This window comes from Lycium ferocissimum, chromosome 12 (assembly GCF_029784015.1).
Source record: "Lycium ferocissimum isolate CSIRO_LF1 chromosome 12, AGI_CSIRO_Lferr_CH_V1, whole genome shotgun sequence".
NCBI lineage: Eukaryota > Viridiplantae > Streptophyta > Magnoliopsida > Solanales > Solanaceae > Lycium > Lycium ferocissimum.
This window is the reverse complement of record NC_081353.1, coordinates 49,907,587-49,979,675: the sequence shown is the minus strand read 5'-3', so window position 1 is coordinate 49,979,675 and position 72,089 is coordinate 49,907,587. Positions and strand designations below refer to the sequence as shown.

Below are 72,089 nucleotides of genomic sequence, written 5' to 3'. Positions count from 1 at the left end.
AGACTATTCAGAAGTAAAAAGCCTTCAACTTGACTGTTATATTTGCACTATATTTTAATCTTCAGCAGAGTAGTGTGTCCAATGAGTTTTTTTTTTTTTTTGGTTACGCTGTAAATAAGCATCTTAGAGTGCTCTGGTCTTTTGTTGCAGTTTCTGTTAATGAAGTGGATGCGTTGTATATTATGTTCGGAAAACTAAGCAACTCCATAATTGATGATGGTCTTATTCATAAGGTAATTTCATTATGAAATGTTTAATCATTATCTAGACTTTTGTGTAAATTGAGATGTTAGTTAAGGGAGAACCATTGAAAACAGACGGTAATTTAGGATACATTAGCTTGTTATTTTCCAAAAGTTCTCTTCATGCCAAAAAGGCCACCCATGTGATAATCCCTCTTTATAATCTAATCGTTTTCTGCTTAGCATCGGCAACGTTGTAACCACTTTGTAAGCACATTATCTTTCAGAACTATTGTGCTAAAAATAAAACTTTCCATATGTTTTTCAACTAATGAGGCAAGTCTGATGCACTTTAAATATCTTCCAACGATTTTCAAACTTCAGGTTGTGAGATTGTGATTTAATTCTATTTCTTCAATGCAGGAAGAGTTTCTCTATGCTCTTTTCAACTGTAGCCCTAAGCAGAATCTTTTTGCACAGAGAGTATGTGTTTCACCCTTTTTGACGGTATTCATTAGACATACGTTTGAATGATTAATGGGATTTAACTATCTGGGAAAACTCTTTTAATACAAACGACTTGCAAATCTAATGCTGGATGTCAGCTGTTTTTAAAAAAATTTAAATGGTCTTAGTTGCTATATCAACATGTTAATCTTTATTCTCCAAACAAGAATCTATTCCTTCTTGTCGCATTATTGCAGTTGTTTGATTTGTTTGATCTTAAGCATAACGGGGTTATTGAATTTGGAGAATTTGTTCGATCATTAAGCATATTCCACCCAAGGACTCCTCAAGAAGACAAAATTGAATGTAAGAAATATGTTTGAAATTTCTGTTATGAGAAGATATGTTTGAAATTTCATTTCTTCTAATATTTTCTTTGTGCTTAATTTTAGTGAGGCATACTTTCTCGTACTCAGAAGTATAACAATATGTCAGCATTTTAGTATAGCTAATTCTAACTTCAGGCATAATTTTGTACCAGTTGCATTTAAGTTGTATGACTTGAAGCACACTGGATTCATCGAACGTGATGAGGTGAGCTACTTCGACAAAAACATGTCTTAATACTGGAACTTCTCAATCTAGGTTTTCAGCTGCTCTGGAAACCGATTTCATGCTTCATACATATTGTGGGGTTCAGATGTACATCAACTTAATTCATGACTATTAAGCAGTGAAACTGAATGAAATAAGACAATTGACATGCTTGATGGCATAAAAAGAATATCAATTGAAGCACTATGTTGAATTTGGAATCATCCCGGATAATCATCAGGTGTTGGTTAACTGATAGCTGCTTTTCATAGCACTGAACTTTTATATACTTGCTATCTGAATATTCACCGTATAGGTTAAAAAGATTTTAGCTAGTTCAAGCTACTGCTGCCTGATCTAACTATGCGAATATAACTTGGACTTTCAACAGAGAACAATAACTTGAATTTGAAGCAATATATGTACCCTATAAGATGCATCAGGCATATTTCAAAGGGTTATGATCAATATTTTCTTGCTCAATCTTCAGTAAATGGGACACAATTAGGTAATAAAGCTTTAAGATATACATCAAAGAGTTCAATGTTGAAATATAAGGTGGTCTCTTCAAAATCAAAATACCGCAAGGGCACAAACAAGATGGAAGAGAGAATTAATATCATTAGAAAAACTCCACTTTTACATAACAACACTACAATTGGGGCTTTAGTAGGTGCAAAGAGATACTTCTGACTCGCACCAAATCAATGCTTTCACATGCACACACACAATCAATTAACCTGCCATGATAACATAAAAGTCATACATAGATAGCATAAACCATGCACCTAGGAATTAGGATCACTAAAGAGACAAATGAACATAGACATTTTATTTTTAACTTGGAAATTCTCGGGGGCCAGTGACACAAAGTGTTGAACATGGTCGTTGTTATACGAAGTGTTGAACATGGTCATTGTTATACTTTTGGATTATATTGTTTCTATTTGTCAGATTATCTTAAATTCGAGATGCTCAATATTAGGACACCCGATACATGTCGCAAGTCGAGTAGGACTCCAAGTAATAGCGGATAGAATTCTTACAGTGATTGTGTGCAAATAGGACTCTACAACTCTTCTAATACATACCTAAGAGTATATTTGTATATGTGTATAGCCTGTACATTAATTTGACGATGAAATAAGAAGCAGTCCCTTCTTCAATATATTACCTGTGTTTATATGGTATCAGACACCGTCACCATGACCATGTCGTCTTCTTCTACTTCTACAGCCATTCAATCTGCTCCTTCCGCCAATTATCCACAACCTGCTTCTCCTTCTCTCAATCATGCCCATCACTATATTTCTATAAAATTGACCTCTACGAATTACTTGTTCTGGCGCACACAGCTTCTCCCCTTCCTCCGTGGCCAAAATCTGCAAGGTTTCGTGGATGGGAGCACACCTTGTCCTCCTACTCATGTCGCAAAAGAAGGATCTGAAAACACTATACCTAATCCTGCATATGCGCAATGGGTGCAACAAGATCAATCAATTCTCAGTCTACTTATCTCCTCTCTCTGAAGAGACATTGCCAATAGTCATAGGTCTAAATACTGCCAAGGACGTTTGGGATGCCCTAGCGGCGGCTCTTTCGTCACCCTCCAACACCAGGATTCTCAACCTTCATATGCAACTCCAAAATTTGAAGCAGGATGACCTTACCATCACTCAGTACCTCCACAAAGCCAAGCTCATAGCCGACGAATTAACAGCCGCAGGAAGGCCTTTATGTCTCTCTGATCAGAACATATACATCTTCAAGGGACTTCGCAGTGAATTTAAGGATATTGTTACGACTTTGTCGGCACGTCCAGAACCTGTTTCTTTCTCCGAACTTCATAGCCTCTTGTTGAACCATGAATTTATTCATGGACCCTCAATGTCGTCTCTCACAATCTCGACTGCATCTGATTCTGCCTCTAATCCAGCAGCCAACCTCACTCAAAAATCTTTCACTTCAGATCGCAATTACAACTCCAATGGAAATAGAGGTCGTGGCAGATCATCTCGGGGACGAGGAGGTCGGGGTGGCAGATCCGCCAACTCCTCGAATTTTCGAAACTCCCAAAATTCTGGACAATCCTGGCAATCGGACACGCGATCGAGGTGCCAAATATGCAACGGCACTAATCACCTTGCACCTACTTGTTTCCAGCGTTACAGTCACACCATAAACCCCGCTGCTTATGTGTCTCATCAGTCTCAATTCGCTCCAGTTCAACAATGGTATCCGGATTCAGGTGCAACTCATCACATCACCCCCGACCTCTCCAGCCTTCAATATGCGGAGGAATACAAGGGACCCGATCTAGTTCATGTGGGGAATGGTCAAGGTCTGCCCATCCATCATACCGGTAAATCCTTTATCTCTTCTCCTTCTAAAACACTCACTCTTAACAACATACTTCACGTTCCCTCGATTACAAAACCCCTTCTTTCAGTTCAAAAGTTTGCCAAAGATAATAATGCCTTCTTTGAATTTCATCCATCTTACTTTTTTGTTAAGGATCGAGCATCCCGGAAACAACTTCTTTCAGGTCGGAGTAATGATGGCCTCTACACGCTTCCTCTCAAATCAACTCCATCGTCTCTCCAACATGCGTCTCCTTCAGCCCTTCTCTCCTCCAAGGCACCTGCGTCCGTTTGGCACCTGCGTCTTGGGCATCCTCATCAACGCATCATGACTCAAGTTCTTAAGAAGAATAGTTTACCATGTTCTAGTTTTAGAATAAATAAGCTTTGTAGTGCTTGTCAACTTGGCAAGTCACAGAAGTTACATCTTCCTCCCAGTATTAATAAAAGCACTTCTTTTTTGCAATTATTGTTTGTTGATGTTTGGGGTCCTGCGCCTTTTCTTTCCTCTGAAGGTCATAAATATTATCTTGTGTTTGTTGATGACTTTTCGAACTATACTTGGGGCTTCCCCTTGCAACTAAAATCTGATGTTATCTTTGTGTTTCAACGATTCAAGACTCTCGTAGAACACCAATTCAACACCACTATTAAATCAATTCAATCTGACTGGGGTGGAGAATTTCGTCCCATGTCCTCTCTTTTGGCTAAGCTTGGCATCGACCATCGAGTCTCTTGTCCTCATACTCATGAACAACAGGGAAAGGTTGAACGCAAACATTGTCACATAGTTGAAACTGGCCTCAGTCTCTTAGCACACAGCTCTACCCCATCCCGTTTTTGGCACTTTGCCTTCGACACAGCTGTCTATCTCATAAACCGCTTACCTTCTCCAACTATAAACAATGCTACACCCTTTGAAATTGTCTTCCAGCGGCTCCCGGACTATACCTTCCTCAAAACGTTCGGTTGTTTATGCTTTCCCTACCTTCGGCCTTATAATAAACACAAATTCAATTTTAGGAGCTCTCCATGTGTTTTTCTTGGCTATAGCTTGCATCATTTTGGCTACAGATGTCTAGATAGGGTCACTGGGCGAATCTATATTGCTCGACATGTTCGATTTGATGAGGATGTGTTCCCATTTGCTCAAAAATCTATTCTCGGCCCACATCCTCTCTCCACACCTCCTCCCTCACCTTGGGCTTCCTCTCCTGTTTCCATATCGAGACCATCGCCACCTGCTGCTCCCGCTCACTCGCTTGAACTAGTTCCATCTGTGGCCGGTCATCCACCGTCACCTACTTCGCGTATCGACTCCACACCATCAACCTCACGATCTACTCCTACTGCCCTGCCCGATCATTGTACTGATATCTCGCCACCTTCACCACCTTCCCTACCACTGATGGCTGATTCCAGTGGCAATTCTAATACTCTTTCGCCCCCTCAACCTTCGTCCCCACTGGTTACACGTCCCTCTCGTCCAGTTGTGCCTCCTGAGCGTACCCACCATATGCGTCTTCGTCACATGCCTCCTACTACTAACCTCTCTGTCTCTTCTCTTTCTCCTCCATCCCATGAACCTACATGCTTCTCTGAAGCAAACAAACACAGTGAATGGCGGGCTGCAATGGCTCAAGAAATGGATGCCCTTCTACGCAATGGCACTTGGACATTGGTTCCTTATAACTCCTCCATGAATGTTCTTGGTTGCAAGTGGGTGTTTCGCATCAAAAGAAATGCTTCCGGCACTATTGAGCGCTATAAAGCTCGTCTAGTAGCCAAAGGTTTTCATCAGCTTGAAGGCAAGGATTACTCTGAAACGTTCAGTCCTGTTGTCAAACCAGCCACCATTCGAGTTGTTCTAGCTATTGCCACATCTCGTGACTGGTCCCTACGACAACTAGATGTACAAAATGCCTTCCTTCACGGTAACCTTCAGGAGACGGTCTACATGTCGCAACCAACTGGGTTCGCCCATCCTTCTTATCCCAATCATGTTTGCAAGTTACAAAAATCGCTATATGGTCTCAAACAAGCCCCTCGAGCTTGGTACATGCGTCTTCATCAATTTCTGGTTGCGGTTGGATTTTCTCCATCTCGGACAGACACCTCACTATTTGTGTATCACTCCAAAGGTATCCTGGCCTACTTGTTGGTGTATGTCGACGACCTTATTCTCACTGGAAATGACTCTACCTTCATTGAGTCAATCATCCAGCAGCTTGGCCGTGAATTTTCCATACGAGACCTTGGTCCTCTCAGTTTTTTCTTGGGCATTCAAGTCCATCGTGACGCCTCTGGAATTACACTTTCACAGCATCAATATATAAAGGACATTTTAACTAGGGCTGGAATGCAGCACTGCAAGCCTTTGCGCACACCTATGGCCTCTAACGCTAAGCTTCACACTGGAGACAGCCCCTCTTTTCATGATGCAACTCTTTATCGCACCATTGTTGGCGCTTTGCAATATGTTACCTTGACGCGACCTGATGTTGCCTTCGTTGTTAATAAGGTGTGTCAATTTATGCACCGTCCTACGACCAATCACTGGGCAGCTGTCAAACGCATTCTTCGCTATCTCAGGCATACGACGGATTCTCGGTTTCTCATTCCAAAGTCATCCTCTCTCATTTTTCAAGCATTTACAGATTCTGACTGGGCCGGCTCTTTAGACGACCGAAAATCAACGGGGGGCTATGCCATCTATCTTGGTCATGCACTAGTATCCTGGTCCTCTAAGAAACAACGAACAGTTGCACGGTCGTCCACTGAATCTGAGTACAAAGCCCTCGCTGATGCAGCTGCTGAGCTCACATGGCTTCAGTCACTGCTATTTGAGCTTCACGTTCCAGTCAAGTCCTCTCCTATACTATGGTGCGACAACATCGGGGCAGCTTACTTGTCAACGAACCCAGTATTTCATGCCCGTACTAAGCATGTGGAAATAGATTATCACTTTGTCCGTGACAAAGTGGCACGAAAGGACCTCACTGTTCAGTTCCTATCATCCAAAGATCAGCTAGCTGATGCTCTTACCAAGCCTCTTTCCACTGCCAGATTCGAATTTATCAGGTCCAAGCTCAACGTTGCTTCCCAACCTTCAGCTTGCAAGGGGAGTATTAGGACACCCGATACATGTCGCAAGTCGAGTAGGACTCCAAGTAATAGCGGATAGAATTCTTACAGTGATTGTGTGCAAATAGGACTCTACAACTCTTCTAATACATACCTAAGAGTATATTTATATATGTGTATAGCCTGTACATTAATTTGACGATGAAATAAGAAGCAGTCCCTTCTTCAATATATTACCTGTGTTTATACTTCATACTCAATATCTCTCCAGACTTGCTTGATTTACTGTTGAACTTGTAGTTGAAGGAAATGGTGTTTGCTATTCTGAACGAATCAGAATTGACACTTTCGGATGATGTTATCGAAGCGATTGTTGATAAGGTAGAGAAGAGTCACTTTATTTTCCCATGTTGGTCATCCTCTACACTTTCGATATCTGATCTCAATGATGATAAACAGACAATTCTAGAGGCGGACAAGAACGGAGATGGACGGATTGGTCCAGAAGAGTGGAAGGAATTGGTCACAAGATATCCTTCTATCATTAAGAACATGACTCTACCATTCTTAAAGTGAGTTGGGAATTATCTGATATAGAAACATAATTCCTTCATTCCCCAGATTTGCATTATGTGACATTATAGCTAGAAATTCTTGATGAACTTGTTTTTTCACATTCCAGGGAAGTAACTCAAATGTTTCCAAGCTTTGTGCTGATAACTGAAGCTCAAGATTCGCAACTAGTGTTTGAAAACTGATCAATGCCAACTGCCTAATTCTATTCTACTGCCGGTGCTCAGATATCACCAAGCGTTTGAAAAGTACCAGTCCAATTTTCCTTTTTTTTTTTTTTTTTTGGATCAATAGTTCTGTGTGCTCTTTGGCAACCATAAACTGTATACGAAAAGTATTCACTCTATATGAGACACTGGCAGCAACTGTAACATAACTAAGGATTTTGGTAATTTTTCCATCTCACTGTTCGTAAAATTCAATTGATGATATTCAGATGTACCGATCTTTCAATTGCAGAATTTTACTATATTCTACCTTTCAACTGTGATTAACTTTGATTCCTGTTATTTATTGTTGTGTCTTGTACTTCGATTGTCATAGGATTTTGTGGTAGTTGCGTTATTGTTTCTTTTCCAGAGTGCTTTGTCATGCTTTATTTAGCATTTTTGCCTTGGCTCCGTTACTTCTGTTTTTTTTTTTTTCTTTGCGGACTGCTGTGCTTTTCTTTAAGCCGAGGGTCTATCGGAAACAGCCTCTCTACCTCCACGGTAGGAGTAAGGTATGTGTACACCTTCCCCAGACCCCACTTTGTGTGATTACACTAGGTATGTTGTTGTATCTTCATGTGTAGATGTAGACTACAAAGAGCATGTATCATTCAAACATATGCCATTTGAAGCTTCTGAATGTTGAAGATAAGACTGAATTATTTATTTGGACACTGCTGAAACATTTGAAAAGTGCAGTTACTGGAGTTACTCCATTCTAAGTTGTGGAAAATGAGAAACTGGTGTATGAATGAATCTGGTGAACAAGTAAACTGCATATTACTTAAGACAAGGAAATTTCTAAATAAGGGAACTTGAACTTACTAAAATCAAATTGTACATGCAAAAAACTAGCAGCAAATATCAAAACTAATTGGAAAAGGATCAAAAGGCCCTTACGGTATTAGAAATGGCTCAAAAATGTCCTTCCATCAATTTGATCAAATTTGCAACTTCTTCCACATATTGGATAAAATATGCTCTTGGTCATTTGGTAGGAGGGATGAGATTATTAGTCCCATGGGATTGAAATTATCCCATGTTTGGTTGGTGGGATAAATCCTTTGCTATCCCACCCAATCTCATCTATATGGGTTAAAAGGGGGGATAAGTTATCCCATATAGAGGGTGGATAAGTTATCCCATCCTATCCTACCCAATCCCATCTATATGTGTTAAAATAGAGAGAGGGACGAGAATTTAGAGAGACAAGAATAATGAGAGAATTATTTCTGCTTTGTATTCATCATAATGACCTCCTTATATAGAAGTAAGGCCTTCCTTCTCCTAGTCCAATAAGGTAACCCTATTCTAATAGGACTACACATCCTATATTACCATAATTTCAATTGATCATAAATAAAACTATAACAAATAAGGTTCCATACCCCCCCCCCCCCCCCCAAAGTTGGAGCATGAGGGTCTCGAATGCCCAACTTGCCAATCAAATATTGATGCTATGATTTGCCCAAAGCCTTTGTAAACACATCAACCAATTGCTCACTGGTTGACACATGACTGGGAAGTATTACACCGGATTGGAGTCCGTCTCGAACATAGTGACAGTCGACTTCAATGTGTTTAGTCCGTTCATGAAACACTAGATTTCGTACAATGCAAAATTCCCTTTTAACCATTCCAATTCACAGACTGTCATTGCTATTGATCAGTATTCTGCCTCCGCTGACGAGCGAGAGACAATATGTTGTTCTTGGTTTTCCATGATACGGATGAATTTTCGAGGGATATAAACCATCGGTAAGTGATTTTTCGAGTCAACGGACATTTGGCCCAGTCTGAATCATACCATCCGTACAACTAGAGATCACAATATTTTCTCACACAATGCTTTGTCCTGGGTTCTTCTTCAAGTAGCGCACCACACGGAGAGCCGCGTTCCAGTGTGCTTCCTTCAGTTGTTGCATGAATTGGGACAGAACGTGCACGCAATATGACAACTCAGGTCGCGTAAAACTGAGGTATATCAATCTACCGACCAGATGTCGGTATGGTTTCGGATCACCCAAATTGGCTCATTCGGGCAACGTCAAATCGTGATCTGTTCCATGGGAGTATTGATTGGTTTAGCTCCCAATAATCCGGACTCAAAGATTATATCCAAGGCATATTTCCGTTGACAGAGAAATAACTCAGTTGGTCCGCGTGCAACTTCAACTCCCAGAAAATACTTCAGAGGGCCCAAATCCTTCATGTGAAAACATGCTTGGAGATAGTCTTTGAATAGTTCAATGGCGTTATGGTCGTTTCCGGAGATAATCAAGTCATCTACATAGACTAAGACATTAAGTTGCATACATCCTCGGTGCGTCGCGAAGAGAGAATAATCGGAGTATGACTATTTGAACTCATATTTCATCAAGCATTTGACAATTTCGCAAACTAACACCGTGGGGCTTGTTTCAAACCATACTGTGGGGCTTGTTTCAAACCACACAAAGATTTTCGGAGTCGACATACTTGGCCTGGATTAGGAAAATGAAATCCCGGTGGCAAGTTCATATAAACTTCTTCTGTAAGGTCACCGTGCAAGAAGGCATTATGAACATCCATCTGATGCAACTCCCAATTTCGCGCAACCGCAACTGCCAAGAAGGTCCGAACGGTTGCTACCTTAGCAATTGGAGCAAACGTTTCATTGTAATCAATTCCTTCCTCCCGTTTATTCCCGAAAATGACCAACCGAGCTTTATAACACTTTATTGTGCAGTCAGAATTGTACTTGATCTTGTACATGCATCGACATCCGAGTGCTTTCTTGTCCAGTGGCAATATTTCTAATGTCCATGTTCCATTGTCCTCCAATGCTTGGATCTCTTGTTGTATGGCTTTTCTCTAATATTCCCTTTTCATTGCCTCCGAGAAGGTTTTTGGCTCAGTTCCTGTGGTGATTGCTGCAAGGAAGCTTTGGCGTTACGAGGAAAAATTATCACAAAATATATAGTGAGCTAAAGGGTAAGGCACACCTGAGGGTTGCTGAGTATCGGGCGGACGAGTTGATGGACTTTCTTTCCAGAATGTTTCAGTGGCATAGAAGAAGGGGCTCTATACGGTCCCCATAAATCACAATGAATCACTTTAAAGATATCCAAAGCTACAGTATCACTTAAGGGAAAATCACTTCTTGTTTGCTTTGCCCTTTAGCATATATCATATTTCTTTTTCTGATCCAATACTACTCTCTTTTAGGCCTAATGCCGTAATGGCCTTCGTTACTTGTCTTTGAAGGATGACCTAACCGTTTGTGCCAAAGATCGAACCAATCAACTGCCTCCATCTTCACAGCTCATATTCGCGCACATTCCAAAAATAGTAAAGTCCACCTCGACGCTCACCCTTTCCAAGCAGCTTCCTCGTGGTGGGGTCCCGTATAGCACACATAATTTTGTTAAATGTTAAATCATAATCTAAATGATCAACTTAAATTGCATGTTAAATCCGAAACATAAAGGACATCCTTCCACCATATCCTATTATTTAGCCTGGTTGTTCTTTCTCTCGTGACCACTAAGCTACTTCCATCCGGAAGCCCAATCGGACACGTAGGAATGTCCCGCTCATCGCTCAGTACCTCCGGATTACCTGTCATATGATTGGTAGCTCCGGAGTCAATAATGAAGGATGAGTTTTAGGTCTTACTATCCATCTTGCCATTCGATTTTATTCCTTGGGAATTCAGCATGTGAATCACAGTCTTTCGGATCTCGTCGATCAAATTGTGAGGTCATGTCCCGCCTGTGTTCACCGCTCCTGTCTCCACCTGAGTTCCTTCTTTAACAACCATGGTGTTAGCCCAGTAGTTACTGCTTCCACGATCGGATCCCGATCCAACCCTTTGATATTGTTCTTTGCCCTCCTCTTCTTCCTTCGGTTTTCTTGTCTTCTTTTTGATTTCCTGTCCATCAATCCGGATAACCAATGAGTCGAAAGTCCACAACGTGTCTGGATCTCTTGCAATGTGTGCATAATGCACCATCGTTTTCCCTTTACCTAGGTCACAGTAAGGTTTCTTCTTTGTACGACAAAAGCCATAGTTTCACTACTGTCCTTGTTTTTCGTGTTATTCCTCTCACACGTTCTTCTTGCACCAGCTTCGAATAGACCTTGTTCAATGATGGCAATGGTTCCTGGGCCAGTATGTTCGACCTCACCGTGCCACACGTTGTCTCATCCAGTCCCATAGGAAAAGATGCACTTTTTCTTCTTCTCTTTTGGCTTCTAGGACCGTTCCTAGATTGCACGTGCACTTTTCACACGTACAAGTTGGAATATGTTCATAATTTGCTAATTTCTCCCACAGCTTAGTGAATTTTCCATAGTAATTCACTATGGTCCTTCCTTTCTGCTTGCACTTCGCAAGTTCCTCCTTTCGTTGTTGCATCTAAGGGCCGTTAATAACGGCGAACTGCTCTCGGATGCTCGTCCATAATTCTTCCGCTTCCTCTTTATGTGAAATCGTTGAGCGAAGCATTGGTTCTATGGTGTTGCGAATCCACGACACCAACAGTGAGTTTATAGTCCACCAATCTTCCAAGTCCGACGACTCTTTATTTGGCTTCTTGATTGTCCCATCGACGAAACCGAACTTCTTTCTTGCTCTTATGGATGTCCTCATGGATCTAATCCATTCTTCACAATTCTCACCCTTCAATTGGTCTTGTGTCACCACTATTTCAGGGTTATCATTCGACGTAATGTCAGAGGAAGAGTTTGTTTTTCTTTGGGTTTTGTTTTCTTCACCGGCGATTCCTTTGCAGTCATCGCCCGTTTCTTTACCGTCACCTGCCATGGTTTTAGTGTTTTTGTATTCTTTTTTACGTGGCTCTGATATCATGTTAAAATCGAGACAGAGACGAAGAGAGACAAGAATAATGGGAGAATTATTTTTGCTTTATATTCATCATAATGACCTCCTTATATAGAAGTAAGGTCTTCTTTTTCCTAGGCTAATAAGGTAACCCTATTTTAATGGGACTACACATCTTATATTATCATAATTACAATTTACCATAAATAAAACTATTACAATTACACTAGAATAGGGTTCCATAATATTGGAATAATTTATCCCTCCCGCCAAACAACCAATGGCTCAAAAATACTGTCCTGCCACCTATTGGATGAAATTTGTCACCTACGTTATTTCCAGGCTTATAATGGCCCCTCCATTCATGGCACATTTATATGACATTTAATTAGAGACGTGACTTTTATTTATTCATTCACGTTATAAATTAAAAATTCTAGAATATTGACTTTTAAAGACTTGGGGGCAATCCTATAACCCAACCACATGTAGGCCAAATTTCTTGGATAATTTACAGCCCATAACTACCTCTAAGACTTATCTATTAGTAATAGATATCTTTTTTAAAAATTATTTTTGGTAGCTTAATTATTTATCAAATTACCATCTATAACTTATGTTATTTGTAAAAATGTATTTCTCTTTTTTTTTTTTTTTTCAATTTTTGTTCATAATTACAACCGTATTATTCTTCATCTATAATTAGCACGATTTCTTCTTCTTCTTCCTTTACCAATCTTCGGGTAACTAATTTTCGTTATGTTATTTGTTGTATTTCTCTTCAATTGTTCATAAAAATATATATATATATTTTCGGCTATTGTTAGAGTATCTTCAACAAGCTCTAACTCTCCATTTTAATGGCGCATATTGATACTCCAAGCAAAAATACACCAGTGGCAGCAAGAAAAACAGTAGAGGATCACCAGCCAATGGTCGAAGCTCAGCCATAACAATTCGTTTGCTAAATCTCTATGGATAGGCCGAAGACGAAAATCCTTCTTATGTTTGCTAATCATGTGGTGTTCTTTATCTTATGGGTGATGAAGAATAGTATTGATTATAGCAATATGATATTATAGCATCATCTAGGAGCAAGAGAATAGGTTGTTGTTGTAGAAACACCATTGATGAGAGTTGTGAAGCTTCATGTCCACCAAATGTTTTATAAAATGTTTCAATATATTTCAGTGTATTTCTGTGTATCAACAAACAATATATCTAATTTTTCAGTATATTTCAGTGTATTATTTCGTTGTATTTAAATGTATTATCTTTTTTTTTTTGTGTGTAGAGCTTATTTTTACTCCACTTTGTTTTCACGATTTTTGTATTTCGCTGTCTTTCAATGTATTTCTGCATTTTGTATTTCTAATTTATGAAATAGTTTATGATATATTTCATTGTATTCCATTGTATATACACATACTACAACTTTATATTTCTTAAACAATCAATCATATTTCATTGTATTCCAGCGTATATTTTTCTATATTTGTAAGTTTTCAAAACTTTAGTGGTTTTAGAATTCAAAAAGTTTTGATTGTGATAAAAGTTAAGAGAGATTCGTGAGCTGTTATGGAATGCGTGAAATATGGTTGATTTAATTTAACTTACCATTTAAAAAGAAAAAGAAGAATCTGTTCCAAAAATATATCCTATTTTTACTCAACCTGATTTTGTATTTTCGTGTATTTCAAAAAATATGTTCCATAAATAGTTCGATTTCACCGGGAGCGTTTTTCGTTCTTCGTATTTCTCTATATTTCAAAAAAAAACATAATCTACACGCGTTTTTTAAAGAAAAGTAGCTACGCTTGGTAATTTTACATTTTATAGTTATATCTAGTTAGAAGCCAATAAAAGGTAGCTATTTATGTAAGTTTCACAAATTTCTTTGTATAAAAGATAAGTCGGGAGAGAGAAATTTAATTGAGCTCCCATCTAGTCTTAGATTTTGAAGTTGAAACTCAAAACTTAAAAATTTGAGTTTTTAAAGTTGTGATTTTTGGAATTTGGAGATGTGTTGACATACATCTTACTTAGAAAAATTTTAAAGTTTTGTGAGTGAATGAAATTTCTCCCAAAAACTAGTCTGAGCCAATTTTGGGGAACTTGAAAATATTTTGAAAATAAATTTTTAAAATCTGATTAAATTTCATGGCCAAATAAATATTTGAAGATAAATTTTCAAAATCTGATCCGAAATCTATGGCCAAACGCTAGCTGAGTTTTTGAGTTTTGGGAGCTCTAGAGGAAGGAACACACTACCAAGTCACCAAATACACTTCCAAGGTATGAAATTTTGGTGTAATTATCACGGATTAACACTACTTAACCTAGTTATAATATTCCAACGGATCAAAATTTATAGATTTTACAAGAATCACCAAGAACACTAAGGATATTAACCCAACTCTAACATAGTAATTATTTGAATATGTCTATCGCGCTTGTTTGGAGATAGAAAAACACAAGTTAAACATCTACTTGAAGAAGAACCTAGAATCAAGACACTGAAGTTGGGGCATTTAGCCAAGGGTTTTAACTAAGTTTAATTAAATTCTCTTGGGATTAAGGCAAACGTTAATTGAATTACTTAATGTAGATTGAGGTAGTCAGATTGTTGTTGGCACGCTTTAGAACTAGCATTGAATTGGAAAGCGAATTCAAGGTGATTAAGATATACCTTTACCAAGGTTCTTTTCTCACAAATACTTTGAAGTGTTCTATTAAATTTTTTATAGTGTTATACATATACTTCCTCCTGAGCCAAAAAAGAGTCTACTTAGCCATATGCACACCCCTTAAGAAAATATTAACTCCTAGACAAAAATAGGTAATTTAACAAAACTACCCCTAATTAAATAGGCATTGGGATTTGATCATATAACACTTAATAGGGGCAAATATGGAAAAACAAGATTAATTCTTTCTTGATTTGCTAAGTGGACTCTTTTTTTTATCCAAGAAAAAAAGGCTAAGTGGGCTCTTTTTTTGATCCAGAGGGAGTATTTGATTGGAGTGGACAAGCACGCATTATTCACAAATGTTTTAATGCGAGTTTTAAATTATTATAGCATCATGAACGAAGTGTTATTTTTTAAAAGTTTTGTTTAGATATTTTCAAATTATATGAGTCTATGCAAGATTTACAGTTTTCCTTCATGCTTTTCTTGAAATATTTAAAGACTTGACGGTTTTTTAAGTAATAAGATTTAGTTAAAGTTGAGGCTAGTGTGCCAAAGTAATGCTTTCGATATTTGAGAAGGATATTTAGCCTTAGTTGGATTGTGATTTACCTCAAAATTATTTGTGCCAGAGCAGGTTTTCGTGCGATAGCCCAGGACTAGATGGTACTTGTGATATTTCAGCATTGGACACGTTTTATTTGGCAAGTAATGAGTCCATGGTTCGGCCACTAAGTTATCGTGGTAAGGCAACTAAATGTGTTAAAAGAAACGCCAAATCGTGTGACACTACTAGGAAGCTGGCCCAGTCGATTGGGCAAAGATCATCCAACATAATGATCATATGATGACCAAGAATCAAATAATACTCCCGAAATTAAAGCTAGGTATAACTCTCCTCCATAAAGAAAATTGTTTTAAATTTATAGCTTTCAAATGATTTATGCTTTTAAAATTATATAAACTTTTAACTTATCTAGAAAACAATATATTTAAATATCGATTTTGTTTTGTGTGATACCAAATCAAAACAAACCAAATGCATGTCGATTTCTTAACTTGGTTTCTTGGTTTGGACATGCATACAACTCCTTTTCCTTTGTTAATAAGTTGAACAAAACCAAATATAATTGGCACCGACAGGATTATTATTACAATATAATAAAATGGGTGCTTGAATGCGCTAATCACTGGTGACAGATATTATACCACAATTGCACATGGGGTTAATAAGATATTATTATAATGGATACTCTGAACAAGCAAATTACAGTCAGCTTCATAATCAACAGTGAGTTGTAGACATGTTCATACACTTCCAACTACTAAATAAAAGATATACTGCCACCACATTGCTTCTTCTTAACAGGTTTACAGTGAACCAGCATAATAATCCAAGCATAAATAATGGAATTAGAATCTTTAAACAATATGATTTGCAGTGCTTCTAGTTACAAAAGAATAAAAGAACGAATAAAATTGCCACTATAGGTTTCAGCTAAACGAGCTATTATTCATCGACTACCCCTTTTTCTTCACGATGGAAAACATTCCACTCGCTCCAGAACTCCAGTTAGAAAATATAAGTATTCCGACCATTCTATGATCCTAGTAATATACGCGGAATCCTTATCCCGAAAGAAAAGATTGATGGTCTACACGTTGGTGATTAGCAGTGAGGATAAACGACCCAACGGCTGGAATAATGTATCCATGAAAAAAAAAACATGCAGTTAAAGAAGTGTACTGCACTGTCACTTTGATTCCTGCGATCCTTCATAGCCATAGGGGTTTTGACTAGCCCAGTTCCACTGATCCCGGCACATATCGTCAATGCCATATTTAGCCCTGAAAAATAAGCCGGACATTTAGGGGTCATTTGGTAGGAGGTATTAGAGAAAATAATACTGGTAGTGACTTTGGTATTATTTAATCCCTTGTTTTGTAGTGTTTTCAACCTATGTATAACAAGTATATGTATTAGTTAACAATACCAGTACTATTCCTATTCTAATACACCTTATTGAATACTATCTAGAAATTATACCATGCATGTTATTTAATACAACAAACCAAACAGTCGATAAAAAGTGTCTACATAACTAATACACCATATTCAGTACTATTCTTATACACCCTACAAGAAGACTCCTTAGTACAAAACATATCAAAAGTAGATTAGTATATGTCATAGAGAAAGGGGAGGCAGGAAAGTTGTAGCTGAGTGGAACTATCAGTGTCACCCTCACAACAAGCAGTTTAATTAGATTGATTAACAACCAGACAATTGAAGAATGTAGACAGGTAAACATAATGATATATTTGTAAATATCATTTACCTCCAATTCAATTCTCGTTCTGCTTTCTCTGTTGCTGCATATACAATTTCAGCATCCCCAGGTCGTCGACCAGACATCACCAGTGGAATTTTCTAGTAAAGCAGAATAAGAGTTACTTAGTGCACCAGGAAAACTAATTAGTGTTACAATTACAATTAGTCTGTTCCACAATTAACAAAGCCTTTCCGCACAAAGTGGTAAGTAAGAATCATACAGCGAGGAGATTAAAGAGAGCTGGATTATGTGTGAACAAAAAATAGAGCCTTTAAAATTATGAGAGACGTGTCCAATTTCCTCCCAAATGAGAAGAACTGGAAAAACAACTCTTGTAAATCTCCCAGATCAGAAAATCAAACGACGTGCATCCCACTAAAGAGGCTTAACTTTAAAAACTTATCAATATGCACCAAGCCAATCCATTTCATTCTAATTCGATCTAAGAAGAGAATCAAGCTCACCGTTATTATAATTTAACAATAAAAATTATAAGGCCCTCTATTTACATAACGAAGCAAAGGCTCTTGCTCGAATGCATGACACATGTCTGTCTTCCTTTTATAAAAGTTTTAACTCACTGAACTGGGCGTTTCCATAGAGATGCCCAAGGATGAATCGAAAAGTAAAATACCTTTCCTGATGCCTTCTCAAATGCTGCCACCACTTCCAAGACTGACGATCCTTTCCCAGTTCCCAGGTTGTAAACTTCACAACCTGAAATGATTAAGCAAAATCATAGGTATAATCAACCCCAAGCAGACGAACTCCTCCCCCCATGCACTTACTTCGATAGGTCACCATCGATAGGTCACCATCGCTTTATCATCCAACAAGAATAAAAGTATCTATAAAGACATCCAAATGATATTGGTCTAGAAATGCAAAGACAAGCCACACTAGAACTAAAATGATTTAGTTAAACAGAAACAGCATAGCATTAAAATTCACACCATAATACTATTTGTCTGGGTATTAGTGATACTAACCATGTCACAGAGAACACAAGGAGGAAAAATGACAGAGAGAAATACAGCTTCGCTAATGTAAGAACAAGAATCCAACAGCAGAATTGAAAAATATATTTCAGAGCAAACAGTCTTCACGAAAGAAAAGTAAGAGAGCTTTGTGGTCATGGATTCTGAAGCTACTGGGAAAATTAATACCAGACAACTTAAACAGAGAAGTAACAATCATCAGAAGTAGCAAGTACTCACCTGTCGAAGGATCAAACAGCTTCCGTAATGCAGCAATATGGCCATCCGCTAAATCAACAACATGAATGTAATCACGTACCTGAAAATATCGGCACATGATCACTCACATGTTCAGGCAAAGGACAACCCCTCTTTCTTCCCATTAGTTTAAGCTAAATAACGACTGAATAAGAAAGTGGCCATGCATCCTTTTTCTAATTTGGTTCCGAGGTACATGGGTGAGAAAGAGAAGGAAAATAGAAAAATGCAAAACAGTCCACATCCATTTGGATTCATAGTTTCATGTAGCTAGACAAAGATTTACAAATTTGAGTGAGCTAATTTCTCATAATATCAAAAAAATTCTGACAATCTAGAACAAAATTGTCACCTAATAGTCCTATGTCCTATCATAAGTTAAAACATTAATAATAATCACTAATTATTGGCTAATGAAAATTTTGCCATACCGCTGTACCATCCTTTGTTGGATAATCAGTTCCATAAACTGTCAGTGCTGGTCTCCTGCCAACAGCAACTTGTTGAACAAAGGGCATGAGGTTGTTTGGAATTCCACGTGGATCATCACCAATACGGCCACTTGGATGTGCGCCAATAGGATTGAAGTACCGCAATAATATGACTTTCCATTCAGGGTCAGAATGGTAGACATCCCGGCAAATATCTTCAGCGAAGAGCTGAAAATTAAATCTAATTAGCTTTGAATATAAACACACATCATACACGTAACCAGAATTATGGTTATTCAGGAAAAGAGAGAACACATACTCCCCTTCCTCTAAAAGAAAAGGACAAGGGAAGGTATAAAACTTGAGCCTCAATAGAGAGGCAGTCAATGAATAGGGTGTATTAGTAGTGCTGGAATTAGTTATTATTGACTGTTTGGTTTGTTGTATTAAATAATACGCATTGCATAATTTCTAAATAGTACTGAATAGGGTGTATTTAAATAGAAATACTATTGGTATTGTTAATCCATAGTTTACTATGTATAAGAATAGTACTGAATAGGGTGTATAAGTAATACTGGTATTAGTTGTACCGGACTTAAATTTGCAACCAAACATTGTAATAAAGTTTAGTACCAGCATTATTCTACCCAATACACCCTACCAAACGACCCCTTAGATTTTAGAATCGCAGATATCCGCTTCATTAAACCAGCTGAGCACTGAAATGATCAGATGAGACAACTCAAAAGATACCTTTGTCCTTCCATAAGGATTTGCAGCACTTATGGGAGATTCCTCAGTACAAGGAACCTCTTTTGGCCAGCCATAGACAGTAGATGATGATGAGAACACAAGCTGAATAGTTGAAGACAGAAAAACCAGTAAATATTAATAAGTTGCGAGAGAGAAAAGATGCATTATTAAGATAAGTAAAAGAGTAGAGAAGAAATACATTTTTGCATCCACTCGTTGCCATGACTTCCAGCAGGGTAATTGTACCTGTAATATTGTTGTTATAGTACATCAAAGGTTTCTGGACACTTTCACCCACTGCTTTTAGTCCAGCAAAATGGATAACAGCATCGAACCTGCATTACATATGCAATAGACGCTGAACTAAAGAAATAAAGTAAAGCAAGGGAGCTGGCAAATATAAACATTACCACCATCATGTTGGAAAATGCAGGACAAGAGCAAATTTTGCGGTAAACAGTATATAATTCATGACAATCTTCAGCTTATTGTAGACATAAGGACATGACCCTAGATAGGAAGGTATGGAGGTCTAGGATTAGGGTAGAAGGGTAGTAGGTAGCCGAATGTTGTCGTACTCTTATGTGGGAGAGGCAGGGGGCTCATCTCCACTTCTCATCTTCTTATTTAGTAGTATTATTTAGTATTCGCGTAGTATCTTATTCTTCAATTTTTATTACTACATGTTGCTTCATTTCTTTGTTTATCTTTCTATTTTGCTGTTGTTATTTTTCTTTCAATCTTGCTTTGATTACACTTCTTTTGAGCCAAGGGTCTATCAGAAATAGCCTTTCTACCCCACAAAGGTAGGAGTGAGGTCTGTGTACATTCTACCCACCCCAGACCCCACTTGTGGGATTACACTGGGTATGTTGTTGTTGTTGCTTATCAAGTTTTCAGCTTACTGCAGTGTGGATAATAAACATGGGCTAGAATAACAACAGAAGGCTGATTAATAAAGAGGAAGGGAGTACAAAAAGAACTCAAAATTAAAGTATATCTTGCAACTACCATGGTAGAACTAGAACTTACTTGTTAGACTCGAAAAGCTTTTCAACTGCAGGCTTGTCACGCAGATCAATCTGACATTTAATACAAAATTACAAAAATCAGGAACACCAATACAGGAAATGAAACAACACTCAAGTGCTTGACACTTGAAAACATACTACTCCAAGCAGAAAAAACAAAAATTGACACAAAGACTACAAACTTAAAACCAAGCAGAAAAGCACCAAATCCTCTTAGATTCCTGAATTTAAGGTCCCGTTTGGCCATGGATAATTTTCACTTTTTTCGGAATCATGTTTGGATACAGATATGTTACAATTTTCCAGAATTCAACTTCATACCGCTTTTCACATTTTTCACTCCAGATCACTCACAATTCCAAGTTGTCTTCACGATCAAACACAACCCCAATTTCCAAATATACCATTTTTCAACTTTTTTCCAAATTTCACATTTTTTATGTCCAAAACACCCACTAAAGATTCACATTTCAAGAAGTGAAAATCAAGATAGACCCAAATCATCATTCTTGATAAGAATCCAATCTTTACGCCTAGCTATATGTATTTCCAATTCCCACTTTCCACCTCCCCAGTGTTTTGCTAGATTACATATATAAATGCTCTTGGGATAATATTTTGTTTGCTTACTTACTTACCAAACAGTAGAAAATAATTAAGAAACCACTCGTTTTCCAAGAAATCATTTTCCTTCCTACCAAACACACCCTATAGATTCCTGAATATAAAGTTTCACATCTCAATAAAGCAAAAAATAAAGATAGACCCAAATCACCATTCTTGATAAGAACACAGATGCAATAAATAAAAATCCAATCTTTACACATTTTCAAGAAAATGGAGGAATAACCTACATTGTAAAAGGAGAGATTGGGGCCAAATTGAGAAGCAAGTTCTTGAACCCTTTTAACAGCAATGGCAGAAGAATTATCCAAATTATCAACAACCACAGTCTTATAACCACCTAAAAGCAACTGTAACACGGTGTGACTCCCAATGTAACCAGCTCCACCCGTCACCAGTATGTTCTTCGACATTTGATCCAAAATTCTATAACCAAAAATCAAGAAAATGGTGGGATCTATCTATAGAGAGAGTTCAAAGTGGACTTTATATAATGGTATTGGAATTTAGTCACCTCTTCTCTGTCATTGGGTGGAAAGAAAGAAAGAAAGAATAATAATATTATTATTATGAAAGAAGAATAGTAGTATTAAGGAAGAGAAAGGAGGCCATGTGGAAAGGAGGTTTCATCACGTCCGTAGTGTTTCTGAGGGGAACCAAAAAAGGCTTTGAATCGGCAGCTTTTCACACTGCCAGTTACTCTTGTAATTTTTATTACAGTGAGGTGTTTTGTGGGACAGATTAGAAAAATATAATTTCTGTAAAAAGAAAAAAAAAAATTAGTACCAGACGTGGCGAACATTTAGATTGTATTTACAAAATGTAGCTATAGTTTTAAAAATTATGAAATATAGCTACATTTTGTGTATTGTAGTAAGCGCAAGCGGATACTCGCGATTTCAGCTAATCTAATATAACTGTATGTGTGGATACGACTCTAAACTATACCTAATACATGTGCAATTGTAGCTATGCTCTGTAAATACGTAAATTGTAGCTACGTTTCGTAATTATTCTCTAAATTATAGCTACTTATGATTTTTTTTTTTTAATATGTTATAAATATAATTACTTATAAATGTCCACTACACAAATGTAATTTTCATTGCTTTTCTCCATTATGCTCTAAATTATAGCTAGTTTTGAAATTTTCTCCTTTGTTTTTAATATGTTATAAATATAATTACTTATAAATGTCCACTACACAAATGTAATTTTCATTGCTTTTCTCCATTATGTACATAAACTCCACCAATCGTTATTACTATGTTTGTAACTTTCATACTTTTGTAACATCCTCCATGATCTCAATGTGATATGTCAATTTAAGGTAATTAATAGAGGTATGACAAGTATTATGTGATAAACTTGAGAAATAAGAAAATCTCTCCTTTCTTGTTGCTTTAGTTCTTACTTTAATCTTTCAAAAATTATTATTTCTTAGCTTGATTTCTGTTTATCAATTAATTTAAAAAGTATTTTTTCAATTAGTGTTTTGCTCATTTGCTTGTTCTTTTCAAACGTTGACTTCTTGAAATTTATTTTTCTTGATACTTTTCAAAAAAAAGTGTTTTTGGGCAAATTCGCTATTTTGATAAAGATTTTGAAAGCATTACTCAAGGTAATAAACATCATAAAGACTTATTTTTTTCCCAAATCTTGGCCAAACACCTCACTTTTTTAAAATAAGTACTTATTTGACAAAAAAATAAGTACTTTTGGGGAAAAATGAACTTTAAGACAAACAAGGCTTATTAGTTCTTACTTTAATCTTTGATATTATTATTTCTTAGCTTGATTTCTCAACACTTTATCAGTGCGAGTTCTCCAACTTTTCTTCACCTCGATGTTTGGCTCATTTGCTTGTTCAGTGTTCATCACGTTGACTTCGTTGAAATTTGAGTTTATGACACTTGATATTTCTGAAAAAAATATCAATCATGGGTTCTCGATGCTGAAATTCGCTTAGGTGATAAAGATTTTGGTGACATTACTCAAGGTAATAAACATCAATACAAAATGAAGGCTATGATTTTTCTTCCTCATCATCTAGGTGAGAGATTCACAGCTGAATATTTGACAATATCCACTTGAATTGTGGACTGATTTGAAAGAAAAGTATGACCACTTTAAGACAATAGTATTGCCAAGGACTTGGTATGAGTAGTGAATGCAAGTATAACTTTGTTGTGTTTAGAATAACTTTCCAATTAAAATTATGCGGGAAAGTTATAAATGATGAGGACTTGTTGGAAAATACTCTTACTACCTTTCATGCCTCAAATATGGTGTTACAATAGAAGAAAAATGGCAAAAATGATCCCTTATCTTTAGTAGTATGTTTAAAATAGTCTCTTAAGTATCGACTGAGCATTTTTGGTCCTTTAACTTTGTCAAGAGTAAGCAGTTTTGTGCTCCATCAAATATGTACTGAACTTTGATGGTTAAATTTAATCGAAACTATAAAAAAAAATTACTTAGAAACACCAAACATTTTCATCAAAATTTCAAAATCCACAACATAAGAAAGTTACATATAATTTTCTTATATGATTCAATGTTTTTTTTTTGGGATTTAATTTTTTATTTTATCTTGGACACCTCAAATAGGTTTAGGGAGAAGAAAAAGAGAGCAAGAGAATGGCCAGCAAGGTTTTTGCCAAGTTTTGGGGAGGAGGGCGGTGGCAGTGGAGAAATGATTATTATTGGGCTATCAGCGGCCAAGGCTAACTATAACTTTGATTACGAGTTAATTTAATAGTTTTGGCTCAAATTTTCATTGAGTATATACAAATTATTAATTCAATAACTTAAAAGAGTTAGAAATATTGAATGTATAAATTTTAAATCTTGGCTCGTCTCTATTGGCGGCTGACCACACTTAATAATTTCGTGATACTTTTATGACTAGATATGTAATATAATAGCACTTCATAATTAATTGCACCCATGCCATGTATTCATTATCGAGGCTATTATTTCCTTCACTTGTTTATTCAGGCTACCGCATCTTTTTGCAACATGATAATAACCAAAGAATATGCTTAAAAAGGAATTTACATCTTTTAACAAAAGTTAAAAAATGGTGACAATGCCAAAGTCGCTTTACTCAAAAACAAATTAAAGAAACAGTTATCACATTCCTAAGGTTTTCTCATTTTTTGGGTTGTTCTTTCAATAAATATAACTAAAAGAGTATACTTCTTGCATAATTCCAATATTTTGTCTACCCTTAGGTCCATCGCCTTTATCAAAATAGAAAAAATATTAAAATATTTCACTTCTGGAAAGTGTTTACACCTAATGATTTGAGCCACTGTTCTACTTACATAGTTCATGTTGGCACATTGCAAAAGGTATCTTCCTATTTCTGTGTTTGAAAAAGCAATTGGATTTCACTTTAGATTATTAACCGGAGTTCTACAATACTCTTTCACACTGTTCAAAGGCCGCCTATAATTAAACTTTTTTTTCTTTTTAAAAAAGGTTAAAGAATCAAAACCAAGAAAGTAGCATTGGTGAAATAGGAGCTCATATTTTCAACGGAAAATCTTGAGATCCCCGAAATATTTCAATATAAAATGGACTTTTGGGTTAATGCATGTTATGTTTAATACTTCACCGTCTCAAATAATCTTTCGTGATGCTTTTTCACACGTCCCTTAACCAACATTAATTAGGAGGAATTTTTAGCTATTTTGCCTTTCATTTGAATTAATACTGATAACATCACCCCATAAATGAGGTGTTGTGTCTTCAAGAACAATAACGGACAAAGATTTGAGACGGCAGAATTACATTTTCCTCCGGACCAAAAAAAAAGGACTGGTGACAACACAACGACGTCGTTGTCTGGGGCCCAAGTGTTTTGATTAAGTTATTTCTATTCGTTTATTATTCCCAATAATTGGGGTAGACACATTACTTCACCAAGTGTCATCCTAGTGAATAAATAAACTAAAGGGCCGCCCCACCTCCGCTCCTTTTTTTTTTTTTTTAAGAGATTTGAAAATAGGAAAGGACGCAAATGTCATCATTCTTTGGAAAGTTCCAAATTTTAATTGGGTTTAGCCCTCTGTATGTCGTTGTTAACTGTCATATTGTCACCTAGCATAAATGATAATAATAGCTTAGATGTTGATTCCTCCTTTTTGCCTGTCACGAAGAATTGGCCACGTGAAACCCACGTACCCACCCCTACCGACAAAGAAAGAAAGAAAGTTAATAGTGGGTAGTCAGTTTTTCATCTCAAGAAAAAGATGGGTACCCCTACCGACAAAGACAGAAAGAAAAGAAAGTTAATTGGGGAAGTCAGTTTTTTTCGGTTTTTTAATTCGGTTTTTTAGCAATTACAAATCTCTCACATTTTCCTTCTTGATTGCTTCGAGTTACTTCTGAAATTAAATGTTTGAAGGTTTGATGACTTTAGAATCCAACCATAGTGATCATCCACACATACAAGATAATAACTTCTATATACAAAATATAATGTATTATACAACGTATAATAAAATCAACAAGTATATAAAATTTTATATAGGTATAATCAAATTATGTGAGTTATATCTAATTTATTATAATAGGTGAAATAAATTATATGAATATTATTCTATGTATAACATTTTTATTATACTATATATAATAAAAACTTCAAATTATTAGTACTTGTATTCAATTCTTGTAGTGTTAAACTGAGATTTTATTTTTATGGAATAATGAAAGAAGTTGAGAATAAGGAGGAAGTAGAGAAGGTAAGAAAAAAGCTGGAAAAAAATCTTGCGGAATAAGGGTAAGTATGGAGTTATACTATGAACAACAAATAGTATTGGAGTTATTCACGTCTATATAGATTTGATTTACTATAAAACATTTAACTTGTCATGTAATGTTTAATAACATTTTAAGAGTATGTAAGTATTATAATATTATTGTCTACTTATGTTTTTTTTCCCAAAAATAAATTTTATTTAAATTGTAAAAAAAAAAAAAAAAAAAAAAAAAAAATAGAAATGTAACACCGAACCGAACACCGAAATTGTTATTAAAAGAAACCGAAAACCGAACCGAAAAACCGAATTAATTCGGTTCGGTCCGGTTTTTCGGTTTTCGGTGTTTATGCCCACCCCTAGTTTTTCCATCGAAACAAACAAGAAAAAGATGGTGAAAATTGGAAAAATTGTGAGTCAAATGTTCAAACAACTCCAAATAACCATTCAAACCAATACCGCCTCGGGTGGAGTTAGTACGGAAAATAGGAGTTCCACATAATCCAGTAACTTTAGTCAAAATTTTGTATATTTGTTCAGAAATTCACTAAAATAGGTATGTATATATCCGAATACACACGAAACAGGTAAAACATAACAACATATTTGACTACAATCAAATACACGAAATGTAATTAAGTAAAAAGGTAGCTACGATTGGTTTAAAAGCCTAGAAACTATAGATATTAATGTAAGTTACCCTATAATAAACTTTAGAGCCCATAAACTTCAAATCCTGAATCGACCACCTAAATATACCAACACTTCAAAATTTTGAACTTGCAAATAGTTCTATGCAAATTTTACTTGGAGAAACTCAAAAAATACCAACCTCAAAAGATCATATGCAAGTGAAATTCAATAATTACACAAATAATCGCCAAAATGTCGGTACATGAGGTATCTTATCTTTTCTTTACAGATCAACAAAAGAAAGATTAAACAAGACGTAAAGTGGATCACTTTTGAGCTTCCCTTGTGATGCAAGTTCTCTTTCTCCCTTTACAACCACTTTCTAATTAAGTTTTTCTCCAGATATGTAGGATCTTTGGCAGACTTCTCCTGAAACTTAGGAACTAGCCTCTGGTAACGATAATGTATGAAACTCAGAAATGAACATCTGTTTGACTCATCATACGTCGATAACAAATTGCCAAAAACAGTGAAAATGAACCAGTAAGGTGGATATTTACTCTTGGTACAATAATGCACAACTATCATCTTTCTGAAACCTTTTCTGTAGTTATGGGTTCAGAACTGAGAAGCCTTTCGGCTTCATCATTCGCCTCTGCTTGGATTTTCCATTTCTGCAAAAAAGGACGAATAACAGTATTAATGCCAAGAATATATGGTGTTTAAACGTAACCTACAGTCTACAGAGGCAATTATAATAAAAACAAACACATACTTCCTCAAGATTTTCAAGCTCCATTATTTGTTGTATTTGTTCAGCAATACTTTCCTGCATAGAGTAAAGAAGATGAAAATAGCGCAAGTAGAATGCTAAAATTGCACCTTCACAGAGCAACGTGAACGACGAAATCTAGGTAAGATTAGACCGCACCACTAACCACAACTACATTTTGGCTGGTGATAATATTCTTTGTTACATTTCCCATCTCAAACAGTTGCATAACTACCTCGCTTATAGTTTTCAAATGTAATTTAGAGAATAGGGAATGTCAAAATTATAACAAAGTGATCCTTACTGCATTGCCTGCTGCTTCAGCAGCAAGAACATCTGAATCCATCTCTACTTCAATTTCTATAATGGAAGAAATCTGCAATACAGAAGATATATTTATTCATAAATTTGGAATGCATGTTCAATGATATTTGAGCTTCACTGAACCAACTGAGCATTTCTAGAAAGATGACGTACTCTTGCATAGCTTTCAATCAGCTCGATCCTTCTCCTAAGGGAGCTTTCCAAGCTTTCACGCACCCTTTTCACTCTACTTCTCCGGGCCCTTAAATCAAAGAGAAAGCCATGTGATGTGTGACGATGAAGCATATATACTTTAGTCTAAACAGAAGCCTATAATAAACAAGAACAGGTACAGAGATTTAAGAGGCTTTACCGATAAGCAGGTTCTCCAACAGCAAAGATTTTGTTTTCCAGTTGGCACATGCGAGCCAACATCCAGACCTGAAGAATTAGTAAATAATATTTTACCTCAAATTACATGATCAAGACAATAAATCATACAAAGGATTGATGCCAGAATACTTCCAGAAATCAACTATAATGAAGCAAATCTATGCCATTCAACTAGTTTTAAAATGATACTCAAAAAAATCAATATTGCCTTTCTACCGAAACCATGTTTTAACACTCAATGGTAGATAATAGCCAACTCAATAATAATTACAGAGTGAAACAAAAGAAGATTTATGACATACAAATGTTCCAGAAGCATGAATTCCAGGGGCATGGGAATTTTGACAGCAAAATGAGGGAACTTTACAAATAAACATATCAATGGTCTTTGCATGACTCTATGGTAACATTATGCTGCTTCCTACCTTTTTTCACAGCTAGAAATTCCGTTTTTTAGTCCAAAACTAACTGCCAACTAAAATTTTCAACAAAAGAAACAGAACCTAAAAGGTATAACCAGAGGCAGACGTTGTCATAAAAAAAAATAACCAGAGGCAGACGCAGGACACAAAGTTCCAATCAACGATCTTTAGATAAGTCAGGCGGGTAGAGCAAGGAAATTCATTGATGAGACTCAAGATTGAATGATTAGGTTATCTATGTAGAGATAGATAGATAGAGAGAGAGGTGCAAAGGAATGAGGAATATCTAACTTGCGAGTGAAAATCATTAAGCAACTGCTTTTGCCTAGAAAAAGCATTGAGAAAGATTCCCTTAACGCAATGACTATCCGACTAATTTTGAACTAAGATTTGAAGGAAAATGAGGTAAAAGAATCAAAACCCTCTAAAAAAAAATTCAAAAGAACATGGGAGCATCAATAATAAAAATGCTTTCGACCCAACAAAACAACTGTTGAATCAAACATATAAGTGTAATTTATTTACTATCTTCATCTGAGTGTCTCATATATGCTGACGGTCAGAGGCGGAGGATTTGACTTTCAGGGAAAAATCCAAAAATATAAAAATAGAAATGTTGTTGGAATGATTTGAACTCACACATTTTGTTTCGTGAATTGACACTAAGAGTGTTCTAAACTGCACCAGCTATTCCTTTGTAAAAAGTGCATAGTACAAATACATATTTTTGTGGTTTTAGCCAAAATAACTTTTCTAGTTTCTAGAAGATATAAACCTTGTCCCTTGTACTATGTTTAAAGTCCTAGCCATCAACAAATCAAGGAAGCAGAGAAAGCATGTAGCAGTCAACCCAAGTATGCAGGCATGAGACAAGGTGACTTAAGCAAACAGATCCCTGTTCCTATTCTTTTTCATTTCAGCTGCCTTTTATCTTATCAGGACCCAGGCAGGAAGTTGATTGACTAATTGCTAGACGCAACTGCTACCAGAGAACAAGTAATTTAACAAAGTTGCACAGGAGGAGTATACCTCATTCTCAGCAGATTCTTTCAACTCCTTTATCCGTGATTGGAGCACATCATATTGAGATAAGAGTTGCTGCCTGATGGCAAGTGTATCAACTAATCTCTGAGGAAGCTGTCAGCAAAAAGAAGAGAAAAGTAAGATGCTGTCTTATTTCTGCAGTACCTTGTAAAGGCAGTATAAGACTACAAAGAATAACCTGGGTATGTATAGGAAAAAACTCCAGCAAAGTGAATATAACCATTCTACAAAGAGACACTTAACCTATGATTTTACTTCTCTATGACTTAATGCTCAATAAAGAAAAAGAAAGGCAACACAAAATGTGAATTTGTAGGTAGATAGTTTCTGTTCTCCTTTCTCCTTAGCGGGTGGGTAGTTAAACTCCAGAAGGAGTACATTTGTTGAATTCGTAAATAAGCTCGTGAATACAACTTTTAGATACCATCTCCTTCATCAATGAACTTAATTGCAAGAAATATCACATTATGTTACCTTGCTGAATTGAGGGAAAACCAGCCTGTTTAAAGTGGCCCCAAGAGTGATTGAGGAAACTGCAGCAACCGTTATAATCTGAGGCAAGTTGGGATCTATCATTCCAGAAGCAGCATCTCCAGTGGCAAATACAGCAAGAAGAGGAATCAGGATGGAAGGGTTTAACAAAGATGGGCTTTTATCTTTTTTGGGTGCTCTTAGTAAGGGTGATTCACGGCCATCTCTGTGGTTAGTCAAGCACAAGGGCTCTCCTGGGTAAACATTTGGAGCTTTTGGATTCAACTTTAAAGGACCCACCTCTCGGTAAACATTTGGTGGTGCTGCTACAGCAATGGTCACTCTCTCGCCTTCTTGTGCAGGAAGATCAACTGTTTCAGTAGCAAATCTGTGTGTTCGTGCCATTCCAGATGGGGTCTCCACCTACAGAAAGTGCCAAAGTTGATTTTCAGAAGCCTTTTCTAAGAAATATGAAAAGACTGGTCGATAGAAATTGTCTCAAAATAATAGAAGCAAGAACTCCACTACAGGAAAAAAGTCGAAAAGATTCAAGTGAAGGAGGTGGCAAACCAGTAATAACTACTGATATGTATGGCTTTTAAAGGAAATGTACCACAATCGAATGAACAGCAGCTGGAATGTTTTGCTTTATTGGCAGGAATCTTAGTCCCCTTCTCCATGCAGAAATATCCATGCTGCGTTCGGCAGGAGGAGAACCTTAGAAAAAGTGAATATCCAAGGATCAACACACTATACTAACACACTTCTTATGACAAACAATGGAACAAGAGTAAAATAGTAATAATATGTTTGGCCTATGCATTAAAATTCAAGAATAACATATGAGCTTATGAAAAATCTAAAAGAAAAATAGTGTATAAACAATCACGGCAGTTGTCCGAGTGTTGCTTATATTTTTCTTTTTTACTTTTTGGTGGTATGTTTCGAAGTTGTTTGAAATAATGTGTACAGAGTCTGCTTTTCAAGGATTTGACAAAGTACAACCACTTCAATCAAAAGACAACTGGACAGTAGTTAAAGAAAACCAACCTAATTTCTTCTGACTCTATACTAATAATATTTCCTGAAACAAGCTCATACTGGTAGCGGCATTTTGAACAGGACACAACCTGCAGAAGTGGGTTTCTTACGTCAATATACTAGAAATAACATACAAGAAGCACATTGACGTTAAAAGTGGAGAAATTATCATAATGTTTACGTTGAGGTGGGTTAGTATGTCATAAGACTGATGGCAAATCTTTTTTACACATAATCCACACAGTAACTGACCAGGTTGTTCGGCAATGCCTAGTATAAATTGCATGTGGGAACTGAGAGGAGCATCTGATCTCAATGGCAATGAGAAACTATTCATCATCACAACAAGAACCAGACTACTCAAATTGCCTTTTCTTAAACCACCTTGAAACATCATATCTCTTTATTTTGGCCAGTAAATAGAAAATAAGTATAGTCCTTTAACAATAGCACTTTCTTCCGCCAATTTTGTGTGTTCACACTTTAAAGAAAAAGGTTAATAACAGAAAATAAACAGGTCAGGCAACAGCAAACCAGCTCTTTCCTCAGTGGATCTGGTTGGTTGATCCTAAGCAGCTCAAATCACCACTAACAACATTCTACTGTAAAAAAACTGACACAATCTTAAGTATTTTGTGCATACCTGGATACCATCTTGTGGCTGAGCAACAGTAACAGCAATCATGCAAGTTGGACACCGCACAACTTTGCCAAAGAGAACCTGCCCAGACACCAAGCTGCATGTTACTTTATGTGCAAGCAAACAACAATAAGAAAGCTGAGTAAAAGCACCCAGGTTCAGATTATTTCTAGAAGAATCTTCATTAGTCTTCCTATACCATCACACATTTCGATATGTAAATTGATGATGACAAAGTTACTAATACCAGAAACTGAGCATATCAGTGAGATGACAGCAAGTTCCTTTTTCCTATTGGGAGAAGATGTGCAATTTGGGTATAGCCTATATTTGAGATCTTAAGTGCTAGGATTTCTAGTGGAAACTTTATTAATCTAAATGGCCGTGAATTTGCTGTGACTGCATTAATGTCATACCGCAGATCTCAAAGGACAACTCATTTACACAAACAGTAAATGGGATGGACAAGCATGGAAGACGTTTGAATGTCGGACAATTCCATTTAAATTAAGAACTGAAATTGGAACATATTTCACTAGAAAATTGAGATAAATAAGAGAAATGGGGCATGTACTTTTCCTTCAGCCAGTAGCACATACACAAACTTGTGGCGGGAAAGTTCTAAATCACACTTTAAAGACAGTGGTTGAAAATCTAATAATAACCTAAACATATTCAAGACTTCAGATCAACTCTTTTAATCGACTATTGTACAACCAATGGTCCTATCATTTTCAGGGAAGATATCGGCCATGTTGTTGTTAATATACAACAATTGCAAATAAAGTAAAATAAATTATAAATTCTAATTCGTATCTTGATTAAGTAAACAAAGTTAACAAGATAGACTGATGATTCATATAGCTTCATCGTCTAGGGTAGAGCCGAACCTTAAGTGATCCATACTATTCTTGTATAGTATATTTTCCCTATCAACAAACTTACAAATACATAGTCCATTCCTGGCAGTTTGCTCGTCCAAAATTCCGAAGTGGTTTATAAGGTAAAGTAATTACATTACTGATTCACAGTAAATTGCTTATCTGGCTAGAATAGTCGGTAATGACTAATATACTTAATATACCACAGAAAATTCTTCATAGCGGCAGTGCTGCTCATATAGAGAGAAGTGTGCAACTCGAACACATTAACATACTTAGAGCAGACTAAAACAAAAGCAAGTTGGAGTGAGTGAAGAAATAATGACCTCTTCACTAGAAGAAATGCCCACTCGACAAACTTTGGCGATGATTTTAAGGGCATCTGAAACCCTCAGCTGCGTTGCAAGTCCTCGAACTAACAAGGTATATGTAGAAACATCTGGCCTTGACCACCTCCATCTATCATAGGATGGGCCTCTGTCTGAAACAGATGTCCCTTAAATATGGGCAAGTCAAGTGCATCAATATTGGGGGATATCAATGAAATCTGGTCACATCTTACTAGAGAATTATAGTGAAAGCAGTACTGCATGTCATAAAAACTTGCGATGACATGTTCCACATCTTTTATTAATCTCAAATTCCTCATATTGGAAAGCTTAACTATATTATCTAAGGAGGTTGCTAAAAGCAGTGACGCCACCACCTACCTTGGGCGGGGGGTGGGGGGTGGGGGTGGGGGTGGGTATTTATAATTTGAAAAGCTGGTTTGTTAAAGAAAATTCACATTGTTGTTTAAAATTCAAATTACTGAATGAACTTTTTTTGATCAGGCAAATTACTGGATGAACTTAAGTCTTGAAAGTTGAAATTTACATAGAAACAGAATGGTGTCAAACAACTTGAAAGGGATGGAGTACCTTTTAAGGATTTTGGAAAAAGTTCTTATCTAATTCACAAGTCATTGAGTAACACAAAAGTTGCGTCTTTTTACCCTTTGATACAAAAGCAGTGATCATAGTTCATAGCAGGCGCTTCAACATGAACATGTATTATGAAAGGCAAGAGAATCACTTCCTCAAGAATATAAATTGCCTTCAACATGCGAGTGAAAATGGCCATTTAGTTACGACATTGCATGCATAATCAAAGTTCCAACTTCGGATAGAAACAATGAACAAATTTCCACCCCCCAAATCAAACTTCTCCCACATATGTAGATGTCACAAGCAACAGAAAAAACTTCGCATTTTTCGAAATATAACTCCTCAAGCCTTCAGGAATAACCATAAAGCATTCATCTTTCTTTTAAAACCACTCAACCGCTACCCCCAAACAACCCGCACAAAAGGAAAAAAGACAAAATAGAAAAAATGATAGTCAAATATTAATTAATACAATATATCTTCATGACCAAAAAAATCTCTTCTTTAACATGATAATGAACATTCTGAAAGCTAAATACTGTCCTCAACCGCACACTTTCCTTTTCAGTCTATTCCAGCAAAAATGTCACATTTCTATATTTAGAAACAATTTTAACTTTTAAAATTTCTATTTAATCCCAGATGATTTATTTATTTGATGACTTTGTTTCAGACCACAAGTAAGTATCTTCTCTTGGTTTCATATTAATTTAATTTGATTAATCTCTCCGTCCCAACTACACTACTTTCCTTTTTAGTCAGTCCCAAAAAGAATGACAACTAACAATTCAACTTTAATTTCTCACTTTATCTTCAATTAAATGATTTATACACACATTTTTCATCGCTTGTTTTAGACCACAAGTTCCAAAAAGTGTTCTTTTTTTTTCCTTAACTTTGTCTTTCAGTCAAACATCATCATATAAATTGAGACAGAGAGGACTACTAAAATGTACCAGGATCAAAAGTGGAACGCATAGCATCGAACACATTAAGTGCCAAATCAGCATTGCAACGATCAAAAGCAGCAGAAATAATAAAACAGCAATCATTACAACTAACAACACCACCATTTTTCCCAGTCTTTTCGGATATTATATCCAACACCTCACTCGCATATTTGCAAGCGCAAATCCGACTAATCAATTCATCATCTAACACCTTGTTTTCACCCTCAGCTTCACTTAACGAAGCTTTAGGCCTAAAGTTTGGGATTTTTGGGGAAGAAAAAGTAGTGAGGTGTTTGGAGAAAGGGGTAGTAGAAGAAGAAGAAGAAGAGAGGAGAAAATAGTAATTTGGGAAACGGTGAAAGGAAGGGAAAGAAGAGAAACGGGGAAAAGAAGGAGAGAACAAGCAGAGAGTCATGTGTAATGTAAGGTGTTTGAGCTGTGAGAGAATGGATTACTATATCTCTGAAGATTAGGAACGAGAGGTGGTTGTTATTGGGAGGGAAATGAAAGGGAAGGGGAATAATAAAGGAAAAAACGAAAAGTGGAGGTGCGGGGAATCGAACCCCGTGCCTCTCGCATGCGAAGCGAGCGCTCTACCATATGAGCTACACCCCCAGCGCGGATCTTTATGCTCGAAAAGAGAATTAAAATGATCCCTTTACTACGAGAGTAGGTTCAACATACTCTCTTAACTAGTTACTTACCGGTTTTGATCCTTTAAGTTTGCCATAAATTAACAAAAATGGTCCCTTAATTATGAGAGCTGGTTAAAAATAGTCCCTTAACAGTTTTGGTCCTTTAAGTTCGTCAAAAGTTAACACTTTTAGTCTCCGACAAAATATTCATCTAACTCTATTTGTTAGATATGACGAGAACTATGAAAAAAAAGGGGAAAAAATAGGGAAAACTCACATTTAGAGGCACACATTATTAAAGAAATGGCCAAATACCTCGGGACAGAATTGACGGACGTTAGTCGGTTAAAGGGAAAAATCGAGGAAAAACCTACGAACTTGATAATATCAGAAAATAGTGTCTCGGAACACAAAGATCAAAGGACTCCGTCGATTAAAACCGAAGGAGTACGTAAAATATACTAGACTCGTTTTTACTGAAAACATGGTATAAAAATAAATATTTCCATTGTAGTGATTCTTTTTAAAAAAAAAAAAAAAGTCCGCGCATTTTTCCTGGAAAATAATCGACGGATGTCCGTTGGTTTTTTTTTAAATAATAAAAATTAAAAGAAAATTAAAAACAAGTGTCCCTCAATTTTATCCATCGATTTCCGTCCATCGTTTTTTTGCTTGTTTTTAGTAGTGACAACTTTTGTAGTTTCTATTACTTCTAATTTATTTCTTAAGTCTTGTGTGTTTTACTTAGTTGATGGATTCCCTCGGTTTTAATTGATATAGTTCATCAGTCTTTGTGTTCCGAAATACTATTTTCTGAAATTATCAAGTTTGTTGGTTTTTTCCTTGGTTTTTCCTTATAATGGACTAACGTCCGTCGATTTTGTCCCGAGATATTTGATCTTTTATTTAGTGATGTGTACCTCTAAATGTGAGTTCTCGCTAATTTCTTCTTTTATTTCATAGTTCTCGTCATATCAAATAAACAAAGTTCGATAAATATTTCGTTGAAGACTAAAAGTATTAACTTTTGGCGAACTTAAAGGACCAAAACTATTAAGCGCATACTTAAGAGACTATTTTTAACCAACTCTCATATTTAAGTGACCATTTATGTTCTTTTCTCGAGTACAAAGATCAGCAATGGGGGTGTAGCTCATATAGTAGGGCACAGAAGAACAAATTCAATGAGCTCAATTTTTCAGATGGGAAGATCAAGAGGAACATGATAGAAGCTTTCAAATTCACCCCTGGGAAGAAGTGTCATGCCCCGAATCTGAAACTGGATATAACACGACACCCGGTGCTTGACTATATGTGACCCATCGAATCAACTGGCTGGCTGAATCAATATGTGATATCAAAATGTGATCTATCCGTCGGTTTCGTCTCGAGGTATTTGGTCTTTTCTTTAGTGATCTCTAAATGTGAGTTCTTGCTAACTTTTTCCTATTTTTTCATAGTTCTCGTCAAATCAAACAAACATAGTTCAATGAATATTTTGTTGGAGACTAAAAGTATTAACTTTTGGCGAACTTAAAGGACGAAAACTGTTAAGCGCATACTTAAGATACTATTTTTAACCAACCCTCATAGTTAAGGGACCATTTTTGTTAACTTGTGGCAAACTAAAGGAAAAACCGTTTAGTGCATAGTTAAGTGACTATTTTGAACCTACTCTCATAGTTAAGGGACCATTTATGTCCTTTTCTCCTTTGTACTCCCTCCGTTCACTTTTACTTATGTTACGGTTCGCATTTCGTGGGCGGGATTAGCTCTCGAAAAGCCACTAGGAGGTAGTTGGTGCTCTTTCGGACTTTATTTTCGAAAAAGAGTCGCCACCTAATTTATGGGTAAACTAGGAAAACTAGGTCCAAAGGATGTATTCAAATGCAGCAAAAAAGCCATTATAATCCAAAGTTGTAGGTAAGGGTTCTGGTTATCTCTTAGGGAAAGTGTTAGGTACCTAGTATTAAGGATCCGTAATATATAAGTTGACCTTCGAATTCCAATGTGTGAATTATGCATGAACTGTTTATATTTGTGTTTATTTTCCCGTATTTATAAAAGACTATCATTTGGCATATCTTTTTTTTTTTTTTTGAAAAGAATTGAATATATTCCCTTTATATAAGGGTACTTTAGGTTGGATTTATAATATTCAGATAAGAATAATTCCTTTTTATGTATAAGGATAGTACATTTTGTTTTGAAAAGTGTCAATCCATTTGGATTTGTAAATATGTATATAAGTACATATATACATATATACACATATATATACACACATATATACACACATATATCCAAAGCCGTTGATCTTCTTAAATTCTAAAGACTTGTATTCAAAAATCAATTTGTAACTTCTCGATTTCTCATTTGAAAATTGGTTTGTAAATTTTTTAGAGAAGCACTCCATATTATTTTGTAATCCAAAGCCGTTGATCTTCTTAAAATTCTAAAGACTTGTATTCAAAAATCAGTTTGTAACTTCTCAATTTATTTTTGCAAAAATTGTTTAAGCACGTATTTGGGATTTTGAAAATCATTTTGGAGGCCTAAAGTCTACTAAACGACATGAGCACTGTTGTCCTAAGACGACTAGTTCCAAACAAAAAACATTCCAATAACAATGTGAGTCTTTACAAATGTTCACAAACCAAAATACTACATTTAAAGATAAATAATGAAATAGAAGAGTTAGGCTAGGGGTGTACCAAGCCTCTAGTTAGCCATTTTTACCCATGGTTGGGCCTTCAATGCGTTTTCATATACCTATGCATATCAGCTTCCCTTTCCATATCAAACTGTCTTCGAAAGAAGGAAAGATCTATTGGGCCTTGGCCTAACAATTTGGCTTGACACAGGCCCAAGTGGCCAAAGAGGGTGACGAGGATAAGAGAGGAAAAAGGAACCCGGTTAGAATTTATTTATTGTGCTTATCATTAAGAGGAACGAACTAAATACAAGTATATATGCATATATCAACAAAGCATATATAATATCAGATTTCAGTATTGCCACAACAAATTCAGGAAATGGGCCTGGCAAGCCCCAATCACATATAAATCGTAAAAACCCTTACTAAGACCGAAGGACAGGCCCAAACTTATCCCTTTGTGCTAACCCGAGCCTAAAATGGGCCATTCTATATCCATTTAGAAGTTTGGACACTATATTCAAGCTGACAGACTCCAAGGATTAAGGCCCAAGGGAATCCTATCTGATTTTAACTTGATATACACTTATATGCATGTGATATACCATCTGATATACACTTTGACATGTATATCAGGTGTGTATACCCGGTATACATCTGACAATTCAACTATCACTTACATAAAAGGTTAAGTCTTATGAAGGTTCATGTATCATGTATACATCTCTATTTTTAAAACTTAAGTGATTAATTAACCTGCCCATTTTAACAAATCTAATTTCAACTCTTTTTTTTAAAATTATTTATCTTGATTAAACTACACTGGGTTAGGTCAAAACAGCTCTAATCCATCCAAGTATCACCTTAATCCTATGGTCCAATTAGAATTATCAACCGTTAACTTAAGTTGACTATACTGAACTGGGTTGCAAGCGACTCCAAGTTTTTCCCAAATTCACCTTAAGCTTTTGACTCTATTAACCCCCTAATCCATTTTTCATTTATCATTATGCTGCCAAACAAGACCTAAGTCCTAATCTAGACTCCAACATAACCAATAGGATGCCCAACATGCATCAGAGTTGCATAGCATGAATACATAGTCTCAAGTGAGTTAAGCATATCCCAAACTTGATGCAAGTAACCTCAATCAACAACTACAACATTTGACAAAGCTAGGCAGTTGGGAACAACTCAAGTAGGCATCAGAAACATGTAACAGAGGGCACTCAATACCATTCTTTGAAATCTAAAGACATAAGCCATGATATAAATAACAAGGAAAGAACTTGAATCAACCCATAACTCTATCTTAAACTAAGGCCGAATCTGCTCAGGACTCTTACTACACCATTTTCTCATGTTTCGGAGATTAAACATTATAAGTGAATTAGGACAAGCCTTATTGGAACAAGATCATTTAAAAAAAAAAAACCTTTTAAGGAAACGGATTTACTTCTTAAACCAAAGCCCTAGTTCCAATGAGAGAAAGAGTTGAATCAGTACATCAATGTGACATGTTTCACACCATGAACTTGTACGGCCTATCATGACAACTTTTTATTTGAGATAGAGTAGTACTTGAATCAAGTTACACTTGAATAAGTTACACTTTCAAATCTCCTTCTCTCCAAGGTGTCTTTGAAAAGACTTCCCTTGTCAAGTGGTTTATAACATGCCCACCGTCTCATACTATTATTACACTAATTAAACTAAAAGTGAGACAATTTTAGAAAACCATATTGACCACATTTTGACTTCTCAAGATCAGATCAACAACACCAAGCTAGAACGGACCTAGTTCTATGTGTTTATTAGACTTGCCACCTTATTATTGGATACTTATTTCAACTAGACTCCTTAATACCCCTAGCCTCACTTGGTTAGGGACTACTTCTTTGAAATAAATAAATTGTGTACTAATAGGTTTAGAACAGATCCCGTAAGGCCATTTCACTCTCAAGTTTGACAAAGGGAGTTAGTCATTCTTTGCACATAAGTTCACCTTATTAAGCTATTATACTTGTCAAACCCTTTTTGAAGTTCTCACCTAATCCCAAGTAGTTAAATTAACGTTCAAACTCAAGAGAACATCATCATAATTAACATCGTTCAAATTTACAGGTTAACAAATCATTCCCACATATTTACTAATCAGTTTGAATTTAATCCTAGCATTTTTAGTTTCAATCTTAAACTAGAATCTACTAAATCTTACTTTAGATAAATAACATGATAGCTAAACTCAATATTTGATGAGCAATGTCTCCACAGAGTCATGTTATACTCAACCATTAATCATAATCAAGCAAATACGAATACATACAAACACAAAACTAATCTGAATAGTTAACAACTAACCAAACATTACAAGAGAATCTAAACTAATCAAGAACTAAAGAAAAGCAATAACAAGATAAAAAAAATACCTTTTTGAAGTGCAGCCAACTTCAAGAATGAATTTGGAGCTTCTTTGTGCTTCAAAAATCAAGAACTCAACCACAAAATAAAAACAAGCAATTAAAGTTTGAAATTGAAGACTCAAACTTTGAAAGTCAAGTCGAAATTTTAAACTGAAACCCTAATTTTAAGTCTCAAACACTCAAAATCTGGGTGTATGCCTATGTCCTCATTTTTTTTGTGACAAACTCTAGCAATTTTCGATGTGGGAGTTTGTAATTTTATGAGAATTGCTCTCTTCCACAACAAATCAAAGGTCCAGATTGAAGGTGGGGGAGAAAGAAAAGGTCGAATTTGACCCTTACAAAGTCAATCCATATGCTTCTCCACAGATCAATAGCAATTGCTCATTCAAAACGAGTACAAACAAAAACGATTAAGGATTTCAGTCCTATCCGTTGTAAAATGCAGAAAAAGTGAAGAAAAGAGTGGGATTATACTGTGTTTAGGTTATCTCTTGGTGGAAATAGTTGAGAAATGGCAGAGAAATTAATGCTCTTCCCATTCTCGGCCATACCACATATAGCAAACCACGCGGGCCCTTTTCTTTTTGCCATTTCCGATGATCGTGACGTCATGCAAGAGAGGAGAGAGGGTGAGGCGACTAGGGTTTGTAACCCTTTGAGAGAAAATAAGAGTGAGAGGTGTGTTTGGTCGATGAAAAATGAGGAATGGAGGGGATATTACCCCTTTAAGGCTGAGTTGGGTTGGGTCAGGTCCTTATTGGACCTAGCTCGACTGAGTTTAAAGGGAATAAAGAGGGATTGTTATATACATGCATATATCTAATATACATGTATACACATGTATATTCGGGTATATGTGTGTATATATAGGGAGACTTTAAATACTCAATTTAACAGATAGCCAAAATTAATTAATTAAATTCTTTAATTAATGGCCAACTATGACTTAATTAATTAATTATCCAAACTAAAGGACATGATTAATTATGCAAATGGACTTAAGTTGCAAATGTAACCTTCATTGACTTTGAACCATGAAATTGGTCATTTCAATTATGGCCGTAATTGGCCTAATCAAACAATTAAAGACTAGTTTTTTGCAATAATGACGTCACTTGACTTAAGCCATGAATTTGGATATTTCCATTAAGTCAAGGGTTAACTAACAATTGACTATTTCAATTGTAGCCACAATTAGCCACATGATGAATAATTTATGGAATTAACCACAATTAATCACTTGATTAATTATGATTAACTCTAATAAGTTGTACAAATGCACATTGAATATGTAAAATTAAGAATTGAAGTGTAAAATAATTAATTCATTTAATTAATCAAATTTCTTGAATTAAACGGAGTAAAAATGCTTGCTAATCAATCTTTTGACAAATTTAACAATTGAATAAATAATTGTTTTAAAAATATCTTCCCGATTAAACTTAACAAATGCTCCACATTAGTTACAAAAATATATAAATTGATTTCTAAATGATTTATAATATTATTGAAGTTATTTTGCCAAATGAAATGGCAAAATAATATCGGAATAATTTTATAAAAATCATTTTGACTTGTAATAATGCATATTTCACTGTGTTTGATATCCAAGGACTTTGGGTAATTAAAATAAATTATGAGATGTCAAAACTTAGGGGTCAACAACTTGTCCACTAGGGACCCTGCAAGCCCCGTAACAAATAATAAATGAAATGTGTATGTTACCATAATACTCATATTAATTGGTGTATAATTTATTAATGGAACTAAAAAGTGTCTTGGAACGAACAATTAATGTTAAAGGTAAAAAAAGAAAAATAATTATTTTTCTCTTGATATGCGAAAGTGGACAAGTAAAACTGAAAATCTATTTTTGGAATAGTAGACAAGTAAAAGTGAACGGAGGGAGTATTTAACTTAAATTAAATTATATTCCTCCATCCACTTTTATTTGTCCACCATACTAAAAATAAATTTTCATTTTTATTTGTCCAATAACATATTTTAAAAAATATTTTACCCTCGACGTTACTTACTTATTTCCCAAATCATTTCCCAATTAATATGAGTATTGTAATAAAATATACACTTCATTTAGTATTTCTTAAAGAGTACAAAAATCATCGTGGACAAGTAAAAATAAACGGAGGGAGTATTTTCTAATAATCTGAAAACCTATATAGTTTAAACATTATTAATTTATCTTCTAATGACTTGCTTTCGCATGAATAACGTGGTCTGGTGTAGACCACATACCTTATTATTATTATTATTTTTTTTTGGCGCAGATTGTCTTTCATGTGGACTGATCTCTAATTTTTTACATAGTTTTTAAACTTTTCTCATTTAATGAAAATTTTTGGCCAAAGTAGTCTACAAAATCGTAGAGATTAGATCGAACCCGATAGAGTTAAAAAAAAAAAAAAAAAATATTAAGTTATCCAGAAACTAGTTCATAGAAATTAAGTTATCCGGTATAAGTTTATAGAAACTATGTCTATTCGCGAAAAGTTACATAGAAACTATGCCTTGTCAGCATATTTATGTAGAAATGTTAAGTTATCCGTAGATATTAAGTTATCCAACATAAGTTCATAAAAACTATGCTTTGTCCGGGATAGTTCTGTAGATGTTAAGTTATCCTACAAAACTATGCCGGACAAGGCATAACTTCTATTTAACTTTGCCTTGCGAAATTAGGTCATAAATTTGAATTTAATTTTTTATTTTTTCGATGTCAAAGATATTTTCAGTCATTTTTTTATTACTTAAAATGTCAAAAGGCAAAAATTAAAGACCAGTAATTTAAGGGGCAAAAATTAAAGACCACCCAAGATAGGGTAATCATGCGAATGGCACAACCACATATTCTAGTATACTTTTGGTACGCTGTATATTTTTAACATATGTGTCCAAGTCATTTTAATTTTATCAAATTGCAGTAGCTGAATCCCAAAAGCTCCAAGAGATAGAAGAACCCGCAGAATCGGTCACAACAAAAATATCGGTTGTAGCAGACAGCCAGGGTGGACTAAGGGTGTCAGAGGGGACGGGACGGTCCTGGTCCCGCCCCGTGTCCTGCATCGGACCGTCCCCGTCTCGGTCAATGATGGGGGAGAGGGCAGAGGGCGTAGGGTACGGAAGGGGGGGGGGGGAGAAGTCCTGGTCAGGCTCGATACCGGACAGGCTGACTGGTCCCGCCCCGCAGGAAAACGTTAACTTAATTTTTTTTAAAGGTGGTCAGCGTTTGACCGTTGGAGCTGGGGCCCAGCTGCTGGGTAGAAGAAAAATTAACGTTGGAAATCCAACGGTCTCATTTTCAGCCGTTGGAGTCCCCTCTTGCCCCAAAAAAAAAAAAAAAACCCCAAAGTTTAATAAATTGCATTTTAATCCAAATTCTAAACTATAAATACCTCTTCATGTTATTCATTTTCACACAAATCATCCACCAATTATCTCTCTCTCTAATATTTATTATCAATTATATAGGTCTCTAATATTTGGTGAAATATTATTATTATTATTATTATTATTATTATTATTATTATTATTATTATTATTATTTTGGTGAAGTGGGCAATATTTGAATTTTGGAGCAACTTTCAAGGTTCAAGTAACATAATTTCAATTTCAATATTTACGGTTACTTCTGCTTTTATGCAGACGTTTGGTACACTCGTTCCATCCTTTAATTTATTTAATTCTTGCATTTTATTTGCGTCTTTTTTTTCAATTAATTTTCATATTTTATTTTATTATACTTTGATAATATGTCTAAAAAAGTTAAGATCCCGGTCCTAGGTAAAACTGTCGAAATCCCTAACCTTTTTAGCCATAGTAGTAAGGGTAAATCTTGTTCTTCTAGTAAATCTAAAATTCAATTTAGAAACAATACGGAAGATTTCACTCATGTTGATGAAATTGAATTTTTCGTTCCCCTCTGTTTTCCTCCTATTCCAGAAGATTTAGAATTACAAACTGAAGTCTTAGATAGAGCTTATGGTAATTTAGAATTTGATGATTTGAAAAATTTAGAAGTAGAAGAAGGAGAGGAATTAGATTTAAATGAGACACCTACTAGTCCGATTTAGAAGCTCCAACTCATACTACATCTCGACTGGAGCCGGATTTGTCCCCCATACCTCTACTCGGGTACGTGTCACACCCTTAATCCGACTAGTAAGGCGTGACGGCAGAACTAGCCGAGCGTCGTATCATAATTTATGACCACAAAATATAAAAACTCGGGGTGAAAATTTGTCACAAATGTAAACAACCCGCCTTTCATCTCTTCAAATCAAACAAAATCCGTAGCCACAACAAATACGTAATATAATGCATAATAATATATGCCTACATGTGTTGGAAAACCGACATATCACGCACACGATTCGCAAAGTCTCTACCAACAACATACCACACAAACGCACTCGGACTCGGCAGCTCTCGGAGGTGGAGCTCGCCAATCCCGCCGGAACATCCTCGCTAACATCATCTAATATGGTCCGCGCGCACGAAATGTTATATCAAGACGGAATATGTACCGAGTATTATTCGTACGAAAACGAGTCATAATCAAGTAAAAGTGCACCGAACGCGAGCATAATAAGCCGAACACCAAGGTACTTTTCGCCCTCCAAATCATACATAATGGCGGTATAGAAGACAAATAGAAAAAAAAAATCGAATGTCAAAATTTTTTTTTTTGAAAAACATTAGTCGTATACGCGGAAACTCAAACATACCATGATTAGACATTAACCAATTGCCGAGGAACGTACGGCCCAATCCCTATATAACATAATAATTATAAACGCACCGTCATATTGTCACCCATCATATCACATGTCATATTGTATGTTTGGTTGATCTTGGGACATATCATATTATCAAATCATCACATATCACATACCACATATACATATATACACATATCGCGGTCAAATATATGGTCAATATCACACATACACACATACGCGGCTAGGAACAAAGTGAATATCACACATAGAGAGAGGTTAAGCTCAGTCATGTCACGGCTACCACGGTCAAGTATCCTTGGACAATATCACACATACACATGCCGCCAAGAATCCAAAAACTAAATTCCGGTCAAGTATCCTAGGCACAATATCACAGGAGCGGACTCGGCGAAAAATGTAACAACAAAATGGGCGAGAATCACAAGTAACCAAAAGATTAAAACATTTTCAAAGACTTAATAGGTTAATCAAACGAACTATCATTTGTAAGCCAAAGGTAAATCGATTTCCTCCCGAATATTTGTCATGAATATATCAAACCGAACTTCCGAAACCATATTCACGTATCAAAGTCATAAACATAAAAATTCTTATTTCAAACTCAATTGGATAAATAAGTAATCAACTCGGGGGTCAAGATAGTGATTGGATTCTTTCGAAAATAGGTCATTAGAACCAACATAGAAGGTCGCGGGTTGACGAAATTAGGTTGGGTTTGAAAATTTAAGTCATTACTCGTCATAAAGTCATTTGCGAAAGTATTAAAGCGATCCGAGCCCTTCCTTGAAAGTTACGGGCGTTCGTAGTTTCGAAATCGTTTAAGAACAAATCTCTTTTGAAAACAAAATTCTTTTGCAACCTTGAAAATTTAATCATACAAAAGTCATAAGGATCATAATCGACCGCATTAAGGATACGAATATCAAGAAACAAATAAGAATCGTTTCCACAACATTTCAAACTCAATCATATCAAAAACATACGAACCATTGCGACCATGCTAAGGATACCAACATCAAAAGCAAATACGAATCACAAACATACTCGAAACTTAAGAATGGAATTACCCCGAGGCACAAATCGTGTCAACCTTAATCCCATCTAAGACATGCCAAAAGAAAAGAAGGGTAAGCTTCACATATCGTCTATTCTCGAAGCTAATCCAATCTTACGTCGCGAACTTCCCAAGCTCTACAATATGCCATTAAGAATCAAATATTAGCTAAGAGCATTTAGGGACCCGATTCCAAACGAATATAATTTGAGAAATTGGGCAGGTATTCCCCTATAAATACACCAACCCCGAGATTTCAACTAAAGCTATTTCAACAACAACAACACCAACAACCAAACTACAACATCAACAATCAATTCAAATGCATTTCTAACATTAGTAGCTCTTTTTACATAACTTCACAACATTCATAATATTCCGACATACTTACTTCCATCACTTACATTCAAACCAATATCAATGTTTTCATATTCTTTTGCTAATCAAGATCATTCCAACACAATTCGGAAGATTTCATGTCCTCTTACAAATTATTTGCTAAATATACAAAAATTCCACCAAAGCCATAATTCATCCGAAACCTCCATTCTTCGACATAAATATTCATAACACGTTTTCATCTCCCAAATTCATTAGCGACAACCATAATTTGCACCTTAGCAATTCATTTTCATAATTACATAAAACTAGAATAAAATCATATAATTTCCTACAACAACTTAAAAATAGATTCTCATGCCAACTTAACCATTCTTCTTTCCTTTACATCACAATACCATACGGACGAATTTATATCGCTATTTTTCCCGTTCTAATCCGTTAAAACTTTAAATAAACTTGTTAGCAATGAAAAGGAGCCTTATCCATACCTTAAGAATTCAGCCACCACGTTATCACCCTCCTCCTTGGTTGATTTTTTACTCAAATCAAGACAACGTATATGACAACACTTTTCCCTTCATGGGCTTCGGATTCGAGGCTCGAATTTTGGTCAAAATTGATTTTTCTTCTCCAAGGCTTTTTTCTCTCTATCTCCAGAATTTTCTGGTTGTTCCAGGTCTGAAAATGAGGAGGGAAGTGCTAAAATATCACTTATATAACATGGGTCATGGGCCTAACCTTCGGTTGGGCCTAGTCCACCGACCTTTCGACTTAGAACGTTCATATCTCCTTGTCCGACGTCACCTTGGATCCCACGACCTATGGTTGGAAAGTTAATTCAATTATCTACAACTTATATTTCTTGATATGTTTCCAAATATCCAAACTTATAATACCATTTTTTCCCCTCGAAGTCGTGTCACCCGAAAACATTTTCTTAAAAATATTCGTTTGGAGGGCTTCTACTTTGATTGTGTGGGTCCTATCGTGGAGTTGTGTTTAACTTCACATATGTGATTCATATGACTTTTCAGATGTTCCAAAAAATCTCGATGTGTGGGCCCCACCTCGCCTACAAATAATCCGACGTTCAAAAAATACGGATACAACACTATATCGAGTTTAAATTATGTAGCAACAACATGATTGTCAATTCAATTTTTTTTTGAGGAAGCACGTGTCATGTCATGCTTTGAAAATTGGATATAACATCACTTCTAAGGCGCAACGTCTTAGAACTAGTGTCGATGATATATATATATATATATATATATATATATATATATATGTAAAAAAAAATTTCTAAGACAAGGTTTTGTTTTTTAGATACTTGAGAACATGTGTTGGAAAACCATACTTAGATGCTCGATTGATTATATCTAAACATGTTTACGTGTCCGGTGGTGCTAGTCATGGATCCGTTGTGGGGTTATATAATAAGGTCCAACAAACTTTAAATCCTTCTAACCCCGTGTCACTCAAATGGCTTATAATAAAGATAGAGATCGTGAATAACTAGCTAAAATGGTTGCGGTTTGTGGCTTGCCTTTTAGTTTTCCTTCTAACCTCGGTTTTGTGCATTATATTAGAGCTATGTATAACCCTATTTTTCAAGGCATTCCTAGATCCACTGTTCGAGCCGACGTTTTTAAATTTCAAAGTGATTATTGTCAATATATGCGTTGTGTATTCCATCACCTAGATACTAGAGTGTCTGTCACTTATGATATAGGTTGTAGTGTTAATGGCAATGATTATTTATGTGTTACGGCATATTGGATTGATCATAATTGGAAAAGCGTATAGTTGGTTATAAATATATTGATGAGAAAAAAAACAGGTTCTTATATTTCTACAAATGTTCTAGACATTTTGCAATTATATGGTCTTGTTGACAAAGTATTAACTGTTACATTTGATAATGCTTCTTCCATGACTAAGAGTGCTAAACTTATGGCTATAAGAATTTGCCAAATTAACCTTGATATTTTTCATGTCCGATGTGCATGCCATGTCACGACCCAATTCGCGAGTCGTGGTGGCACCCATACTATCCCTCCGAGTAGGCAAACCACATTACCAATAACAAGTTAAATAAGCAAAAAAAATAAAATAAGAAGAAGTTATCTAAGTCTTTAATACCCATCATAACTAGAAATGTCACGACATCTCCAAAATCTGGTCAAAAGGTACAAACGCGCTAAACATAGTCTGGAATAAAAGTCTGAAAATACCCAAAAGCTACATACTGTCTGTCGAAAAAAATAGAATCAAATAAGAGGGTCCTTCAGGGGCCACGGATGACTAAGTAGCTCACCCTGAATGACCGAGAGATGTCAACCTTGTGTATCAACCACGGGGCGTAGAACTGGAGCCTGGATAGTACTCTGCACTCAACAAAAAGTTCAGCAAGAGTAGTATCAGTACAACACTAGTACCGGTAAGCATCATAGGCCGACAATGATTAGATAACGCATGAAGAAGTGGAAACTAACAAGTAGCACATAAAGCAAACAGGTATGGTCACATATCATATACAAGTAAAGTGTAATTAAATCATGAAATCAACCAAGACAGATATAGTTCACCAAATGATTAGTCAAGTATATGAGTGGATGAATGCAATGCAATGCAATAGTCACCTCTCTCACCCCACTCTCGTACACACATGCTAAGGGCGGTGGCTTCAAAGCCATGATAAGGGGACCCGCGAAGTCCATGTACCATTCGTGCTCTAATTGAAACCTCGGAGGCTATCAATCATTCTCAATCTCCGGAAAAGACCTCGGAGTCTCTCTGCCACTCTCAATCTCCGGTAAAGACCTCGGAGTCTCTCTATCACTCTCAATCTCCGGCAAAGACCTCGGAGTCTCTCAATCACTTACCTCACCATCATCACAAGAAATAATATAGAAGGCATGTCATGCATGATATCAATCTCAACAATATCACCAATAGACAATCAACAATTACAAGTCATATTAATGTTACCATTCCTTTTCATGTAATGAGTGAGCTAGTTGTGACACAGATACAAATAGGTGATAATCACAGAAAATAACACATATGGTGACAAGCTCACATAACAACTGACAGAGCCAACCTAATTGGAATTCACCTCCACCTCATGCCCGAAGGCCTATCATGCTATCCCCGTCACTTTCTACCACTACATACGATTCTCTAATCAGAGTCTAATTAAAGTAGACCATAACCTACCTCAATGCCGAGCGGGTGCCACGAACGATCACACCAATGCCTTCCCGTTGCGTTGAGCCTCTGAACGATCGAAATCTATCAAATATGTGATCTACGTTAGAATACGACTCTAAAGATACCCATATTGCTATGCTTATATTCGAAACCCAAAACTACCTTAAAAGTGACCACGGGTCCACAAGGGCAAAACTAAAATTTTATTGAAAATTCATTTCACCCATAACCTAAGGTTCATATATCCAGAAAATTAGTCAATTTCATTCACAAGTGGATTCTCAAATAATTAATTCTCATTTCTTAAGACTAGGGCTCGAAATCTTTAATTACCCCAAAATCTTAACTTAGGATTACAATCCCATTTTTCATATCTCAATACCATGAATTTGAAATTGTACATATAATCCGATACACCTAAGTTCAAATTACAAATACCAATATGTAAAAACAAAATTAAATGTAACATGATACAAAATAAAATTAAAAAAAAAAGAAAAGAAATCTAGAACGGAAGCCTAAACTACACAAAATCAGTAGCTAGTACGTGAAAAAGGTGCAGAACCACAATCCTCAACCCATACCATTTACCTAAACCCTTTCCAATGATTAGCCCATCATTGTCTCATCATTAGCCCACAATCAATATATTCCTCAGTTTGAAAACTAACAAAATAGGCTCCAATTGTCTCTGCCTCTAACTTGCTCGTTTCCATTTATTTTGTTAGCGAAATCGTCAATTCTTTGTGATAATATACAAAGCTAATAAAAGTCCTTTTGTAATTCACATGTGATAATAACCGGATGATTTGATAATATCATCTAATCATTGATAACCATTCTTGTGCGGTCAACAAATATAATTTAGTCAAAGAAATACAATTCCATACCTGATGTCCCTAAAATTTACTTTCACGAGAAAAAATTTCCTTTCGGTTGTTTGCCTCCGTGTAGTGTCAAAGTGTTCCCCTTCCTTTCTTTTCTTTTTCTTGCTAAAAGGTAACTGTATTATTTGATAGTTGATACCCTATGCCACTAAGCTATATGGGTAATGAGAAGTGGGCTAAGCCCAATAACTTATCCTAATAGTTTCTACAATTTATTTATGGGATTACTACATAGCATAACTAATATTACTACATATTTATAGGAGGAAAGAAGCCTCACGTTTAAAATAATTACATCCCAAAGAAATAATAATATGTTAAATACAACTTATAGCAATATATATATATACAAAATAAAATACCCTATCAATCACATTATTACTTCCAATCAAATCCTTCATCTCTCTCTTCCATCTTTCCCAACATGGCATAATTTTTGTGGCAAGAAACCAGATCCGAACCTCTCCGACGTCTTCTTCTACGAGAGCAACCTTCTTCTCTTTTTTTCCCTTTTCCGGCGTCTTCTTCACCTTTGATCGGAAAATGCATTATTTTCTTCGAATTTTCGGATCCGATCGGGATTTTGATAGTTGAAGGATACCCGATCGGAATTTTTGGTAGGAATTTTTTTTTATCCGTGTGTACATATTTTTCAAAATACCGTATACAATATTTTTCAAGTTTTTTGAAGAAATATGTTGTATACAAATGAATAAGTGAATTTACACCTATATACAAATGAATACAATCAATTTTATTTTTTGTATTCAATAAGTGTATTCGTTATTTTTTTTGGTTAATTTTTTAGCTTGTATTCATTTATTGTTTTGTATTCGCTTTTTTTTTTTAGTGTTTTTTGTTAATTTTTAGTGTATCTAGAAATTTTATACGCCGTATTCATGAATACGGCTAAATTTATGAATACGAGTCATTTTTTGAATAAAATAGCTACGCAATGTAATATTAACCGTAGCTTATGGGAATTTTTAAACCCCCAAAGTGTAGTCATTTATGTAAAATTCCCTTTATTTATTCACTTAACTATTTGTATAAAATAGTCATTCCGTCAAATACTTTATCTACCAACTTGTATGTTATATGTGTGAAACTCATATTTCTATAAATAAACTATTCACACACATTAAATAAATATAGTTCAAAAAGTACCAGCCAATTAAATCACCGTTCCACCAATTCCCGCAAGTCAAAATACCTTTAAAAATACGAAAAGGGTATTTTAGCGAAAAAGAGTCCAAAAGTGCTAAACGACCAAACGGGTCGTTACATGCCATGTTTTTAATTTAGTTGTAAAAGATGGTCTTGATTTATTTGAGGGCTCTCTACAAAAAATACGATATGCGTGTCAATATGATTTGGCAGAATGGTCTAGGACCTCCCTGAGCTTGTCGATTTTTATTCAGTGTACACCTAAACTTTACATTGGCCTTATTACCCCCTCAACTTGAAAATATGATACGGAAAGAGCATGAATACACTCTCTTTTAGGCGCGTGGAGGGGTGAAAAATCGAAAAGCTTCCAAATGGGGTATTTTTCAACTATTAATTGCCACATAATCAATATAATGATTTTATTTGATCCAATTGTATTTCTTATTGGTTTTTCTTAATATACATTGCATATTTTATCCCAATTGTGTTTTTTTCTTTTCGATATGATGATTATTTATTTACAAATTTATGTATTTTTTTTTCTTTTTTTCGGATCTAAATCTTAACTTAGTTGAAAGTTTCAACTTGAAATTCTATTTATTTTATTCAAATAAAAATAAGGTTTAGCAAAAGTAATGAAGTTTTAGATCGTGTATTGTTTACAAAAATATTGTGTATTTTCTCTTTTCATGCAAGTACTATTTATTTCAAGGGCTGTGCATTATTTTTTTTGGAGTCAAAAAAATATTTGTTAATATTTTATTTGATTGCTTTTTTAGATTCAATGATTATTTGTTCTTACTGTGTATTTCTTCTTTTCCTAGCCAAATATATAAAAATGACTTGATTAGAATATCATTATCTTTAGGCAAATAAAAAAATTATAGTCAAAATATTTTCAAGTTCTTTTTTTACATATTTGGCCCGAAAAAGATGATTCAAATAATTGTTGAACTTAAAAAGTAAAAAATATATATTTTATTTAAAAAATGCCACATGGACAAAAAAATCCATGTGTGCCGGCGCGTGTTGAATATGGGTTGTTGTCCGGGGGTGGAGCGTAAAGTTAAAGGTGTACATTGAATTGCGCCATATGTTTTTAGCGCTCATAAGCAAAGTAGAATTAATTTGTTTAAAAAATATTGTGTTGAGCAAAATTTTCCTGTTAGAAAAATTCCAAAAAGTTTATACTAGGTGGAATTCTTTATATGAAATGCTACTTGTTGCTCACCAATATCAAAAACCCCTTCAATATGTTTTTAATGCACATCATTATCATCCCCATGAACAAATACAAGATAGTGATTGGAATGAAATTGAAGGACTATGTATTTTTTTAGAAATTTTTTATATTGCAACAAAAGCATTTTCCGATCAATACTATCCTACAATTGCAAAAATGTTATTTTATATTTGTGGGCTTACAAAACTATTTGCGGAGTACAGAGAATCAAACGAACATGAGGAAGCCGTTGATGAAATGATTTTCAAATTTAAAAAGTATTTTTTTCCTATTCCCGATATTTATTTGTTTGCTTGTATACTTGACTGTCTTTAAAATTAAGAGGTGCTCATGGACTTGTTGACAAAATTTATTTGCAGTTAGATATTCCTCCTAATGAACATCCAAATGTTGAAGAGTGTAAACGTAGCACAAAATTAAAAGTTAAATTAATGTATAATAATTATAAATCTGAAGAAAGTAGAAGTGGAAATCAACGTCCTTCACAAAAAAATAAGGCTAAATTTGGCAATAGAAAATTTGATAGATCAATGGATGCTGCATGGCTTGGTATTGCTAATACTCAAAATGAATGTGATCTTGAATCTTATCTTGATCAGAGTTTAGAAAGCATCGGTGTGGACGACGACGACAATAAAGCTATTTTGGATGGTGGAGGGAGCGTGGCAAGGCATTTCCATTCCTAAAAAATCGAGATATCTTAACTATTCAATCATCAGGTGGCTATGTGCGGCAAGATTTAGAGATCACAAACATTTATTATGATAACTTAGATCGGATCAACGCGTAAAGAAGAAATCGTGGCTACCAAAATTAACCCATCAAGAAGAAGAATATGAAGAGATAATCAACACTAATAGCGATGATGGCATGGAACTTATGGACCGTCAAGGAGATATACCAATTCCAGAATTGAATGCAACGAAAGCGATACAACAATTTGAAAAAATGTACATAGATCCGTACAAGTTTTAGTGTGATAATTTATAAAATAGATGCCTACTTTTGAATCCTTCCTAGAAGGTGGCTATGTAGAACATCTTATTGTAACTTAGAGGCCTAATTGAAACGTAACCCTTCCTAGAAGCTTGAAATTGTTCTTGTATTTGAAAATTTGAGTCAAGTTTCATGAAATTTAAAATATTTATTTTGAATAAATAAACATAAAGTTCTTACTTGAAATTATTTTTCTTTACATAACTACAAAAACGAATGCAATTCTTTATAAAGATTATAAAGACTTGAAAGTATATTTAATATTATGTAATGAACTAAAAACAACAGCCCTTAGAAGTTCAAAAAATAGCCGTTGTTAAATACATTTAAAGACTTTAAAGTTATAAGTTATAAAAAATAAATAGTTCTTACTTGAAATTATTTTCTCCTATTATAAAATATAAATACCTAAAAATAAATCCAAGTCTTCAAATGTTTTATAAAGACTTGAGAATTTAATATTAGCTAATAAGTTATCAATTTAAATGTTAAGTTTGAAGTTTTATTAAAAAAAGCCCCGTCCCCCCTCCCCGCCCATCCCCCCGGGGCCCGTCCCCCCCCCCCCCCCCCCCCCCCCCGATCTCGTCTCCCCTTGGAGTGGGACGGGACGGACCCCCCAAAAAGTCCCCCAAAAGCCCGTCCCCCCAAAGTCCCCGTTCCCCTAAAGACCCCCTTTAAGAAGTCCCCATCCCGTCCCGTACCCCCAAAAAGTCCCCTACCATCCCCGTCTCGTACCCTCTGCCACCCTTAGGGTGGACAAACAGATACAAAAATTAGCAAGGAGAATAATCAACTACACAATAACGAAAATGAAGCCAATGAGGCAAGTGATATAAAAGGCAGTATAGATAAACAAAAACTTGAATGGGAAAGAGACAATGTGGAAGTGGTCAATGCATATCAAGGAGAGGAAATTAGCAAGAACACCAAAGAAGAAGGCAATAATCAGCAAGAACAAGAGGCGGACTGTAACACCTCGTGCATTCGGGCTAAGATTTGATTCGTAAGTGTTGACACCTAATTTTAACCTCCCGTAATTTATTTTAAGAACTTGAAGTCCTTGAACAATAAATAAAATAAGCTGTGTACCCTAAATGGTCTAAATAATTTTTTTATAAAATTATTCAAGACAATAACACTTATGGAATATTTTATTGGAATTAATCAAAAGCAAAACAATTTTGAATATTTATTTATTTAATTAATTAAATCAAGAAAAATTAGGTTAATGAGTAATTTATTCTATTTCTTGTACAAGATAATTTGAGTCAATTCTTTTAATTGACCATTTTATCCCTCACACTCCGATTCTGTGTGTTCGCATAGTTGTTCAATTAATAAAATGTCATGATAATTAGTTTGGTAAATTATTGGGGCCATATCTGCAAAATGATTTTAACAAGTCGCGTTTTAAATTAATTAAGTCCTAATTGGATAATATTTTTTTTTTAATTTAGGATACTTATCCTCGTCCCTCCATATATGAGCCCGTTTGGATTGGCTTATAAGTTGCTGAAAACAACTTATAAGCCGTTTTCAACTTTTTTGTTTGGGTGACTTAAATCCATTTAGTGCTTAAAAATAAGCCCAAAAAAATAATTGGGCCCGTAAAACAACTTATCAAAAAAATAAGTAGGGGCGATTTTTTTTTTTTTTTGGAAACAACTTATTTTCAAAAAAAATAAGTTGGGCCCATCCAAACAGGCTCTCTCTCTCTATCTATATATATATATATATATATATATATATATATATATATATATATATATATATCTCTCTCTATATATATATATATATATATATATATATATATGAGACACACACACACACACACACACCCCATGTATATACAAATATACATTGTGCATATATACATATATATGTATGTATTTGTGAAAGACCCACACGTCTTTTTTGTTTTTTTAAAAAAGGGACCAGGCCCAGTACAGTAATGGACCAGACCCGGTCCATTGAGGGGGGGGGGGGGGGTACATATATCCCCTTTCCTATTTATTTTCCAGACCCTAGGGGTCTTGTATGCAAAAGAGGGAAAGAGGAGGCGGCTAGGGGCAAAACCCTAGCGGCGCCTCGACCATACACCCCACCCCCGCTTGTTCTCATCGTATCCCATCACTACGTGGGATAATCAAAGGAGAGGACGAAGCATTAATGGCTTCGTCTTTTCTCCGTAAAATCCAGCCAAACGACCCCTTAAGGTACGAACTTGCATTTTATTATGTTTTCCGTTGATTACAGCGGTATAAGAGTGAAAGGAACTGTTGATTTTTTTTTAAAAATCTGGACCGTGTAATGATGGTTTCAAGTGAAGACTTGTGGAAATCCACAAGTCCCACATCGTTGTTTTTAGCTTTGAGATAAGTTCTGGGGTTCTATATAGAACCCCATCCTTCACTGAAAAAAGGAGGGAGGAGGAAAAAAAGACCCTGGAAACCTTGAACTTTGAGTGTTTTACTCAAGATTTGAGTTTCATCAGGTGTTATTAAGCTTCAACTGAAAAGTTTAAATTTTTCCTAGTTCTAAAAATTTCTTTTTTTCTTTTTGTCGCTTGGTGTTTGGTGGCTGAGTTGGTGTTGGAAGCATAAGAAAGCATCCAAGTCCATTCTTACCCTGGTCGCACTGAAAAAAGGTAACCACTTATTAATTTATAGCTTTCATTTAAATTCCTGTCTATATTAATGATAGTTTGATTAAGTGTTCTATGTTTAGTTTAGAATGTAGCTCAGTACTAGCATGCTTATTTGATGTTTGGACAGTGATTTCTATGCTTAAGTTATAATTATTAAGTTATAATTAAGGGTCTATTATTCATTATGCTTGGTTTAATTCTTTTTGTTTCATTTAATAGTATAATTGGCCTAAAGGATGGTCTAAAGTTACAGGTTTATTAAGTAGTGTGTTTGGCTTAATTCTTGTTTGTTCTATTTAGTAGTGTGCTTTGGCTTAAAGGTTAAAAGTTAGGATTAAAGGTTTATCAGATAATATGTTTGGTTCAATTCTTGATTGTTCTATTTAGTAGTATGCCTGGCTTAGAGGTTGGTTCAAAGGTTGAAGTTTTGTTAAGTGTTGTGCTTAGTCTAATTCTGTTTGTTCTACTTGGTGAGGTGTTTGGTTTAAAGGTTGTTTAAAGGTTATAGGAAGAATTATGATGTATAGCTGTAATGCAAACAAGTAGTTAAGGAGAATTACGGGACGAATGAGCTAAGTGAATAAAAGGATGGCACGTGGGAATGGATGGCATGGAATATTAGCCGTTAATGGTATAATATGGACGTAAACCAAAAGTGGGAACCCAGAGCAAGAAGAATCTAGAGGGTATTAAGAAGATAATCATGGAAAAATGGCTAGGGATTAAAGGAGCGAGGTATAATCGGACATTCTATAAAGGTCTTAATGAATTCCGCCGTCCCTATTGATTTATCAGCCCGGGGAATTATTAGTCATGAAAGATAGAAGTGAAAAGATGATAAAGGAGGCACCCCATTAGATCGATATGTATGAACATTTTGATCGATACAAGTCTTCAACTAGCAAAAAGGGAAATAAGTCAAACCATGTGATGAAAGGAACTCCGGCATTATAAGAAACCGAGGGGTAGAAGGATCGTTAAGGTCAGCCGGGTAATTATAAAAAATGCTTAATATTCAAAGGTTACTGGTGTATAAGAACATCCTTAAAAAGGTGGGAAGAGCAGATTTAGTCCTGAAATGAATTATGGCCTTCGCAAAAATTCCAAAGAAAGAAATGTGTTAGTTTGAAAAAGCCAAAGTTCGAGAATGTATCAGGAGAAAACAAAAAAAATGGATTGAAAATAAGTATATTATGGGGCTGGTATGAGAAAAAAAAGTATGATGGGAAAATAAGGGGAATTAACGAGTCAAAGAAAATGATGTGAGATATGATGTTTCTAGACCGTGGTTCGAATCCCTCGTACGGGAAAATTTTACGCAACCGGATACGCGGTGCATGTCCTAAAGAGCGACAAGGAGAGTAAGAACGGTCTCCAAGTTAATTACCGAGAGGATGGTGAAAAGGATGATGAATATAAAGGACACTTTAGGTTACAACAAAAAGGAATCTTAGTGTCGGAAGGAGTAAAAATCAAACAAAAGGAATAATGATAGGCGGCTTGGCGATCTCCAAGAGAGGGGGAGATATTTTATAATAGAAAGATAAGCGATGTTGCCGGAGATTGGAAAGTATCTCACAGTCGCTAACCATACGAATATGAGGCTTGTGTATTATGGAACTATATGAACCATCAACGTGAGGTTATGTCCAACAAAATGGTATAGAGGCAACAATGGAAAGCCAACGAAGAATAACAACTAGCTAAGTAATCACCAGTATAAGGGAGTCAAAGATAAGTATACTGATCTTGGGAGGAAGTTGTGGTAAAGTGAGAATTTGCCTTAGCTCTATAATTATAAATTTATACTGTAGGATTTGAGGAAAGAAAATTAAAGGAAGAGTTTTGATAGGAGCTCGAAGATGTTTGGGGTTATGAATTAGTTGAACTATGATTATTAGCTTATTCTAAGCATAACCCTGCTACGAGGAATAATAAAGATGGTGAGGAAGCGTTACGTATGTACGTACTTAAGAGATTGTGTTGAGGATATTGTTATAGCTGATCTTGGAAAAGAATTGGGATGGATAGCTTGAGAAACATAACCGTTAAGAGTAGGGACTTATTAGTAATAAAGTACTGCAAAAAAAAATCATTTGGGGAGTCAGTGTAAGTGAAATTACGATGAAGTTGTAAGGGATCAGAGAGCCTAACCAATGAATTACAAGGAGACAATTTAGTGCGTATAAAAGATCAACAAGTATAAGAAGGGATAGCTCGAGACAACATCGAAGGAGTAAACAAGGGAGTTGTCCACTAATAGGGAAATAAAAAGCGAGAAAAAGAGAGTATTCGCAGGATGGCGAGTAACCATGACATAATAAGACAAGATTACTGTAACGGGGACAGAACAAGACCGGGATACTAGTTGATTTTTGATTATGTACATGAGAACAAAAGAGCCAGAGACACCATTATCCTCAGGTATGTGATGCTTCTTAGAATGATTTCTTGGTCTTGTGTGGAAAATATGGGTATTGATGTTGTAGCCCTGTGAGACATTGCATATTTTGAGTTGTTGTGACAGGATGGTACACTACTAAAAAAATCGGGATTTTCGACCAAAAATTTCGACCACACGAGGTCGAAAAAGCCTTTATTTCGGCCAATTTTTCGACCACACACGTAGGTCACTAACAGGTAGGTCAAATTTTTTTTTTCGACAACACGTGGTCGAACTCACATTCTACCGAAATTAAGGGAAAAAACTATTTTCGACCACATGTGGTCGAAAAAATTATATTTATATTGAAAATATATTTAACTTTTTCGACTACGTGTGGTCGAAAACATGATTTATATTTAAATATAAAAAGAAATTTATTTTCACAATTTCGACCACATGTGGTCGAAATTGTAAATTAAACTGACTTTTCGACTACATGTGGTCGAAATGCAGCACCATATTACTAAATTTCGACCACACGTGGTCGAAATTGTATTTTTCTGGGCACAATTTCGGCCACATGTTGTCGAAATTGTGAAATATCTAGGCTGATTTTCGACCACCTGTGGTCGAAAATCTAGACTATTTTTTCCAGCATTTGCTTGTTTTTGGCATTCCACCTGCTAATTTTCAAATAACCAAATTCATCAACCAAAACAGTCATCCAATTCATCAACAATGCAACACAACAACCATAAACAATGTTCAAACACTTGAACACTTAAACATTATCCATTCAAACACTTATAAGCAATCAAATTAAAACACTTAAACATCATAAACTACAAACACTTAAACATCTTAAAGTTAAAAGTACTTCTAGTTCAAATTAAAACTACATTCAAACCCGTAAACATAATATACATATCCATCTAAACATAGGAGAATTAGAATCCAAAAGCACACTAATCAAAAAGGCCAATGTTCGGTGTTAGAGACATGATCCGTATCCTCCCCACTAGACTCATCGACAAGAGCATGATTTATGTCCGCTTGTGACCTACGTTGTCTACCTTGGGAAGGTCGGGGTTGGCTAGGGGCCTGTGACCTACGAGCATCCCCAGGATATGGGGGAATCGAAAACGGCCGCGAATTAAGTAAGCCATTAATCTGGGCTTCCATACCCAACATTATGGCCTCCGAGGAATTAAGTGTTCTTGTTAGCAGGTCAACTTGATGCTTCATAGCTTCATATTCCTTAGGATCAACTGCCCCATCATCAGTAACTCCTACGGCTTCAAGGGCCGATGGGTATCAATGAAAGGCTCGATTAGGCATCCCATAAAGTGTCCCATGCCTTGTTAGGGGAGCAACCTTCTCAATCCATTGTTGCCGTATTAACTCATCTGTCATCGGCGTGCTAATTAGCTGAGTGGCTCGAAACTCCCCAAAGTGTTGTTGAAGTTCATTCTAAAATTGAATGATACAATGTTAACAGTCTAATTTAGTACAAAAAATATATTATTATTGTTAACTAACGACTTATCTAAGTTCGCTCAGCCCTTGGCTCAACCCATCAGTCTGTACCATCGGCGTTATTCTCCTTCCTCGTGTGAGTAATCTTGAAGCTCTCATCTTGAGGTACTGCCTGACTCCTATGGAGCTCCTGCAAACAAATCAAGATTAACAATTAAAAAAGTAATGTGTTTCAGTTTTATGTTATGTACCATGGTTCATGCACCATTTACATAATAGTTCGTCCTAAGATTAAAAAAAGGGGAGGAATGAGTATACACAAGGTTTCTTTGTGAAGACTAATTATTCAAGAGTTAGTGTCAAGACTAATAAACTGGAAAGCAATGTTTTTCAGTTTTGTTATGCACCATTTTATTCAACTAGCGAACTTGATTCTGTCCAAAAAAAAAAACAGTCCAGAAAACAGTCCAATAAAACAGTCCACAAACACAGTCCACAAACACAGTCCAAAAAAATAAAAAAAAAAAAAAAACAGTCCAAAAAAAAAAAACAATCCCAAAAAACAGTCCAAAAAATGATCAAAAACTGTCCCAAAAAACTGTCCCAAAAAAAAAACAGTCCCAAAAAACTGTAAAAAAAAAACAGTCCAAAAATTGACCAAAACAGTCCCCAAAAAAACTGTCCACATAAACTATCCAAAAAAAAGTCCGTAAAAACAGTCCAAAAAAAAAAAAAGTCCAAAAAAAAAAAAAAACAGTCCAACAAAATAACTAAAACAATTCCAAAATTAAACTAAAATAGTCCCGAAAACAGTCCAAAAAAAGAACCAAAACAGTTCCAAAAATGAGCCAAATCAGTCCCAAAAATCTGAACCAAAACAGACCCAAAAATCTGAACCAAGAAGAATAAGAAATGTCATTTGAAAAAGCTAAAGAAGGAGACATACCAGCCGCTTCATTAAGTCCACTTGACTCGTGGCGTCACTAGTGTGCAGTGATCCACCCTTCACTGAGGCTCTAGCGGCCTTCCTATTTTCACTTCGTTTCAAAAAAGTCGGATCAGTTGCCCAGTAGTGATGGTCCTTCCACCATTTATCTTGGATCCAGTCAGGCTGCACGCAATTATTACGGACTTTAAGTAACGCATCCTTAAGTATTTTTGCCATTTTTTTCTCAAAATTTACTAAATCATGATGTTCCGGCTTCCAGGAACACTTTGTGCAAAGAAATTAGTATGATTAGGGAACATATTAAAGGAATATCCCATAAACAATCAACATATAGTTATAGTATTTTACTACAAATATTAAATACCCTAAACTCAAACATTGCTTCTTTTGTTGGCACCTTGCCCCAAAGATGGAACGGCGCCTCATAGAGTCCTTTGTTGTCTTTGAAATCCTTTTAGTTGCTTTGCACGGATAGAAGCTGCATCAAAACAATAAGATAATTAGATGCTATAAAATTAGATATCTTATAATAAAATAAATAAGTTATACAAATTAAATAAACTTACGTGTATCCAATTGGCTCGATTATGAGACGACCATGCATATCAAAATTCAAAAGCTGTGGAGGGTCTCCTTTTTTGGGACGTTCTTCGTCAGAATCGGAGCTACTTTCTTCACGCTCCGACGTCCCAACATGTGGAGTAGATGATGTCGATGGCTGTGACACAGTCGGGCTAGGAGTAACTGTTGGAGTACCACTCCTAGTCGCTCGCTGTGATACAAACTCAGGGAGGCCATGTGGGATCGTCAAAGGTGTGATAGGGGACTGAGATCGTCGTGCATGTGGCTCTGTCTGGCCCTGAGGCCAAAAATAAGGTGGCACTGTGACATGGCCAGTCGGCTGACTCCATGACAACCCATCTGCGACACCTAACATCGAAGGGACAAGTGGTGGAAGGCAAGGTGCAGCATCTCTAGCTCCAATCCGAAGGGGACCTGACTCTATGCCCTCTGGTGGTATATATAGACCCTTCCTTTTTGACTTTTTTGGGGCTTTCGCAATAGCCTTACCCTTTTTATCACCTGCCATCTACAAAATAAATATAAGCAAGTATTGCAATTAAATTATAAAATAAAGATTAAATGTTAATGGTAAATACTAATGCACAAAACACAAAACAATTGTAAGAGATTAGGATTGAACTACTGAAGTTAGTAAATCTGCGAAACATAAAATACCAACCAAATACCCAAACAATATGAGACACTTATAAATCTTACATTCAATTAAGATTCGAGTACTTATAAGTCTTACAATCAATTAAGTAAAACTACGGATATTAAATAGTTCTAAAATGAAATACAAGCTAATTTTCATCATTTTCTTCCTCGTCTGACCATTCTTCCTCATCGCTTGTTTTAATTTCATCATTTTCTTCGACTTCATCAGTAACTTCTGCTACATCAACTTCTTCTAATATATGATCTGGATGCTCTAGTTCAGTTTCTAATTCTGAGGCGACTACTTGGTTAACATGTGATATGTCGTCGGTACGAAGGCGAACGGAGCAAATCATTCTCAACTTCCACGCGACCAACCGGCTTAGTTTTAATAACACCCTTTCAAACTTATCTGGTCTCAATGGATAAGGGACATAGTACACCTGCTTAACATTGTGTGCAATGACGAAAGGATCATAACCTGCATACCTCCGCTTGTGCTTTACTTCAATGATATTGCACTCCTTCAGTACCCTCGCACCTCTTTTTGGGGTTGGATCAAACTAGTTACATAGGAAAAGAACAATCTTTTTGAGAGGCCAACCAGAATAATCTAACTCTAAGATCTCTTCAATTACACCAAAATAATCAACACCATCAGCACCTTTAACCACACATCTTTTATTATTAGTTTTCATATGGTTAGCACATTCTCGGGTATTAAATTTGAAACCATTAACCACATATTTGTCCATACAATGGACACTAGTGGGTCCCCAAGATAAGTCCCTCAAAAATTGTTCATGAAAACCACACGGATTCTTGTAAACCTATTAAAAGTTAAGAATTAGAAAGTTAGAAATATTAGAATTCAAAACTTAGTAATGTTGCTAGCATTGGGTTAGAAAATTATATATAAAACTTACGTAATTTTTAAACCAAGGTGCAAATTGGTTGGACACTGTTTCTTGGCCATGTATCTCCACAAAGAGACTGTTTAACAAAATGGAATTTAGGTTAGCCCCTATTCTCAATTTAAATGATGAATTTTTGCAATTTTTGGTAAACTTACTCATAATAAGGTTGAACTTCTGGGCAATTTAACAAGATATGTGTCGAAGATGATTTATACTCCATTTGATTCAATAGTCTCTCACGTTCTTTAGACCTATCACCTAGTCGATTGAAGATCGATATCGGCTTCAACAAAGAGTTATTCACACCTTTGGCTTCAACAAAGAGTTATTCACACCTCCATCAGAGTGTCGATTAGGCCTGTTTCTCAAACAAGGCACATCGTTCCGAAAGTAGTAAGAACAGAAATAGGATGTTTCCTTGGCAAATAAACTTCGCACATTGAGCCTTCCACTTTCGATTTTTTGCTTGATAGCCCTTTTTAATTTACAATGAATTGCATTTATATCGTGGTCTATTTTTAAAAATTTTAAAAATAGATTAGATAGGAACAAATAAAAAAAATTGACTCATTACCTCTCGAAGGGATACATCCACATGTATTAGCGGGCCTTGAACGGGATTTGTATGCAAGGTGAATTGGAAGATGTTCCATCATATCAAAGAACCCGGTGGAAGAATCTTCTCCAACTTGTTTGTGATAACGGGAATATTCGATGCATCCGAACAAGGTTATCCTCCTCAACGTCTTTGGAACACAAGTCTTTAAAGAATAAACTAATTTCGACATAGGTTTCTAGATTCGTTCGGGCAAGACACTAAATGCAATAGGGAGTAAAGTTTCCATGAAAACGTAACGGATCATGACTTTTCATCCCATGTATCACCTTGCTCCCGTATCAACACGTGATCAAAATTTGATGCATGACCATCGGGCATCTTCAAGTTCTGGAGCCACTCACAAATCTTTCGCTTCTGCTCAATTGTGAAAGAATAGCTAGCCTTAGGCTTGAAGAACCTATTCTGTTTCAGTTGCAACCATAACTCTTTTTGTCCACAATACTCGATCAAGTCCGTTCTAGCCTTAACATTATCTTTCGTCTTGTCCTTCATCTATCCTTGTGTTAAACAAATTATCAAAGTAATTTTTTTCAATGTGCATGACATCAAGATTATGGTGTGAAGATTATCCTTCCAATATGACAACTCCCAAAATATGCTTGCTTTGTCCGAGTTATGGTAAACCCCATACCCGTCGAATTTGTACGGTTCTTCGGTAACCTTTGGGAGGTGTTGAACCCTCTCCCAAATATTCTCTCTCCGGACGGTATTGGAGGTGGACAATCTTGTTCAATTGTGTTATTCTTGAATGCATTTTCATTCTCTAAAGGGATGATCCATCGGCGAGCAACCAACGGTGACAATCAAACCATGAATTTTTTTTGCCTTTTTTTAAAGTGAAGGACTTAGTATTTTCCATGCAGTGAGGACATGCTAACTTTCCGGCTATCATCCACCCGGACAATATCCCGTACACGGAAAATCATTAATAGTCCACATTAAAGCGGCCCTCGAAATTAAAGTGCTTCTTACGCGAAATGTCATATGTCTCGACCCCTTTAACCTGATTGTTTCGACTCATCACCCAAGGTTGCAAGTACGCATCAATCAAGACTTTTGGATTACGCGAGCCGGGAATAATGCAATTAAGGAATATATATGGACTAGTCATACACGTCTACGGGGGAAGATTATACGGTGTTATAAACACGGGCCAACAAGAATATAGAGCGACGAGCCGGAATGCGAGTGAATCCGTCGGAACATAAACCCGACCCTAACGTTACGTGGTTCGGTGCAAAGTATGGATGGGTTCTATCAAAATGCTTCCGAGCCTCACCGTAGCCACACAAGGTGGCCTTACATTTTCCTGTGCCATCTCGTATGAGCGAGAGATATTAGATGCGTACAACCTCTTTAACCTTGGTATTAGAGGTAAATAATGCATCGCCTTAACAACCACTCTCTTCTGCTACGTGTATCCCTAAGCGTTCGCTACCACAAAACTTACAAGATTCAGATCGACGTCGTCATTATAGGACAACATACAGCCATTTTCACGAATCGATTCTCGCCAACGAGAGTCCCGACTTAGATACCAATCTCTTTGCCTTATAGTAATTATCGGGTATCTCTGGCGGGTCGACAATTCATGCACGAGGTCGATCACCGAATCCATCGCCCGTTGGAAAATATTGTTATACGCTTTGTTCTCGATAATCTAACGACGATAGATAATTGAGAGTGGGTATAACCATCGTATAAAGGCGACTAGATTTTTTTTTTTAACTTTTTATAAAAAGCTTGGCCTCTTCGTTGGGAGGTTCTTCAACATGGCCACTTGATTGAAAGCCCCGATGCGTACCATAAGCGTTCGAACAATGTTGTGCATTACAGGGTGCAGAATGATGGGTTACTACCATCCTACTACTTTCATCCACAACAAAGTTACGAAATCCACCCAAATTGTTACGCGTTTCTCCATGACTAGTCCAGCTTGTATAATTACTTTTAAAACCTTTTTCCATTAGATGTCGCCTAACAATCTACGGGGTCTTGAATTTCATACATTCACATTTAGAACAAGGACACCTAACCACACCATGAATTGTAAAATCCTCAAGTGTTTTAGCATAGTCGACAAAATCATAAACGCGAGCTACAAATTCATTCTTCAACCCAAATTGACCAGGATTAGTTCTATCGTACATCCAACTATGAGATTCCATCTACACAAATTACAGAAAGTTTGAACTTGTTAAACAATATTTAATTTATATGATGAGTAAAAGAATTTTATTTCAAAGAATAACCTTCCTACTTGTAATGCGCAGTTTGAAACTCGATAGATAAAGTACCTAAATCTTTTTAACTTTCATTAATAACTATATAATAACCACCCATGTATTAATAACTTACTCAAACTCGAATGTGAATTTACTATTACTCAAACTAAGACTCCATGCCAAAACTAAGCAAAAACATGAATAAAAAACTAGTGCCAAAAAACTTAAACAAAATCCGAACCAAAACAGTCCCTAAAAAACAGTCCAAAAAAAAAGTAAAAAAAAAAACAGTCCAAAAAACAAAAGAAAAAAAAAACAGTCCAAAAAATGAACTAAAATAGTCCCCAAAAAACCAGTCCTATTTCCTTCACCATACATTAACCAAAGATGGGACTAGGCAGGCCAAACTATCACTCTCCTAATTACAGTAAATGGCATTGATATAAAATGGTAGAAATCATGCATTCAAAGGTTCGAAAGAATCCATATTCATACCGATATTCTTGTGTGATCGGAAAATGCAGCAGCTCTAAACAATCACATCAATGTGGACTTTTCAAGCTACACAAAATGTGATTTCATTGTGGAAAAGAAGTTTAACCAAAACCTATGGAGTGTCAATAGCAATAAATACAACATTAGGAAGGTACAGCTATACAGGAAATATGCTACGCACAAATACAAACATGAGGAAGTAAACCAGAAAACTTATATACGCTAGGCACAAATACAAACATGAGGAAGTAAACCAGGAAACTTAAATAAGCTAGGCACAAATACAACACGAGGAAGTAAACCAGGAAACTTAAATAAGCTAGGCACAAATACCACACGAGGAAGTAAACCAGGAAACTTACATAAGCTAGGCGCAAATACAAACACGAGGAAGTATACCAGAAAATTTGAATAAGTAAGACTAGAATACACACATGAGAAAGTAAACTAGGACACTTAAGTAAGCTAGGCGCAAATACAAGCACGAGGAACTAAACTAGAAAAATTAAATAAGCTAGACTCTGTTATAGACTCATAATACAGGATTTGGAGGATAATTCAATGTCGGAGTTACTTCAGCAACATATTATATATACAATGGTACCAACAGTGAACTAAGTTCTGGTGTGAAAATTAGTGCAGCAAGTTTCCCAATATTAAGGGGTCGTTTGTTGGTAGATTGCTCTATTCCGAAATGTAGAAAAAAAAAACAAAAATGTATATATATCTGCTTAAGATAAAGTGAGATCCCTATTATTTACCTCTAAATTTGGCGACAAGTTCAGCCCACCGTTGTTGAGACTGCGAATTCTGTGGCCACTCAGATCCAAGCGCTTGATGAAAAATGAAAGGAGGAAGGTTCAATAGTTAGTAAGATTACAAAAGAACGTTTTTTTCTAAAGAATAGAGGGAATATATCATATGACCTAAACAAAAGCGTTTCAACTGAAGCTAATCACAAAACAGCTGTAAGAACACTTACCAACTTAAACAAAATGCTCGTGTATTATTAAGAACACTTACCAACTCAAAAAATCTCGCAGGAATAGCTAGATCGAAACAAAAATAAAATACCAACCAAATACCCAAATGCTCGTGCATTATTAAGAAGAAGAAAAAGAAAGAGAGACGGATACAGATAATTGAACAAACAATAAACTTGCAGACTTAATCAACATCATCAATACACTAAGCAAACACAATCTACAGTCTAATACAAGTATATATGCATAAGGTAACATATTGAATCAGCAGAGAGAAAAAAGGGAGATGATTTACGAGAAGGGCCAAAAGGGTCTGAAGGATAGTAGCTGTAATTCGGCGGCTAAAGCGGGTAAGAAAATAATTATTGGCTAAATCGGGTAATTATTTTTCCCTAATTAACATAGAGTGTAAAAATTCCAAAGTGATGCCTAATGCAACAAGAACAATATTCAATTTCATTTACTCCTAGCTTTGCTACAAATGCAACAACAACATTCAAATTCAATATTTCATTCTATTTCAATTCAAAACCCTAATAAAAAAAACATAATACAAACCCTAAAACAACTATTTAGTACTAAATAAAGTTATCAAATCTACTAAATATAGAAGGTAATGCAACTAATAACATGGTATTGAAATACAAGCTTGAGCACTAGTTTGATTTGGGGCTTGTGCTCATGAGATTGAGAAAGAAAAAAAATACCTGAGCTGGTCGGAAACGGTGGCGGCGTCTGGTGGCGAAGCCTGCTGGTCGAAAAAGGCGGTGGCTGCGGCATTGACCGTCTAAGGAGGTGGGGCAGTCCGGTGGTGGGATGGTAGAGAGAGGAGAGGGAGAGAGAAAAGAGAGAGAAAGAGAAGGGAGAAAATGAAAAGAAAATTAAAGAGACCAGATTTTTGTCTAAATCTTTTGAAATTTTCGACCACATGTGGTCGAAAATAATTAAGTCGATTTTTGACCGAATTTATTTAATTATTTAAATAGCGTATGTAGTCGAAATTAGATTTTTATTTTATTTTTAATTAATTTTTTTGTATTTATATAATTTAATTATGTATAAAATGTTTTTTTATTTACTATTTGTATAAAAATTAATTTCGACCACACGTGGTCGAAATGCACTTTTCCTGTTAAAAAATCGACTCGGTGTGGTCGAAATTCTATAAAAAATTAAATAAAAATTAAATTCTTCAAATTTTGACCGCCAGTGGTCGATTTTTTTCCAACCAAAAGTGTGGTCGAAATTTTTAGGTCGAAAATGCCCATTTTTTTTAGTAGTGGTAGTGGTACAATTACAGGAGAAGCTCTAGCAAATTTTTTTTAGAAATCCCTAAGAGCTTAACATTCAAGGAAGAATGTTTCTAAGGGGGAGGAATGTTGCACCTCAATTTTTTTTTTTTTTTTTGCGTTGCTCGTTGCTTGTAAGCTTAGATACATGAAACCCTTATAAAGCTAATGAATACTCTTAACAAGTGTTAAGCAAGTATCTAAAAGTTTCGGGATTTTGGGTCAACTTTGGAGGGGTACATCTCCTAGTATATTAGAATTTTTAAGGTGTTTCAAAAGCCTAAAATAAAGTTAATCGAGTCTAGTTTCAAACACAACAAACTGCTCATCGATATGACATCGGAGTAGAGAATTATGGACGTTACAAGTTAGGCTAACAGAGCAGAAATGCGTGCTAAGTAACCGACGTGCTACAGTAACTGCTACAACGACCCTGACCCGACTTTGGAACCTTATAAAAGGGGCAAAACCCCATTTTTTTTCACCAAAAATCAGATGAAGAAGCTCAACAACATATAGGGTCATTTTGGTCATAAAAAGTTGAGAGAATTGAATGATTTTAGCTAATCAAATCTCGGGTGGTGCATAGTTGTGAATGTAGCATCGTTTTGCAGTGGAATTTGGCATGGATTCAAGGTGAACATCGGAGATATTGTCATTTTAATAAGAAAAAGGTATGAATCTTTCCTTATTATCGTTGTTTTAGGTTTATGTTCGAAGGTAGAATGATTAAATGAGCATATAGTTAATTTGTCGATGGAGAAATTGGATAAAAATCATATAAGATGTCTTATGAAGTATTTTGATACTGATGATGATATGATTGATGTTAGTATTTTTGTTGTTGTTGTTGGTTGTTGGATTGTGATTTCGGGCTAGGGATATAGACAGAGGAGATGCTGCCCGAATTTCGGCAACTCTAGAAAGATTTATTTGAAGGATTAAGACAAGCGTATAAAGGTGAGTCTAGCAATAGTATAAATTTTCTTGAATATAGATTTACGGGCCTGGGAGGTCAAGCGTTGAGTAGTTAAAGTTAAGTCAAACAAAAAGGTATGTTAAGGTTAAATCTTTCTTTCAAAAGGCATGATTCTTATGTTTTGATTCCATACATGACGTTCATAATATTTTTACTCCTAGAAATGCCAGAAGTCTATAATTTCTAAATGACTCACGATCTAGAGATTTTCAAGTCTAAGGTTAGATGATTTTCAAAAGTCTAGATAATCCTGGATTATATTTAAGATGACAAGAGAACATGCGAGCATGCTAGATAATTCTTGATTATATTCAGGATATGTGGCCTCAGCTTATGTTATGGATCATTCAAAGTGAGACATGATAGTGGTGATGATTATGGTAGTGATGAAGATCCTTATTATCTGAATGAACCCAGCAAATAAACGGATTTCAAAGACTCTATTCTTAGACAGTGTAGGGATATTCATGTCCTTGGCCTCTTATGTTGATGATCATAGCCTCAGAGGCTTATCATATTAGTTTCTTATGTCACCGAGAGTTCTATATTATCAAAAGAGTCCAGTGTATTCTTTTCTGGGTCTTTCACGCATATATATATATATATATATATAGGTATAACTATTTTATAACACCGTGCTTATATGGCTGGGCAACATAACACCGTGCCTATATGGTCGGGCAGACACACCACTGCAGTGAGCAGCCTATGATACCATTCCGGACATGGGATGTCCGGACGCAGGATGATGATAACACCGTGCCTATACGGTCGGGCAGTATAACACCGCGCCTTCATAGCCGGGCAGCGTAGTATATATATATATATATATATAAGAGTTTTAAAAAGAAAGCATGCATATTGTATGCCCTCAGAAGCCCTCCAGTTATACAGAGTCATACAGGCAGTCTCAGACATACAGATTGACTTCCATGCTCAGATGTTCTCCATGATTCTTATGTTCATATTACTCTTATGCCTTATATACTCGGTACATTACTCGTACTAACTCCCCTTTATTTTTCGGAAATTGCGTTAAATGCCGCGGTACGGATAGACGGAGAGTCGATCCCGGCTCGATAGAACTTTTCTCGGTGTTGTGGTGCGCTCCCGCTTATTCGGAATTTCTTGCTATACGTTTTGGTATGTTATGTTTGATGTATATGCATGTGGGTACGTCGAGGTCCCATCCCGTCCTTTCTACAGTTGATGCTCCAGTAGAGAGCGCGAATAGTTGAGTCTGATTAGACTTGATGTAGCACTTGTCGGCTTCGCTCTTTGATGTACGGTATGTAGCGAGTAATGTCGGCTTACTTGCTTGTTATTTTACGTATGTATGTGTCTCTCTCTCTCTCTCTCTCTATATATATATATATATATATATATATATATATATATATATATATATATATATATATATATATATATATATATGCACAGATGATTGATAGTTCTTAAGTTGTCCTGATATGAGTCAGCATGGTTCAGCTATGAGTCTTATGGGCCACCCACTTATCCAGTAAGGTGCAGGTACGAGAGTAGGGGTGCTTGGTCAGTAGTGTTCAGGCACTCGTCACGACTCAGCGGATGGGTCGTGACATAATTATAAAGATAAGAGAAAAATGGGCAATCGGAAACCTTGGCACAAGTCTGTCTAGGTTGTCTTTGTGAAGCTATTTGGATGCTGTTTCTTTTGTTGATGTTGTGGATTGAGTTTCTTTAAAGGAATAAGTAACTAGGGCCAAGAAGAGGGTTAAGGGTAATGTCCAAGACTTGTAAAGCTAGAGTAATTAGGATTTAAGTCTGTCTTGCTTCTTCATGTGTGAATTGATCCTAAAAGAAGAACATGTATGTTTTTGGGATGCAGTGTGGTATTAAAGAGCAAAAATCATTTCATAATTAGAA

The 72,089-nt window shown here is 35.8% G+C and overlaps 3 protein-coding genes and 1 non-coding gene across 10 annotated transcripts in view; 1 reads left to right on the top strand and 3 right to left on the bottom strand.

The window, feature by feature from the left end:
• Positions 1 to 7,701, top strand: part of LOC132041193 (calcineurin B-like protein 4) — a 10,818-nt gene extending 3,117 nt beyond the window's left edge. For 5 of the 7 annotated variants that reach the window (XM_059432018.1, XM_059432020.1, XM_059432019.1 and 2 more), the window contains exons 3-9: positions 151 to 233; positions 606 to 689; positions 887 to 995; positions 1,171 to 1,223; positions 6,968 to 7,048; positions 7,127 to 7,239; positions 7,350 to 7,701. In XM_059432018.1, the coding sequence (XP_059288001.1) occupies positions 151 to 233; positions 606 to 689; positions 887 to 995; positions 1,171 to 1,223; positions 6,968 to 7,048; positions 7,127 to 7,239; positions 7,350 to 7,425 (599 nt within the window). In that variant the 3' untranslated portion in view covers positions 7,426 to 7,701. The remainder of the gene's footprint in view (positions 1 to 150; positions 234 to 605; positions 690 to 886; positions 996 to 1,170; positions 1,224 to 6,967; positions 7,049 to 7,126; positions 7,240 to 7,349) is intronic. The other 2 variants (XM_059432022.1, XM_059432023.1) reach the window with 2 other exon arrangements.
• An 8,586-nt stretch (positions 7,702 to 16,287) lies between these two features.
• On the bottom strand, positions 16,288 to 22,018 carry LOC132040091 (UDP-glucose 4-epimerase GEPI48-like). The gene is made up of 9 exons (XM_059430708.1): positions 21,605 to 22,018; positions 20,752 to 20,801; positions 19,919 to 20,054; positions 19,720 to 19,821; positions 18,964 to 19,191; positions 18,515 to 18,593; positions 17,932 to 18,014; positions 17,304 to 17,395; positions 16,288 to 16,812 (listed from the first exon to the last, which is right to left on the bottom strand). The coding sequence occupies exons 1-9, from the start codon at positions 21,785 to 21,787 to the stop codon at positions 16,719 to 16,721; spliced, it is 1,047 nt and encodes a 348-aa protein (XP_059286691.1). The 5' UTR covers positions 21,788 to 22,018; the 3' UTR covers positions 16,288 to 16,718.
• A 4,966-nt stretch (positions 22,019 to 26,984) lies between these two features.
• Positions 26,985 to 35,063, bottom strand: LOC132039654 (uncharacterized). Its single transcript, XM_059430155.1, has 12 exons — positions 34,623 to 35,063; positions 33,067 to 33,236; positions 31,863 to 31,940; positions 31,229 to 31,308; positions 30,792 to 30,873; positions 30,182 to 30,601; positions 29,693 to 29,800; positions 28,222 to 28,289; positions 28,023 to 28,110; positions 27,850 to 27,921; positions 27,549 to 27,602; positions 26,985 to 27,447 (listed from the first exon to the last, which is right to left on the bottom strand). Exons 1-12 carry the CDS (start codon positions 35,029 to 35,031, stop codon positions 27,358 to 27,360), a joined length of 1,719 nt encoding a protein of 572 aa, XP_059286138.1. The 5' UTR covers positions 35,032 to 35,063; the 3' UTR covers positions 26,985 to 27,357.
• A 95-nt stretch (positions 35,064 to 35,158) lies between these two features.
• On the bottom strand, positions 35,159 to 35,231 carry TRNAA-CGC (transfer RNA alanine (anticodon CGC)). The gene has a single exon. It is a non-coding gene; the product is annotated as a tRNA-Ala (tRNA).
• Positions 35,232 to 72,089: the final 36,858 nt, after the last annotated feature.

What these genes read in the sequence shown, in the direction of transcription:
- LOC132040091 (XM_059430708.1), bottom strand. Translation starts at nt 21,787, where the DNA reads ATGTCGAAGAACATACTGGTGACGGGTGGAGCTGGTTACATTGGGAGT. An exon ending in ATCCTTATGGAAGGACAAAG is followed by an intron (nt 19,192 to 19,719) that starts GTATCTTTTGAG and finishes TTTAATTTTCAG; the next exon opens with CTCTTCGCTGAAGATATTTG. An exon ending in GAACGAGAATTGAATTGGAG is followed by an intron (nt 16,813 to 17,303) that starts GTAAATGATATT and finishes CTTATTTTTCAG; the next exon opens with GGCTAAATATGGCATTGACG.
- LOC132039654 (XM_059430155.1), bottom strand. Translation starts at nt 35,031, where the DNA reads ATGACTCTCTGCTTGTTCTCTCCTTCTTTTCCCCGTTTCTCTTCTTTC. An exon ending in CTGCTGTTCATTCGATTGTG is followed by an intron (nt 30,602 to 30,791) that starts GTACATTTCCTT and finishes CACTTTCTGTAG; the next exon opens with GTGGAGACCCCATCTGGAAT. An exon ending in CTGAAGCAGCAGGCAATGCA is followed by an intron (nt 27,603 to 27,849) that starts GTAAGGATCACT and finishes TACTCTATGCAG; the next exon opens with GAAAGTATTGCTGAACAAAT.